The 62,806-nt window shown below is 40.4% G+C and overlaps 3 protein-coding genes across 3 annotated transcripts in view; 1 reads left to right on the top strand and 2 right to left on the bottom strand.

Annotated features, from left to right (window-relative positions):
• Positions 1–8,026: 8,026 nt before the first annotated feature.
• Positions 8,027–19,206, top strand: LOC137284642 (uncharacterized). Its single transcript, XM_067816536.1, has 5 exons — positions 8,027–8,346; positions 15,202–15,360; positions 15,867–15,951; positions 18,091–18,283; positions 18,740–19,206. Exons 1-5 carry the CDS (start codon positions 8,040–8,042, stop codon positions 18,854–18,856), a joined length of 861 nt encoding a protein of 286 aa, XP_067672637.1. The 5' UTR covers positions 8,027–8,039; the 3' UTR covers positions 18,857–19,206.
• Positions 19,207–46,093: 26,887 nt separating this feature from the next.
• LOC137284631 (chondroitin proteoglycan 2-like) lies at positions 46,094–49,246 on the bottom strand. The gene is made up of 3 exons (XM_067816526.1): positions 49,207–49,246; positions 47,740–47,955; positions 46,094–46,287 (listed from the first exon to the last, which is right to left on the bottom strand). Exons 1-3 carry the CDS (start codon positions 49,244–49,246, stop codon positions 46,094–46,096), a joined length of 450 nt encoding a protein of 149 aa, XP_067672627.1.
• Positions 49,247–56,207: 6,961 nt separating this feature from the next.
• Positions 56,208–62,806, bottom strand: part of LOC137284621 (uncharacterized) — an 11,393-nt gene continuing 4,794 nt past the window's right edge. The window contains exons 5-13 of the mRNA XM_067816514.1: positions 62,578–62,620; positions 61,142–61,300; positions 60,310–60,365; positions 60,018–60,149; positions 58,733–58,904; positions 58,185–58,289; positions 57,652–57,867; positions 57,048–57,261; positions 56,208–56,343 (exon numbers count right to left, since the gene is read on the bottom strand). Of these exons, the coding sequence (XP_067672615.1) occupies positions 56,306–56,343; positions 57,048–57,261; positions 57,652–57,867; positions 58,185–58,289; positions 58,733–58,904; positions 60,018–60,149; positions 60,310–60,365; positions 61,142–61,300; positions 62,578–62,620 (1,135 nt within the window). The 3' untranslated portion in view covers positions 56,208–56,305. The remainder of the gene's footprint in view (positions 56,344–57,047; positions 57,262–57,651; positions 57,868–58,184; positions 58,290–58,732; positions 58,905–60,017; positions 60,150–60,309; positions 60,366–61,141; positions 61,301–62,577; positions 62,621–62,806) is intronic.

Below are 62,806 nucleotides of genomic sequence, written 5' to 3'. Positions count from 1 at the left end.
ATGGTTTGATCAGTGCGTGAATATGATCTTCCATGAATGCAATGTGATCTTCGATGAATGCAATGTGATCTTCGATGAATGCAATGTGATCTTCGATGAATGCAATGTGATCTTCGATGAATGCAATATGATCTTCGATGAATGCAATATGATCTTGGATGAATGCAGTGTGATCTTGGATGAATGCAATATGATCTTCCATGAATGCAATGTGATCTTGGATGAATGCAGTGTGATCTTGGATGAATGCAATATGATCTTGGATGAATGCAATATGATCTTCGATGAATGCAATGTGATCTTCGATGAATGCAATGTGATCTTCGATGAAGGCATGATTGGGATCAGATCACAGGCAGTTGAAGGATAATGTCCAGCTGCAGACTCTGTTGACGCCATGCATCAGCCCGGCAATCAAGTTTCTGGCATCCATTGTGCTTGTTCTTGAGAAGTGCCGTTGCTGTTTCCTCTCACATTCTTTTAATCTGCGGGGAATACCCAATCTTTAATCTGCAGTAAATTCTTGGTCTGTAATCTGAGACAAATACAGGATAAACCCAGCAAATCTTCCAAACATTTCTTACGCCTTTTTCAAATGAAGACAACTCCCGATGTTGACCTTCCATCACAAATCAATGGCGGCTTCCACACACACGCCGCCGGTGGCGGGGCTGTCGTTCCTTCACAGTCTGGCGGTGGGATCTACCTTTCATTGTTTGATGAGAACTGTTTTTTGGCTAAGACCACTGTGTTAAGTAAACTTTCATGAATTGAATGAAGACAACGCAGGACTGTTCACTTCCGCAATATTCCAGCAATACCAGAAATGGGCTTTACACATTGTACACATGTGGGAAATCGAAACCAGTCTTTCGACGTGACGAGCGAACACTTTAACCACTAGACTGCCCCGCCTCATCTGGTGTAATGAGAGTGAGTGAGTGAGTGAGGTTAGTTTTACGCGTTTAGCAGTATTCCAGCAATATCACGAACACTTTAACCACTAGGCTGCTCCGCCACTCCTGGTGTAATGAGAGTGAGTTAGTTTAGTTTTACGCGTTTAGCAGTATTCCAGCAATATCACGGAATCACTTATTTATCCATGTGGGGAATCGAACACAGTCGGACGAGCGAACGTTGTAACCACAAGTCTCTTGTTTGCCAACATACACTCAGGTGTCAAGGTGTAGTGTTTTATGCCTGACGTGTTGACACATTAATATAGGCAAATATGAAAATGGGCAAATCATCTGACTAAACCAATTAAAAATAAATATTAGGTAAGTTGATATATATGTATGGCCATACTACCCATCCTTACTTACGATTTTCCTGGTCGTATATGTGATCCGGGATTGGGGGATCAAATTAGCTGACATGCAATGCATGTCATGGTATCCCAACTGTCTAGACCGATGAATCATATCTTTTTCTGATCTGAATATTTACAGACCACCTTCACATAGCTGGCATTTGCTGAATGGGGCGTTAAACGACAAACAAACAAATATTATTTGGATACATCTAACACTTGACTTCATACGCATCTGGAACACAACGTGTCAGTCAACAGTATCCCTGTCGTATAAGGTGACCATTAAATAGCCTCCATATTGACCAACGGTTAACAAAAACAACGACCGATGCACAATGACACAAGTAGGCCACAACATTTAATCACAGACCATTACATGCTACATTCAATGGCATCTAAGAAACTACTCTGTGGGTTGTGCATGTGAAATTAGTCTATTTATATTTTAATGTGAAATGCAGGATTGGAGTGAAACCTTCACTATATGTCAACAACAAAACGATTTTTGTGTTCATTAGGTTTGCACTTTCACTTGTAATATTAACAAAGAACTATGCCATAAGTGTCATCTTTTGGAAACCACAGACTTTGTACCCTAATGAATTTAATATTCATGAGAATTATATTATTACAGTACATATTTCATGTCACGCCTACTTTGCCATATACATATCAAACAACAATGATAGATCAGTTTCCAATCTGAGCTGTTAAGATTTCAAAGGAGACAATTGAAGTCATAACAGTTGTCTAAGATGTCTGCCAAGGCGGCCATGTGCAAACTCATAACAGTATTCGAATGTTTTGAATATAGATGCGGTTCTTACCAAGCTGAATCACCATTTGGATCTTGAGATCCGTCGTTCAACAATTTTTTCCGTCATGGAGCTGCTTTTTCTGAGAAAATTTATCAGCATGGTATAAGTGCAATGGTAATATAAAACCCCAAAATATAAATATAAATATGAATAATTAATTTGGCTAAAGCCACCCTTGAAGAGCCACATACCTTATGCTGGGTAATGATGAGCATTCTTCAATCCCCGTTGTGGACACGTGGGTATATTTGGTCTACCAACATGTCTGCCGTGGGCAGCGCCGCTGTGACTGAATTCCAATCATAAGGCATAACACATATGAAAGGCTTCACTGCAAAAAGGAACAATGAGACCATCAATGCGCGTGGAACCTGAAAGTCGATACATTTATTACAAGTCCCTTGGGGTGCTATACCTGCCAAATGTGTGATCACTGTCACTGTGCGTTGCCATAGCCAGGCTGCCCGCTACAGTGTGCTGAAAAAATGTAAAGACAGTTGTCTTTCTAATAACTCTAATACCTGTGCCAACTGTTTTGGCAATCACCCATCTTCTTCCAAGTATTGTCCTACTTGGAACCTTTATTGAAAAATTCTCAATCAAGCATTACTGTAGTAGCATACCATTTCCTTCACAAGACCAATCGGGTCCAACATATTCTTTCTGCATTCAGACCCCCAAGCCAAAACACATTTCTTGTCATTCTGTAGGTTGCCAGACAGACTATACGTGGGCAAGGACTTATGCATCTACCGTGTTATCTGCTGATGTCCAGTCAAGGCCTTCACAAGTGACCTGCAGTTCACAAAACCACATCCTCATTGAAAAGTATCCCTCAGTCAAGACATCACCTGAGACATTTACATCTCAGAAATGTCAACTCTCCCAGAACCATCTACCAAACCAACTGCAACCCCCCCCCCCCCCCCAGCCCCCCCCCCCCAAAAAAAAAAAATGAAACGTCCAAAAGAATCAAAGTGGAAGGACTCCAAAAAAAGAGCAAATAACCATGCCCAAATGTTTAATAAGTTTGGATCACTTGATGACATGGATGTGTCCGACCAAAGCTATGGCCCGACTCAAAGCTTGTCGCCTTCAAGAATGGTGAGGGGTAGATTTCTTTACCATCCGAGAGCATAATGTCCTCCCCAATACTACAATGGAATTGAGGAGAACTTAGGAATAATTTAAATGGTTTACAGTAATTAATACAAGATTTTCAAGCGTCAGCTCTCATAATACGAGAAACCTTTCTGAAACAGAGAGATATGACCTACGCCAACTCAATGCTTTCCACTCTTTTTGTGTCCACAACTAGTGGATCATCTATCCTGGTGAGGCAAAATGTTATTCATAGCCCATTTCCACTGACAACAGATCTCCAAGCCGTTGCTGTGTGACATGTTGCACGTTGAGTATACTTTGTGTCATCAGCTGTTCAACTAAGCCAGGAGAAAGCCGGACAATATTTCCGTCGCCATCCTATGGTCCATAATTTACTACAAATCTACAGTTCTAACGACAAAGCACGACCTACCTTCTAGCAAAATAAACGCTAATCCTGTCGAAATTATTTATCGAAAATTAATAGGCGCACGCCGATATCAAAGGTGTGGAATATGGTCCAGAAAGTCAAGGGTAACGGGAACCATTTATGGACTAATACATCAGATATTGCGAATATGCTTGGTGAGATACCCTCATCTAGTTATTTACCCCAGTTCCAAAAATATTAAAAACAGGAAGAAAGCAAAGCCACTGATTCAAATCAGATAATGGTAATGATTACAACGAAACCTTTTCGATGCATGAGCTTTTTACTGTTGACCAGGCTCACGGTACTATATCTGATCACATACCTTATCAACTCTTGACGCAAGTACCCGTATCATGTTTGGAGAAACTCTCATTATCTCTGATGATAAACAACACGATGTGTACTTGCTTTTGGATCTTGGAAAGGCATATGACACAACGTGGGAATACAGTATTTTATGAGATTTAGATGGCCTGCCTGATCATTATTATCAGGATGAGGGTGTCCCACATGGCAGTATTTTTCTGTCATGCTATTTGGTATTAAGGTCAGCAGTTTGTCAAAGGTTTTGCATCATTCAATCGATGGATCACTATTTGTGGATGATTTTAATATTTCTTGTCGAGGTAAAATATGTATAGTACTGAATGATAACTGCAGTTAGATAAATGGTGTGTCGAAAACTTTCTAAATCCAAATCTGATTGTATACATTTCTGCCGTAAATACAAATCTCTTTCTGAATGGCATACCCATCAAAGGTGTAATGCAGGGCAAGTTGTTTTGGTATAATTTTTTACTCCCACATATCAAACACTTAAATAGATACTCCGTTGTTTCTAACTCTTAAATGGGTCGGGCTACTCACCTACACCTATATAGATCATTGGTCAGCTCCAAATTAGATTACGGCTCCATTATACGTGGTGGGACCTGCAACAGCAACCTCACAGCGTTAGATTCTGTCCACCATCACGGTCTAAGACCTGGGCCTTTTAGAAATTCTCCTGTTGATAGTCTCTACGTCGAATCATCCATCACCCCAACGACGAAATGAGAGAGAGTAAAGTACTGTAATATCACTGTCCTCCTGAGAGGGAAAGTCCACGAATGCAAACATCCAAAGAACATTAAAACGTTCCACTGTGTATAATCGTAGCATATGTGTATTTTAATGTACAGCTAGATGTTTCTAATTTGGTTACAGCTGACGGGACGCTATATGTCCAGCTAGGGCCCATGGATAACAATGCTCTGTAGGTCCCCTTGGTCCCAAGTATCCACCTTCAGTTGTTGGCCATCTGCAGTCCATTTTTATACTGTCTTGTTCGAATTTGAAATCCATTTGTAGAGATAGATGCTCGGTTTACTTCTAAAATATTGTGATATTCTAGTTGGTTTTACTAATCTCGTTGCCAGGTTGTTATAATGTACTTGTATTTATGGCGAGTTTAAATAATGGTTTAGTCACGATATGGCTGAAATATTGCCGATGTGACTTTGAATTGTAACTCACTCACTCACTCACTCACTCACTACTCTGACTAAATAATATATCTGTGTAACCTCACCACCTAATACACATGGAACAACTATCCTAAAGCCTTCCTTAAAAGGGGCGATTGGGTGATTGGTTTAAGCGTTCGTTCGTCACGCTGAAGATCCGTGTTCGAATCCGCACATGGGTACAAAGTGCGAAGCACATTTTTTCACTCATAGGAAAAAGACAGAAATGGCCAAAAATAACTTCCAAAAATGTAGGTTTCCAAGAAGGTGAGCTATGCTTGTGTTAACATTTTGTCTGAGGTACCTTTCTTGCATGTGAGCAATGTGAAAGCATTACAGAAGTGGAGCAACGAACAAAGCGACACACAATTCTAAGGTAATGGCTGTATGCATAACTAACACCATCCAGGTGTTAATACTTGGGATGACAGACACGGTACACACATTAAAGACTGACGTTGGACAATGAAATGATCAGGTGACGGACTGTGGTTTCCTGTCGTCGTTTCAGTGACAAATATCACAGTTCCGTCTCGGGGGACACGTGTTCTGTGGGGGCGATCTTAATGGATGATAATTCGTAACAATGGTCACCTTCATTCGGTCTAATGTCGTTGTGAAAAAAGCGAAGTGATATCCACCTGATGAAAGAGCAAAGATGAGCCTGAAAGGGCGTTCGTCAGTGACAGGCAGTAATCTGCCCTGAGTGTAGCATTTAAGATACACACGAGTGTATACAGATAGGTGACATCGAATGACGTCACGTTCAAGATAATATCTATGGTGACACCAGTGCACACAGAAATACAACATAATGAGTGAATATGCTTTCAGCACAACATTCACTGAGCCGGACATGACTAGAAATGGGCTTCGCACACTAAATGAGTGAGTTTAGTTTTACGGCGCATTTAGCAATGTTCCAGCAATATCACGGCGGAGGACATCAGAAATGGGCTATACACATTTTACCCATATGAGAATCCAACCCAGGTGTTTATCAGGACAAGCGAACGCCTGGCCTTTCACACACCGAGATACAAGTGATCATACAGCAACACTGCAGAGCGTGCTCTAAAACATTCACTGAAGCAAAACATAGGACTTGACATAGTCGTGAAAAACATCGTTCAGAGTTTCTTCAATTCATCCCTCGACATGCTCGACCTCGACTACGACATGCTTGAGTGTCAACATTAGCTACCATAGTCAGGACACTTGATACTTGAAGAGATGTGTTTCCCTGCGTCGCTTATCAATATTTCAGTTCTACAGTTCAAGTAACCGATCTCTTGTAAACATTTATTAACTAGAATGTGTTCACTTTTTCCATACAAGATTGACGGAAATCAGTCGTCTTTTATACAGACTTGTACTTGGTTCATGTTACTATCTGTTGGCTGTACCGTTTATCGATCTTGACACACTGACATCTAGTTTGACATCATCAAGGCCATTACTCATTACGTGTTTGCTGTTTGATCAGTAAAGTACAACGGCCTGTAAGCGGAATCTCTCCTAGCTGCGTTGGCAGCGAAACGGCCTGTAAGCAGGTCCTGGCCGGCTACGTTGCCAGCACAATGGCCTGTAAGCGGGCCCTGCCCTGCCCTGCCCTGCCCTGCCCTGCCCTGCCCTGCCCTGCCCTGCCCTGCCCTGCCCTGCCCTGCCCTGCCCTTCTTTGAAAGAGATGTCCTTTTTAGTAAATGAGCTTACTTTTATTTTTTAGTGACTTTGATAAGATTTTATCTTTACTGTTCTATTCTCAAGTTCTTTTTAATACAACCATAACCTTCCTTATTAGTTTAGAGACATGCTCTTTTATGTTCGTAACTTGGCACCGTAAACATTTATTTTATATCAGTTATTCTTTTTGTTTTGTATTCATTATTTAAGAAATGCAGTTCGCTCTACCACCGTGTATAGCCTAATAAAGCACACTGTTGCCGTGAACTATTATAGATGAAGCACGACGACGCTGACGAAAGTGTGCTTTATTACACTATACATGGTGATAGAGCGAAAGGCATTTCTTTTCTAAGATGTCAGATTTAATACTTTCTAAGGACAATTTCGATTTACCTAAGGCAGAAAACAAACGACAGTGTCGTTACCCAAACTAAGAATCCTTGCACAGGGCTAACTGATGCACTGTTCTTTTGAATGCGAAAATGTTGGATTACGAGGGGGGAGACTAGAATGGCACAGTGACGACAATACATTGACGTAATGCTAAAGTAGATGGAAGTTTGACTTGCCTCTGCATGTGTTGAAATGCGGCTATTCAAAACGTTGATGCATCGATGACAAAAATTTAATGATGTCCGATGCAAATCAAATAATGACCTGGGCCCCTGGTCATTATAGCACTAAGGTGATCGTAAGTCACTAAGGTGATCGTAAGTCATTAAGGTAACTTTATTTCAATGTTTAAGAATGGGAGTTAAGGTTAACCTTAGTAAAGATTGCTGCATGAAAGGATCCCCTGTGCAATATGTTCACGAGTTCTTGTTGGTGCACGATGGGATGGCATGTGCCTGTGTTTATGACAGATGGTCTCTTTACGGCATCGTCTCAATATCGTTTCCTAAACGCATGCTATGGGAAAGTTGGAATTGCACAATGGACACTTTTCGTGGCGTCTAAGGAAATTAGAAACAGTTTGGCCACTTCTTCATGGATGTTGATGCCGTTGCTCGTTATTTTCCTCACAATGAGGACGAAGTTGACATCCATGCTATTCTCTTCCCTAACCATGCTTCCTGTATGTATTCAGCTCTTACCATGTGAATATTCAGATCAATACATGGTTAAAAATATCTTGAAGCCAACGAGTGCTGTAGAGGGAAGTTAGTTGTCAACCGTGTATGACAATGCTGCTTATTTGGCTGAAGACAAACTTTGTTTTTCTTCTTTGTGTTTGGAAAGTTCTTAGTGGATGTGACAAAAACATCACCCTGTTCTACTATGGGGAACTAGACAACTACATATTCCATGGAAATGAGTTGTTCAACGGTTCTTTGAATCGCCTTGACTGCATCAATGCATGTGGAAGGAACTCCGACTGCCGACAGTCTTCTTTCAGACCCCCAACAAACCAGTGCCGACTTTACTCTATCCCTTCGTGGTCAGTGGTCAGTGCCACAAAAGAAGCAGGATGGATGACCTATCTTGGTATGTCTAAAATTTTAAAACAGATGGCAAGATTTAGAATGTTTTATCCTGTAAATGTATGAGGTACGTATAAACGACTAATATTTCTGGAAAACATATGAACCGGACGAAACTATTCCTGGGTGAAAATATTCCGCAACTGGGAATACTGCCCTTTGAAATAATCCACTGATTGATCAATCCAACCGATTATCCCTTCAAAACAATACCCAAGCGGAAAAATATGTGTTATTTCAAATGCTTCAATGTTTAGGGATGTTCAAAGGACAGAGACATTTTTGTGCATGTGAATTATTTATATTTACTGATTCTGCCAGTGAATATATATATATTTACTGACTTCCTGAGAAAATCCACATATTTACTGAAATCTACACTGATTCCATTTTCTTCCCACAGAGATTACTTGTCATATCTTCCTACGAACCTCTGTTCTAATACGGTCACATTTCGCGGTTCTCATAAAATACCCTAACGGCAAAAAATGGCAGCAGATTTATCTCCCTTTTTTTCTTTTCAATCAGAACACGTATTACATCGACCTAGATTCAACTTGACAAATCCAAGCAATGCGGAGAAACAAATATGAGATGACTGAGTTCTGTCTAGAAGAAACATCTGAGTATCGCGATCTGGAAGAGGTTCTAGTTTTCACGATGCATCCGGAAATTACTGAAATCTTGCGAACGATCACTTTTGAAACAAGGTCGCTGACTGCACTACTAAATCTGATTGCCTCCAATCACTCGCACCATGATAGGGTCGTATTAGGACAGAGGTTACGTAGGAAGATATAACAAGGAACCACTGTGGGAAGAGAATGCACTGATTCATGATACATATTTACTGAAATCTACACTCATTCATGATACATATTTACTGAAATCTACTCTGATTCATGATACATATTTACTGAATCCACACTGATTCAAAAAAGGTATTTACTGAAATCTACTCTGATTCATGATACATATTTTACTGAAATCTACAGTGATTAATGATATATATTTACTGAAATCTACTCTGATTCATCATACATATTTACTGAATCCACACTGATTCATAAAAGGTATTTACAGAAATCTACACTGATTCATGACACATATTTACTGAAATCCACACTGATTCATGATACATATTTACTGAAATCTACACTGATTCATAACTGAAATCAAGATCTGTTACAAGTGCAGTTAGCACATGATCAAACGTAATCAACAGCTTTTGGTCTTTTTTTTGCACGTACGCTTCATTAATTCATCAAGGTCTAGAATGCCGATAAAACAATGTCTTTTGTAAGTAGTTTTCTATATGACGACCTGACGGAAGATTAATGAAACCTTATTGTTAGACCTATTTCCTCTGTACTAGCTTCCACGTCTCGAAGTATTATCTTTGTCTGATAGTATCCGTTTTAATATTTGACCACTTTCTAAACTGGCTAATTTTCTTCACGTGTTATCATCGTCTGATGTACTATTTTTATCTGCGGATCTTAGCCTTTGTATATTTTCTTCCTTCTGATGTCTTCTTCCTCTTCTTCCAAGGTAAGAACCGGGTTCTTTATAGAACGTAATTGGTTCTGCGATGGGTGTACGCTTGTGATGACGCAAAACAAGTTGAAATAGTCAGTCAAAATGCAGTGTTAAAATAATCTACAGGTGTTTTTGAGATCATGGCTTGGCCAGCTCCTTGCTGGTACTTGTGAGGCCAGACTGGAGCTTAGTGCTGGTCTCTGCTTCTATCAGCTGTACTGGAAAGAAGTTCCATTGTCTGGTAGTTCGTAAACTGACACAGGGCTTGTCTGACATTGGTGGAGTAGGTTGCCGCTTTAACCCTGTTGTTGCAGTCTCGGAAGTACTCGTGGAAGAACCCGATAGTATGGTTTCTTTTACTGATGGTCTTCAGGATGTGCTGTTTCAAATTTAGGTCGTTTGTATCTCTGACGCCCAGATACTTGCTTGGTGTTTCTGTGGCATGTGTTTCGCCATTTATTTGGTAGTCCAAAGTATAATTTTGGTAGTCAGCAGTTTGGTCGAATGTGTAATATGGAGCTGTTTGAAGCGTTGAATCTTATCTGCCAGATGTTCTCCCATTCTCCCAGGACTCACAGATCTTGTAGTTTCTTGCTGTTCACGGTACTGTTAATTTGACTGAGTATGACGTGCACCCATATCGTGCATGCGATTGGTGTTAATGAGACTGGCTTGCTATTTTCTGCTTTGTGTGTTTCGCCTTTGTTGAATATGGAACTATCCAGGCATCACACCGGTATTGTGGAACTTTGCCTGTGTCAAGAGACCGCTAGTATATAGATTATAAGAAAAGAATAAAACACAACTCCGTGGTCTTGGCTGGAGTCGGGAAAATCCCACGGGCCAAACCCGCGGAGGTTGGAAAATCCCAACGGCCGAAGCTCCGAGGCATTATCTCGACTCCAAGGGTTTACATTTTCTACCCAAACCAAGGAGAAGTGTTTTACCCAGCTTATGAACGTAATTGAATGTAGAACACAAATATGTACTATTTTTTTCAATTTGTGCACTGAGCAGAACAATATTGATGGAACATCTCGTGAATGATGGAACAACTGCCCGTAGTACCCGTCTTGTCGGGAACGCATGGTTCATACTGACAACAATCTCATTTTTTCGCAGCGAACCTTCGTAGCCTAATGGATAAAACCGCCAAGCATTTTCGACATTATATAATGGAAGTTTTCAATACTGTGATAGTTTACGATCAGTAATAGCAAGACAAAATTGTATCAGTCATAAATATTGGTCATATTGGGTTACATAAAGACCATTTCAAAACTGAAGTTATGAAATGGTCGAAATTTAACCTGATATGAGGGTTCGTGTACTTCAAACTCTAGGTTTCGAAATGACCTGTGCCAAATCACAGCAGAGGTCTACCTCATTCTGGAAGGAACCTGCTTTTACTACAGACAAAACCAGGGATGGGTTTACAAGATTAGCTGCTGCCTTCCGGATGAATGAGGAGATTGATTTGGTGCCTGTCATTTTGAGTTTGTTCAAACCAAGTAGCAGTGTTATCACTCCTTCTTCGTTCACAACAGGTATCCGTGAAGAGCCACCGTCTCGTCCCCTTGTCTGGATCGGGGGTATATCTGGTCCACAACACCCCATTGCTGGTTCTAGGACTGAACTGTTCAACCTGTGGGTTGCGCCCCTGTGTCGGTGGAGGACGGGAGTCTGGTGATTGAGTGCACTGACTCCTGGAACAGTGTTTCGTTCCCGGATACACAACTTTAGCCCACTGTTTCACCTAGACGGGTGGTAGAACCAGCCCGGTTCTATCAATCGGCTGTTCACCCCAAGCCATGTGCTTAGTTGATGTTTCTGCACATTTGTACTCATTATTGGGTCTCCGTATTATTGGGTCTTCGTTATTTCACTGTCAGATTGATATCATATCAACCGGGCTAGATTCCTAAGCCAGAGGGCGTCAGCTCATGGGCCAATCTGATGATGCCGACCTCAGACTGTGTTCTACGTATCTCCAGTTTCTTGCTATGAGCCGATTCAGACTGTCACGTAGCTGCTTATGTTGTGTTTACTGGAGTATTCCATCCCTGTATCCGTGGTGGGCAGGCTGGATATCCTCCGCAGTAAACTAATATCCTTGTTGACACTCGGTGGTTGGTGGGGAGCGCAGGTGCTGAACCTATTATCAACTGCACTCAGACTCAAATTTGCTTTCTGGTTCCACTAAAAACGACTTTTAGAAGCTGATGATCTTGCTTGTAATGAACATGTTTCAGAGTACAAATCATCAAGACACCTCGGCCAAGTTCATAGGTATTGAATCTACCAATTCCTAATATCAAAGAAAATGCAACCTATTTGTGGAGAAGTTAAGAACGTTTTTCGTCTCTCAGTCAATCAATTTGCAAATGCCAATGTTGCACATCGAACACTCAACTCAAGGAGAGGCATTGCTAAGGACATAGACCACTGTTAGGCGGACTTGTACGAGAGTGAAAGGATGGCTGAACTCAAGGATCAACATGTATCCTCCATGAAACGCTTTACTGTACTTACATGTTTACATATTCATTGTACGCTTTGCTGAAATGAATCGCAGCTGGTCATTTCACTATCGAGTGGAGGTTTGTGTCCCCACTCCACTCCAGTCTTAAGCCTGTCAGAAGTATGGTCACGGCTCCAAATTCAGATTGGACACAATCTTTGTTGCCATGGTTGTAGTGCTGCGCTCTGAGTGCAGCAGAGATATCAAATGTGCAGAATGCCGAAGCAGTCACCTTTCATCTTCCAAATCTTGTCTTGAATGGCAGATGCAATCGAAAATACTCAAACTTATGTATGACACAAACATTTCTTTCATGGAAGCTACAAATGAAGTACTCAGCCAAAATCAAGTTAAGCCCTTTCCCTTTCTTTATGCATAATAACTTCTGTTGTATATGGTACGACGTTTCGGACTATTAGTCACTCACAACCCATGTTGATCAAACAGCTATAGATTTTGAACACGCTGAAATGTCCTTAAAAGGCATTTAGAAATGTCAGACGCTGAAATGTTAAAATCTCAAAGAAATCGTCTAAATCGCAGAACATCAAAGACAGGCAGATGTGGTACTTGTGGTACTTGTGGTACTTGCATGTTATTATGTCTTAAGTATTACAAACTACATTTTTTTTCACGGATGACTGGATCAGACAGAAACCGATGTAAACTCAGATTGTCAGTTTCAAGTTCTGCTTTGTACTTGGACGAACGACAGTTTCCACCCACGCACCATCTCAGTATTTGTTGATTGGATCGAACGCAAATGAAGACGTCATGTATTTACAAAACTCAACGTCTGTAGATACATTCTTTATGCATAATAACTTCTAGTGTGTATGGAACGACGTTACGGTATCGATTCATATATATAAATCCACACTGAAACATCGCATCATATACAATAACAGAAGTTGTTATCCATAACGAATCTCACTTTTTCAGTATTCAACATACTTCTAACAAACCAGTCAAACAGATAATCTGTATATACACACACTGAATCTTCAATGTATCGGCAAATGAACCAGCCAATGTTTTCTGGGCTCATTCTCCCTGGTGCTTCGTTTCGCGGGATGTACACCCAAGTACAAAATATTGCTTTTTGGATTCTCGATTGTATAATTTTATTCGACTCTTCAGCTATTAGAGCCTCTGGATTTGTATTGCCAATTGCCTGGGCCCTGTGCTAAACGGACATAATCCTCGGTGGCAAGGCAACGACACTAACAGTAAATGTAAATTTATTGACGATAGTGTTTCTAATAATGTGCATATTTAACGATGGCTCGAATACATATTTACATCCAGCAACAGAGCTGGTACATATTCCGTGCTAGATCTCTCAATCACAGATCCAGACATCCTGATTGAATTTAAATGGTTAGTTCATGATGACGTGTGGAACTGACCATTTTCCGACTGTAGTCATTGCTAGAAAAACCAACAGTTTTGGAAGGGAATGTTTCTAAGGCTAATTGGCCATTTTCAGAGCAGGCGTGCTGCTAAATTAATATCCGAAGTTTTCATCGACGTTTATAAAGCAATCCTGTTATTTTCGGCGAAACTGAAATTGCTGATGACACAATGTATAAGCCCTCTGTAAACCCACACATTCGCAAGGCATGATTTAGTAATCAATATAAACAAGTCAGAAAAAGTATGAAGTAAGCAGAGAAAAATATTTCCGCTTTCAGTGTGGAAGTTTGATGAAGCTAAATTGCTAAATGCCAAGGCTCGTCAGTGTTGTAGAAAGTATGTTTCCAATATAAATTCTCGTACAATTACTTGAAAGGTGTGGAATATGATGGACTATAGGATAGAATAAAGGGTAAAGCTTCTAACTCTACAGTTCACCAGCTGAAGGATGATTGGCAATTTATTAACGGAAAGAAGGCTGATATTGCCAATAAGCTTGGTGAAACTCTTGCCAAACATTCTTCACCGTCAATTTTCGTCCATGCATTTCAGCTACACCAGAAACAACAGGAGAAGAAAGGAATACATTTCCACCCAGACAATGGCGAAGTCAACAATGAATGTTTGGCATTCCATGAGCTATATACCGCCCTTGAGCAAGCTCATGATACAGCAACATGGGATGATGATATTCATTATCAGCTCCTGGAGCATTTCCCTGACTCATGTCAGGAAACGCTGCTAAATATTTTTGATCAAATAAGGACTTCACGGAATTTCCCAACTTTCATGGCGTAATGTCTTTGTAGTCCCCACTCCAAAAACCTGGCCGGGATCTTACTGATCCGTCTTATTACAAACAGTCAAACAATGGATAAAGTTGGTATGTTGAAACCAATAATCTTATTGCCAATATTCGATGCAGTTTCATGAAAAATCATAGTGCCAGTGATCATTTGGAATGATCAGAATCCTTTGTAAAAATGCTGTAGTATGTAAACAGCGTGCAGTAACGATGTTGTTTGATCTATTCGTGTTGTTTCTATTCTTTTCATTGCAGATCTTCTTCCCTGTGTGTTATCAGCTACTTCCCGATGCTTTTTCCTGCTCTTGTGTTTTTCTTCTTGATTTATTGTCTTCGTCACGCAGTATTGTAATGTCATTGCAAAGCTTACAGCTTCCTACACTATCTACAGGCATTCGTTTTACGTCCTGATCTGCAAAAAGACTTTTGAGTTAGAATCCTGACCTTATCCCCACCAGGCCCACGATAGTCTTAGATATGCGAGGTGTAAGGTTTCCACACGGATGTATGTAATCCAGCTAAGGAACGCCCATGTGTATCTTACAGCATTTCTTAATTTCAAAATTGTTTGGGTACAGGTGAGTGTTCTCTGAACGTATCCATGGTGATGGAGCCCTTGTGCTGGGATTGGGCGTCGTTCATGTACCCTGGCGTCCAACAGGAGTGCTTGGACAATGGACGATGGAAACATCTGGGAGTTCGAAATTGTGTCCATTCATTCGAGCATGACGCAGTAGGTATTCCGATGATTCGCTTATGTATTTATGTTCATGATGTTGATCACTGGCTTGTTTGGTCTAGGAGTGATTATCTACAGTGCGTATTCATGTTTGATGCATGCTATTGTATCACAGATTTGTAAATAGATTATCATTATGTCCTTGTGTCATTTCTTAGACTCCAAATAAGTTGAAAGTTTAACCGCTGAAACGGTGAGGTACTAAACTATAACCAGAACAACGAAAGAAAGAACCATATATTGCCATCATGTGTTGGGGTTATGTTTAGGTCTGGTGGTTGGGTTTCCTCGTCTAAGATGTCCTCGATGTTAAATTATTGGAGGGCTGCAGAGAATAAAATTTCAGGTGTCCCCCGCCGTGTTATTGCTGGAATGTTGCCAAAATCGGTGTAAAACTAAATTTATTGGAGCATGGCAAAATTATGTGCGGAACAATAACCACTGGTTTAACCCAGTGTTGTTTACAGGATTCACTTTGTCGGACAAACATTCTCTTTCAGGTAGCGAAAACACACACCGTCTTCTTCGGTTCCGAGCTACACACTGGAATGACTCTCACGGTTCTTGGACAAATGGACGGCATTTCCAAGTATGTCCCTAAATAACTCTTCTTTTTCTGTTCGAGTTTATCACTGCGTGCCATAATACGAGTTTAAATGCTGTAAATGTTTGGTTGTTGTCGCACTCGGAAATATTCCTGCATTATGACAGGGTTATGTTAATAATCGACTATTGACCAGACAATCCAGTAATCAACATCGATGTCCCCAACTTGGACACGATGACGTGTCAGCCAAGTCAACCAGCCTATTCTTCCCATCCCTTCAGTCGTCTCTTACGGCAAGCATGTGTTTCTAAAACGAAACTGCGAGGGTACGTAAGTTCCCAAACATTTGATGTAAATGTAAGGTTTTTAACCGTAGTACTTTTGTCATTTTAATGTATGGCTAATTGTCTGCATTAAAGCCAATGGCTGACGGGATGATGTAAATCCAGCTAGGGTCCATGCAGGTAGCAAAAGTAATGTCCTCATGATCCCTAGTATGTGATCTGCCTTTTATATTGTATTGTTCTCTATAGTTAAACTGTTTAGATTCAATTACTAGTTTTAAAAGGATATCTGTGATATACCAGTGGTTTACTGTTCCTCGTCAACAGGGTTTTAGTTTCTAATTTTCTTGATATACAGTGTTCTCGTCACGATATGGCTGCAATATTGCCGATGTGACGATAAATATTAACTCACTCTGAAAACGAAAACACGGATCTTCACAGGTCTCCTGTAGACGACTGAACAACCGACGTGTATACCACTAGAGAGCAGGGTACGCTCACACTATCATCATCACTATTTCACACCAACACCATCCTGTGAAAAGTTGATCTTCAGTAGTGAGTGAGTGAGTGAGGTAATATTTAACGTCACATCGGCAATATGTCAGCCATATCGTGACGAGAACAAATTTGAAATTGAAATGGGATATGTGCATATTATAAAAACCTGTCGTCAAATGACAGTAAAACAACTAGAATATCAGAGTTGCGGATAGAACTAGTGGACAGAGCTTTTTGAACATGACAAGATAAAACACGGGCTATATACATCACTAGCAGCTGAAGTCAGATCACCGTGCGAGAGTCCATGGGGACTTACAGTACCTTTCCTGCCTGCATGGACCATGGCTGGATTTATACCATCGCTTCTGACACTGAAGATGATGGGAAGGTTTAGCCAGAATTTATATGAACAAACATGCTACGATTGAAAAGTATGATTCAGCAAAACTGACTTTGAAATGATCTTCAGTAACACATACAGGAGACGACAAACGCAATACAATGGTCAGAGTCAGAGATACGGTCGACACAAGTCATGTCATCGTATCCCAAATGCTCAGATGGAATGCTGGGTTGTCTTCCCAAACTAGATTTTTTACACCCAATTCAAAAACTGCATTAGTCGTTTTTATTGTTATGTCTGTGATGCGAGTACATAAATATATGGAAGTATTGAAATACACTGACGTCTATATGGTGTACTACTATGCCAGTTTTCTGAGGCGCGGTAATTCCGCTTTCTCAAGCAAGTCACACAGGATCGTGGGTTTGAATCCCTCCCCACCGCAGTGTTTCCTTGGTTTCACCTACAAATGGCGAACTTTTGATAACTGCATCACTTCGTGCATGAGTGAGTGAGTGCAGTTTTACGCTGCTAATAGCAATTTTGAATCACTACCACGGCGAGGGAGACCAGAAATGGGCTTTCCCACTTTTTGCCAATTTGAAGAATCCAAACGGGTTTTCGGCGTGAAGAGCGAACACCTTAACCAACAGGCTACGCCACCGCCGTGCATATAATCAAGTCAAAATACAACTGGAATAGGTTGAAAGCTGTTAGAACTGTCTTCAGAAATCTCTGTAATATCGACTGTTGGTCAACCTGGCTGACTCGATTTTGTGTGTCATCGTACTCCAGTCGAGTAGGTCGATGCTTATAATAACTATCATGGATTTCTCTGGTTCGGAATCGAATATTTACAGGCTTATAGCTTGGATGTTCTATACAGTGCGTCTTTAAACATGAAGCTAATCAAAGACGCGTTACCACAAATTCACTCATTCATAGAAACTACAATGAACACCAATGTGCAAAATATAGAACGTAGCATGGAGCTTCAGCATAACATTGAGCTAGGATGGGCGTAACAGAATGTTTCGTCTGTTTCAGTGCTGTTTTCCATCTGTGCTACGACGGGAATATCAGATCTCTGGTAATTGGGCCAAGGTTTTTTTGCCAGTGCACAGTTTTCAACACTTTCGGCACATCTTGGGAAAGAGAAGAATATGTACATGGTGTATTTCCGTTTGTGGCCAATCAACAGTTTAATCTTACCATCCAAATAACAGCTAGCACGTTTGAGGTAAGCGGGCAATTATGAAGGCGATAAAGCGAGAGGGTGAGTGACAAAAGTGGACGTCGTACAATGTAGCTACGCCGTACATGGATATCATGGAGTGAAGAGTGCGTGAGGGAGTTTACTTTCAGTCCGCTTTTAGTAATATTCCAACAATATCACGTCGGGGGACACCACAAATGGGCTTCACACAATATACCTATGTGGGGAATCGAACTCAAGTCTCCGGCGTGACCGGCGAACGCTTTGACCACAAGGCTACCCCGCCGCCCCATTTGGGGATCCTAAACTTATAAAGCTTAATGTTCAAATTGCGTAGATCAATGCTAACACTGTTGATCACCTGGCTTTCTGGTCCAGACTCGAATATTTCCACACCCTCTCTATATATTGCTGTGTGGTTTTAAACAGCAAACAAAAAATCAAGTCAATTAACCCACTTCCTGTTTCTTGTTATTTCAGATCTATGTGGACGAGACTCACTTGAAGTCCTTCACTCAAAGGCGTTCTCTGCAACCAACAACAAAATGGCTGATGGACTATGTTCATGCAGTTCATGAAATCATCATTAGCACATAGAAGGGCATTGGAGGTCGTAATTATTGAACCTTTGAACCTCGGTGTATACTATTTAGAGAACAACCAACGAGGAACAAGTAATTACGAGAAATATGCCCGAGTTTAAATGATGTTCACAGTGCCGAGCCTTGGCGAGTTAGTGGTTCTATTTATAACCCATGGTGTAATTTAAACAGAAAAATCACGAAGTAAAAAGCACCAGAAACAGGACTTGTGATCTCAAACAGCTGATTCGTAGTCATGCGCGTATGAAACCTAATGTCTCCAGCAGTAATAACATAGCGACGCAAAGGCAAATAGTACCTCGTAAAATCGCTTAAAATACAACAAAAATATCTTTTATGTAAAAATTTATTAGTATTTGATTTTAACTGTTTTAATTGTTTCCATGATAATGAGTACAAAAATATGAGAAAGCATCACGATGAATATGTGTACATATCAACTAGTGTGCTCAATACAGATAGAGAGCAATGAGTGCATCAGTTATCAATGTCAATAACATGTTTTGCTTAAATAGTCATTCCGGGTTTAATTCGGGTATGAGAGGAAACCATTTGGCTAAAAAGCTTTCACCAGTATTATTTCTTCTGGAGACGAATGCTTCAGTGGTCAACTTTTGGAATTGTTGTTTTCTAAGAGCAAGTGTAAATATACATCTTATGAAATAAAATTATGTGATTCAATAATGTGTTCGTACGTAAAAAGCCAGATCAAATTAAGTTTTTACATGTTACATGTTTGGATACGTGTCGTAACTCGCTCAACAGAATCCTTACAAAAAGAACATATGGTATTGGCAACCAGATTCATTATAAAGAAGTTCTTTTGGTGGTATAAACAATTACGTGGAGAAATTTATATTGAAAATCTAACAGTTTAACGTCTATTAAATTGTTTCTGCAAGTATCAAAAATCAAACGCCAATCAAAATAATGTTTCCCATTTTTGGCACATGTGACGTTTAAAATTTTCAGACAGCATTTTATCATAGAAGACTCTTGAACCTTTTCTTGAGGACATGAATCCGTTTGGAAAGAATGTATAGTGAGATCATTTATATTTATGTATCCATGTTACTGTTCTCTACATCTACAATACTTTGGGTCCTTTACAGTTTCCATGCCCTTAAAACATCTTTCCCCAAAAGATTATCAACTTCAATTATATTCTGAAAATATTCTCAATATTTTAGTATATCGTTAAAAGGAAAGTTGCATGGGTTACCAGGATTTGTCTTTTTTAGGTATAGTTTGATGTCAATTATGCGTAGTCACTAGTATATCCCTGCTACCAGCTGTCGAGCCAAAATATCACTGAACTTAATAACAGCTAAAACGTTATTTGATCAAGTCAGGCGCCGGAACATCGTTCGTTCACGACTGAAATGTGTCTAGTGACGGGTGAGTGAGTGAGTAATATTTAACGTCACATTGTTGATATTCCAGCCATATCGTGACGAGAACGATTGAAATTGAAATGAAATATTTATACACTATGAAAAGCTGTTAACACCTTGTATTTGTGATTGCGACCCGTGAAAGTCCCGGGGTAGGATAGACCTTCAGCAATCCATGCTTGTCGTAAGAGGCGACTAACGGGATCGGGTGTCAGGTTCGCTGACTTGGTTGGCATATGTCATCGGTTCCCAGTTGCGCAGACCGATGCTAATGTTGTTGATCACTGGATTGTCTGGTCCAGACTCGATTACTTACAGACCGCCGCTATATAGCTGGAATATTGGTGAGTGCGGCGTAAACGTAAACTCACTCACTCACTCACCTGGAGTGACCAGCCGATTGATAGAACCGGGTTCATATTACCACCCGTCTAGATGAATTTAGGGCGAAAGTGGTGTGTTGAGCAACAGGAACACTGGTCCTGCTTTTATGCCCTCAAACACCCGGATCCCCTCCTCCATCGACACAGGGCCGCAACTCACGACAAACGGGTTGGTGGAACAAATATGCCCCTGGATCCACAACGGGGTGTTGGCCTACATTTACCGTTACCCAGCACCCACCACGAGGAGGTGGCTCGCCACGGGTGCCCTAGTGACGGGTGACGGTTTAATGTTGAAACACACATTTGCACAAACCTGTTCATTTTTCGGAACTTCAACGGTTAACGGTTGGGAAATTTAAAAGACAACCGCCCCATAAATACATCTAGTACATCAAAAGTCTTCTGTCAAGAAGCCCAGCAAGTTAAAAGATTAAACACCATTTTGTTCTGTGGAAGGCGTATCACAGTCACCTCGTTCTAGTTGGAATTCGAGTCAATGGAAAGAATACGCCTCTTTGTATGGTCCAGTGACAGAGGGGTGAAGTGAGATGCACCACCATAAATTGGACCTGACAGTAGGGTATGTACAGAATGATCACTTGCGACATGAGAAAAAGACATGACGTCATGGTGTCAGTCTGAAGCAGAGGGAGGATGGGCAGGGTGGTGGTGTTACAAGGGTTTGACAACAGTTTAGTGATGGACTGATGTTGTGTCTCATTCATGAGTAAGTGGTTATTGATCGAACATTTTTGTGCCCGGAAATTTGCATGATTTGTTCCGCTGATGCGCCATTGCCAGAGAGGGACGTGATCAGGCGTTTTCGGGATCGAGGTTAGCCTACTGGCGGCCATGTTTGTTTGCAAAAAATTAAAATGATTCTTTTTGGTAGTTTTGTTGTGGTTATTTATTTTTAAGAAACACCTCGAAATATGTGAGTACAGCAGTTCTAATTATCAGTGAAACGGTAAAAGTTGTCAGTGGACTTGGATCCTGAAAAATAGTTCCGTCAACCAATAATATTGCGCCTCTGCTTAGCTGACCAATCAACACCGAGAATCACTAATTTGCACAATGTGCAAATATCAAAAAGATATCATACGGGATGTCCTCGCCCGCACGGTAATAAATAGTGTTTATACTACACGTGGTTCGGGGGAGAACTTCTTGCTGTCTTCGCCGGCCGCGTCATATAACAGGTTGAAAGATAGTACGTTTTTAATCATGATCATGACGTTAAAAACCATTTCACCTCACCGAAAATCCGAAGTTGTTCTCGATGGCATTTGCTTCTGTAGCAGGCCTCGCGTCCTGAGAAAATGTTTCAAACATCTGCGACCGTCCAGGAACACGCCAGGAACCTTTGTGAATGAGCAGAATAACAAAGACTGCCCAACCAACCTATACACAGAGGGGCCAATAGATACAGACATGTTTATGTGACTCTTGAGGGTCAGTAAGCGTGCTCATTGACCACTCGGTCAACACCGTGTTTGTGTCACAGCTGCAGAAAGATAGAAATAACATCCTCGTTGTGGGGACGTGTCTGAAGAACCTCTCTCCGAGGGGTCCCTATTGACCCTAGGGGTTAGCGAGCACACGCGAAATAACTTGAGATTTGACGAGAACAGAAAGAACAATGAGACGTGATCTCAAAAACACAGGGCATGCATGGCTGGAACTGCAACAATGTGTATGTCGGGTATTGCTTGCTCATGTCCGTGCTCTTCATCTTTGAACATTTTACCTTCATGTCATTACTCAAATATCACCCGTTAATATCTAGAAAATCGTCCTTTTTTTGTAATAAGGTTAATATTTATGACAACGTTTGTTTTTTCCTGTATGGTATTGAGACTTCTTAATGTAAATCTGTATGCAAATATTCTTTGTGTGGAAACTAGTCCTGGACTTCATTTAGTTTAACTTCAATACATATTCATGAAACTTGTGAAATAAAGATGTGCTACTTCTACATCAAACGTAAACTGCGCAAGTTATCATTCCTGTTTGCAGCCAAGCTTCAGAATTCCCACAATGGCTTGTGCACTGGTTATGCAAGACCTAAGTAACACATCCATCTGTTTTTTTTCATCTAGGAAAGGTCGTGGTAAAAAGGTTCCCATCCCATAATAGGTCTGAGAGGTGTTGAGCAGAAAGTCTGCAGCATGGATTACTGGCTCGATTATTTACAGACCAGCGCCATAATGCCGGATAATGCCGAGTGCGACGTTAAACAATAACCCAACGACCACAAATATCCAGGTTATCGTGACGGATACATATTTCAAATCCCCAACTGTCGAGGATCTTTTTAATAATATCAGTTCTCATTTAATCATTGCATTTTCAAAAGAATTAGGTTTGTTAAATGACTTGTAAATAGATATATATGTTATTATTGGACGTTTAAATTCGTAACTGTGCTCGTTCATGGCTGTACCCTCAAAGGGGGTTACAGTACTGTAAAATTATTGTCCTCCTGTCAGGGTACGAAAGTCCACAAACATTCAAAGTAAATCGAAACTGATCTATAGCCCGTATTTTATATTCTTGTGCAAACAGTGATATTAGTTTTTAACTTTCCACACTAGTTTAAAATTGTAACTGTGATATTCTAGCTGTTTTGTTGTTCCATGACGACAGGCTTTTTATGAAATACATATATTCAATTTCAGCATTAAATGTTCTCGTCACGACATGGCTGAAATATTGCCGATGTGACGTTAAATTTTAACTCACTCACTCACTCGTCGTGACGGACTACCTTTGACCATGTCTTGCAAACAGCATAAGATACTTGGGCTTCCTTTTACCCTGAATTTCCCCGAGGATTTCGTGCACTAGTATATAACAGCAGATTGTGGCCTAATGTAACTGACTCAAATTTGAACACACAACTCACAGAACAAATTATCGGCTCTTGGAGAGACACCAAACCCGTTGGTCACAATTTCGCCATTATTTCGTCAAGTTACAATAACATTTAAAATATCTGTTAAGCTAAAGTATCTCCCGGAAGAGAGCACGACGTGACTCCGGCGGGACATAAGAATATTATTTACACTTTGAACAAAACGAATAAATCATGGTTGCCCGTTCATTGTTCTTGAAATATTTTTGACATATAGGTATGTTGTGTTTAAACAATGATGTCGGTGATCCTAGTAAAATTGCAGAGGAGGTGCAATAAGCATTTCTCGTCCCTCGTCTCCAAACAAACAACTTCCGCTATAAATGACGGAATTGTCAGTGACTCGCCGTGAAAATGTGCTAAGTCAACAGATAATTTTTGCTTTTTTTTAGAAATATGAAAATCAATATTATTGTTGTGTTATCCTTAAGTTAGATTGTTAAAGCTTTAACAGTGGCGATGTTTGTAACTCAATACACAAATGAACAGAACCGCGCAAATAAAGGAAAAAACATGAATTCGTCACTCCCCTTTTGTAATTGGTAAATAAATCAATTTAACTCAAACACATGTAAATAACATTATAATTGTCAGATGTTTGATCATCAATAATTAAAGACGAATTTCAGACACATGTCAAAATGACGACAGATGGAGGGACAAAGTGATCCGAAAGTCAATGAAGTGTATGGCCTCCTTGAGCGTTAACAAAAGCGTTGCATCGTCTCTACATGGAGAGACGGTTGATCGAGGCCATAAGAACGTGTGCACAGACTTGGTGATACGCCTGAGAGAGTTCCGCTGCAGTTGTCGGCCTTGGTTGGACATCATTGCGCCTCCTCTGGATCTCGTCCCACAAGTGTCCTAAGGGGTTTAAGTCTGAACTGATTGCAGACCATTGAAGAGTTTGTATGCCGTGTTGAAAGTCTCAAGCTGCTCTGGCAGTATGGACTCGCGCGTTGCCCTGCTGGAAGACGTGGTTTCCATGACGACCGAAATGTGGCACGACGAAAGGCCTTAGTGCTTGATCGATATAGTGGACAGATGTTACACCATTTCCTCTACCAGGACAAATTTTCCGGAACACCATAGGGCCTAGTTTGTGATTAAGAGCAATTATAGCATCCCACAACATTATGCTCGGACCTCCCTACGGGTGTCTTCCAAGGACACAATCATCTGCAAAACGCTCCCCGAGTAGTCGCCACATTCTCACTCTGCCATCAGTCGTCGAGACGTAATACCGGCTTTCATCGGAGGAGACTACAGCTCGTCACTCCCGGATACGAGCACGACGATGTCGAACAGTGAGGATTTGACCTCGGTAAGGCCTGCGACATCTGACCGTTCTGTGCCTCAAACGCCTCCACACTATGTCGTCGCTGATTGGTCTCTTATGACTGCCAATGGTTATCCGCCCTAGCTAAACGATTTTGCAGGTGATAACGGAAAATCTGCCGATATTGCCTCAAAGTTGTCACAGTCGGTCTTCCACTGCGAGGTCTCGTTGCATGCGGCATATTGTTCGAACATGAAGAGAAAAATGATTTGCAAAATGTCATACAGTGTGTTCCCTTGATAATCGTGGCATGTCGCTACTGTCGAACAGTGAACGATTCGGTGCAAGTTCGGTGGCTCTTCTGATTGAGATGACACAGCGAGATGCAGTTGCATTCATTTTTTTGTCATTTTAAAAAGATACGCACAAAAATGTCGTCCCATCATTACTCTAGTAACTGCGTTTTGACGACATTTTTTTTTATCAAATACAGAATCTGACACCAAATTTTCTTATACATTGGCTACGAACAAGGGCTAGCTAAAATATAAGAAGTGAAAAAATATTAAGATGAAACATATTTGGCAAAATGTTTGGTAGGGTGACGTTTTCTTTTGCGGTACAGTATGCAAAGGGTATAGCTCTTACTTTTTAGCATATATAGTTTCAGACGCGCCCAGTAAGACTGTTTTGCGTGTAAGCCCGATAATTTGCAAAGCTACGATCCTGGTCTCTAGTAACGTAGGTTACAGTGATTTTCTTTCGCGGTTAGTTATTTAAAGTCATTGGGTCATTATCTTGCCAACAGAGGGTTAATTTGGCATCCATGAGCCTCTTTTTCTTTTGTTTTCTTTTCTTTTCAGCGACAGCTATATTCCACATATATGGCGACAGTCTGTAAACCACTGAGCCCGGACCAGACGATCCAGTGATAAACAGCATGACCATCGGTCTACGCAACTAGAATACCAAGTCAGTCTGACCACCCGATCCCGTCAGCAGCCTCTTACGACAAGCATGGGTTGCTGAAGAGCAGTTCTATGTCAGATCTTCAATCGTATACGATTTGTTTATCATCAAGAGTTTTGGAAGGAAATACAGGATATTACAACCAAGTGAGCTTTACCATTCTATTTCGACCCAAGACTTTCTTAGAGTCTTTTAGAAGTATGCTTTTGAACTTGTAATACCAATGGTATACCTTTGTACTGATTTGTATTAATTTGTAAACGTAGTTAAATTTGGAACATTTGCCAAGTTGGCGTTCATGACCACCCGATCTACCCTCTTAAGATGATCATGGGTTTACTAGCGCCCGCGTGCGTGTTTGTTAGACCACACTACAGGTAGAGGTCAATGTTGAACCCATTGAATTCCTTGCCGCACTAAAACGTGTTTACTCATAAACGGTATTGGGTAATCTGTATAGGTGTGAATGAATTCGGTGTAACGGCGCACTGAACAGCGAATATTGTATCACATGACGTGTGATTCATGTGAACGATGCTGGTGCCGTAATTTAGTGTTCGCAAGCTATACCGAAGTGGTTACAGCGTTCGCTCGTCACACCAACGACTCGGGTTCGATTCCTCACATGGGTACAATGTGTGATACCCATTTCTGGTGTTCCACGTCGTGATATTGCTGGAATATTGCTAAAACCATACTCAATCAGTCAGTCAGTCAGTCAGTCAGTCTCAGTCAGTCAGTCAGTCAGTCAGTCAGTCAGTCAGTCAGTCAGTCAGTCAGTCAGTCAGTCAGTCAGTCAAGCAAGTAAGCAAGCAAGCAAGCAAGCAAGCAAGCAAGCAAGCAAGAACTAACTAACTAACGAACTAACTAACTAACTAAATCAATCAATCAGTCAATCAATCAGTTCAAAAACCTGTTACTACGGCGGTGAACCCGAAAAAAGCTTTTGTCACTGCTACACTGTGATCATCAGTGTATCTAGGACTCGACCCCACAGTCACACAATCGTATCACTTTTCATATGCAGTTTACTGAGAATCTTGTACGCGCCGCTCACTGCTATGTTTTTATGTCTGCTGAACTCGGTACGAAACCGTTATTCCAAACTATTTAGCTCGACACTATGTCTAACAAACAACAGTGTTATGACGTTGTGACAACAGATCAATGCCATACCACAACTAGCTATCCGGGGATGAAGAAACCTGTTATCGTATATTCTCTAGAGAAAGTCTCCTTTACTGGGGAAATCGTCTTTCTATGTCTATGCCTAGAATGACTTTGTAAGCAGAATAATAACATTTATATCTTATGGATAGTCATTTAACTGTTGCAGTTCGTTGTTGTGTTGACGTCATGGAATATATCGATCCCGTCGTCGCCAGTACAGAGATGCGGAGATGTATTGATGGTGTATTGGAAGAAGTAAGCTCATCAACTCTTTCTTCAAAATTAAACTCATTTTCCGGACTATTCTCAGATGAGAAGCGACAAAGCTTCTTTGTTTATCAAAACATCAAATCTACAATACCATGTTGACGGTTTGTTCATTAAACCCACCAGATCCTCATTCATTATAATTCTCTGTTAGCAAACCTCATTTCAGCGATAAGAACACATTACAACAGAATCCAATTTCAAGGCATTCGTAGCTAATGCAGGTGGTTGTTTACAAAGAAATTTGCCTTAGGTTTTACCTTTTCAATTTGCGAGGTTCATTGAGCCCACAGCTTTGACTCTCCTCACAAATAGATTCAAAATACAATACAGTTCAAAATACTAGTAGCTGTGACCACGTGATTGGACTGATGATATGAATTAGTTAATGTGTGACTCTGACGATTTGTTCATTACAGTCGGTCAGATATCGAATATAATTGGATTGCATTACATTTACGGGGTTTATTTCTGGACTACATATATGCCATGTGATATAATAAAGTAATTTTACTTATCTGAATATTAGAGGGTCATACATTCAATGATCAAAGCCTATGCTAAATGGAAGCTACAACCTGCATTACTTTAAAATAATTTTTATGGATATTATATTAAATTTATTAAATTTCATATTTTTTGTCAATATTGTTTTATCGTGTTTGTAACCTGTTTATCAAGCTCTTGAAAGAAGTGTCCCTCGCACTTGAAAAGAATTCGCAGGTACATTTTCTCCAAGACTCCAAAATGCTTTCAAGTGCCAAAATCGGAATATTCTTAATTGACTTTTCATACTGATGAACAGTAATAGGGAGCATGACTTGAATGACTATGAGGACCATGTTACCGGGTGCTTTCGTAAGTCTAAAAAAGTGACCTGCAGAGGCGTATTCACTTCGACTTACATACACATGTATGACATGATTCATATCTAATAATGTTTGCTCAGTTTTGTTGTTGTTTTTCTCTGTTTGCTGTTAGGAACACAATCCAAATGTTCCCAGGTGGAACAAAATGTTTCCCACTGCATTGTCACGCAGACTGCAATTTCATTGCCGGTAAGTATCAAAACAGGAACTAACATGTGGAACGAATCTTCGCTTAACACTAAATATGTATCTTCAGCTGTAGTTCGACATAGTTTGCCACATCACATTGTAATCTTTGATACATCTTGTAATTCTTTGGAAACTAATTTCGGCCGACAAAAATTTACCGGAAAATCCGACATGCAGGATTTGATACCTACCCTATCGTGCAGCTGAGTGACGATGTTTACACCATCCGACGATGAGTTGCTCTAAGAACTTTAACAGCTAGTGAAGCTGTTAGTGTTTATGAAATGTGAATTTATCAACAGACTAAACCAGTCTTGTAAACATATATTTCATTCCATTCATACAATTTGTCTAAAAAAAGTAAGTTGATTGGTTGTTACAGAACACCACACTCAGCAGTATTGAAGCTATTTGGTGACATGAGTAAATTAATACAACAAGCCTGACCACCAGGTCCTGATAGTCACCTCTTACAACAAGCATGGGTTACTGAAGATTACTTCTATCCTGGATCTTCACTGATCCAAAGTGTCAGTATTTGCGCACATGTCACACAGCACTATCCCTAACGGGTGACGTCGGCCTGCTAACAAACCAGACAATCAAGTGATCAGTGGCCTAGTAGAATACCCTGATGATAATTCTCAAATATGGCTACTATGTAGAAGTTAAGAAATGCAACTGCTTACAAATAAAAAACATTTTGGAAATATATTGGTTTAGCAACACAATGGGGCTAGTTTTAATGTTTTCGGGCCAAATGTTTCTTTCGTAGTTGACCCAACACACACCAACGCTGCTCAGTACAAAAAGCAGCGCTGATAGTCTGCAGAACAGACAATACAATTATGACAGTCGTGGTTAATTTTGTCAGTCTTTCCATGTGCAAAGAATGAGCAATTTTTTAAAAATGTTGGTTTGAATACACTCCTTTCGCCATTTCGCCATTTAGCTTGAATACTGCTGCGTCAAGCAAACAAACCATTATAGGTGAATCCGTCTTCAGATGAAAAAGATACTGAATGACTACCTGGAATATTTCAAAAATTTAATGACGAAGTTTGTCGTTTGCTGGTGCAATACCGACATTATAAGAAGAAAGGTGAGAAATAATATTTCTCCGCTCAGGGTTCAAGAATAGGATTCATGTCAGGAATTCATCCTGATTCAGCGAAACACAGAAGGTGATTATGGTATTTGTGTTTTCGTAAATGCAGATTATGCTTGAGAGATGGTGTTCCCATGCATGTTTCAGAAATTTGATGACATCTGAAAGGCGAGATACAACGTCCGTTCTGTCATGTCCAATTCTTGTCCTGGTTCGTCATCCTGCGCATCAAAGAAGCGACCTCTCTGTGAGTGAGTCTATCTTGGGACGCTGAGATCGGGTGATGGAGACGACAATCAACCTCATCTTTTCGACACCTATGTGTCATGCTGGAGATTGTCACAGACATTTCAGCCAGTCTTGATAACTCCGCCCCCTCGAACACCGAATGCCCTGCCCCTCCCAAGGTGTTCCAGAAGTATGCTGAGAAAGCCTATGCCCAGACGCTACAGAAGGCGCTTTGTTTGATGCCCGGTGTATCATTGCACAGCAGTTATCTCCCATATACGGATTTATTTCACGTGAAGGTAAACATTATCCGACGCATTCACATCACAACAAATGAAAGAAACAGTACGTACTGAGTAAGTAAGTATTTACGCATCTTTCATCAATATTCCTGTAATATCAGAACACCAGAAATGGGCTTCATACATTGTACCCATATGGAGAATCGAACCCGTGTCCCCGGCGTGATGAGCGAATGATTTAATCACTAGCATACCCTACATCCCTTACCGCTCCTTTAGTAATCACTAACATGAGTTTGGTGCTGAATAACACCGAAACACAATCTAGACGAACCGAGATTTGAACCATCAAACGCCAGTGTGTCCCTTGGATACAGAGGGTGGTGGGATAGCCTTGATGGTTAAAGCGGTGACGGTGAGTTCAACTCCCAACATGGGTACAAAGTGTGAAACTCCCCGCTGGAATATTGCTAAAAACAGCGTAAAACCACACTCACTCACTCACGCACTCTGTACAGCGAATTTCGTCGCCTTGAAAACCGGGTATGTTACAAAGTCAGACATAATGCCGTCACGTGAGCTGAAGAACGCCAATACTCTCAGCTTTTGGTAATTGTTGAAGGAAATATCCAAATGAGATCCTTCGATGGTGTATTTAGATAATAGTGGGTCCGCCTAGTTAAGGATGGATGGATGGTTTTGTTGTTTAACACCACACATCGCAGTATTCCAGATGTGTAGAAGCAGTTAGTATATAATCCAATTTGGACCACTCAACCAGGTAGTCAATGTCATGAGCATCGATCTACACAACCGGGATGCTGTGAAATGTTACAACCATGTTAGTAAGTCTGATCACGCGATCCCTTACCTCTTACTATTCACACCTTGTTATGGATCAAACCATCTATTCAACAGAAAACTATCATGTCTGGTCCTGGATCAAACCATCTATTCAACAGAAAACTACCATGTCTGGTCCTGGATCAAACCATCTGGAAAAATATGCACAGGATATCTACTATCTATTCCACTTCATTGAGGGAGGTATCCAGGACCATGTGTTACAGTGCAAGGTGCTCAGCAAGGCGAGCATCAGGAACCAATCTCTATCTACCACACACACAGAGGAGGATCCTGCACAAGTACAGAATACAACACTACCGCAAGGTGAGTTAGACAATACAGCATATGTGATGAGTCACCTAGTACAGCTGAAGCAGTGCGTAGTGAATGGGAATGAATCTTTACGAAATCAAATTAGCGCCATCGAAACTAAATTGAACACTGACATTACATTGAAAAACTCGATGATTGACTCCAAGACAAAGGAAATCCAACATCTGACTGTAAAACTAGAGGAATCTGACGCACGACGTGCAGAACTCAGTGCACAGTTGAAACTAGAACGACAGGAAATTAAGTCACTAAAGGATCGGATAACAGAACTGGAACATGAATTATTACGTGCTAACTACCAAATTGATGCGAAACTGAAAAGTCTGGATAACAAAATTTCTAGCCTTCCTTCCAAGGTAACCCTATCAAACACTCATGATGTATCAAAAGCTAGCACTCAGACACGTGATACAAATCCTGAAGCCAAATCGACAGATGACTCTGACATCATTGACGACAGAACTTCGACCACCAATGTCCTCATAAATGTTCCTGCGAGTCATAATGACGGACAGTCGAACCTCAATATGGAGACCACATATGCTGACTCTGCCATTGAAGTGCCTGTGTCTGACACAGGACCTTCGAAAACTCTTAGGAACGCTAGTCACCAAGGACCGAGTAATATTGTAGATCTCTCTGACAAAGAATATATATGGAAACTACACACAGAGAATTCCCATGGCCTTGAGTTTAATGGAGATATTAATGAGACCACAAAGTACGACACACGTGGATTAATGAAGGAATCTACCCAACGAAATAAAGTGAGTAACCCACAGAATAAAGGCTATCCCATACGATCCCTCAGTAAATCCTATAACACCCTGGAGGGTGTATCGCATGTTCGAACGAAGCGAATTGTTCTGTCTAACATCAAGGCAGACAAGTCCTTCGAGGAACTAAAGAACGTCATATCCCAATATGCCCAAGAACGTCACGTCCGTGTAACTTACGTCCGTCTCATGAAGAAACGGATCCACTTCGATAAATCGGAAACATATACTGTACAAGTCAACTTGCCACTAAATGATTATGACGTCATGATCAATGACGAATACTTCTGGCCTGAGGACATTGTGTGTCGGGACTATGTGCCAAGGTATCGTCAAAATGAACAGAAACAGCAACAATACAGAGAAAACAGCTATTAACAAAATGGATCTGTACGCACTAACTCTTTTATCTGTGATGGTTGCGCTAAGTGTGTTGACCTGGAATGTGCGCGGTGTTTTGCACCAGACACACAAAATCAACTCTGTTTTACCGGATTATGTCGACATCATTGCTATACAAGAACACTGGTTGAAGACAAGCAATATTCAATGTCTGAATGATTTGAAATGCTATAAACTTCTGTCCTACATATGTGATGATGCAACTACCAGCACACGAGGGTCTGGTGGTATTGCTCTATTGCAGAACACTCATTCCAGTTGGAAAGCACAGTGTGTAAGTTCGTCTGGGAACAGTTGTGTTGCTGTTAAGTTAACTCACCCATGTTCCGCTGACATATACGTAATTGCATGTCGCCTTCCATCCACCAATGCCCTTCATTCTACGTACAGCACGGCCCTTGACGAACTTTGTGACCTATATGATGAGCTGTGTGTCAAGGGCGAGACAATTATCCTTGGTGATCTCAACTCGGATATATGTAAGCGATCTATGTCATCACGCGACAAACTTCTGTCTCACTTTGTTAGTACTCGTTACTTAGTCAATGTTATTAATTATACTAGTTCACATACCTTCAGAAGCAAGGACAACGTGAACAAATCTCTCATTGATTACATTCTGATTCCCTCTTATTTACATAATAATGTCACATCAAGTGAAGTGTTTTTCACTCATTATGATATATCTGATCACTTTCCATGTATAGCTACCATTCAAATAAGTGATAATACAAAGGCAAAGGTTAAAGAAGCTCATTTTATTAAATGGGACAAAGCCTCCAGTATTGAGATCTCTTCATACAGGAACTGTCTCGATAATCTGCTTAACAATGCAGAGATTTGTTCACCAATTTGTTCACCAATTCATACACGGGATGCTATTGAATCATTTAGTACAGTGATAAGCGAATGTATGATCCATGCCAGTAGTGAGTGTCTACCAGTTGGTAGCTTTAAAGCGCATTTAAAACCTTACTGGAAGCAGGATGGGCTGCACAAAGATCATTTTAACATGCGCGTTGCTAGGAGGCGATGGTTGTACGAGGATAAGCCAAGGGGAGATAATTTCGATTCGTATAAAACGTATAAGCAGGCCAAGCGAGAATTCCGACGACGCCATAGACAGTCAAAGCGGGCCTATACTAAGAATCTGTACTCAGACCTAGAAAATACCTGTGAGACCGATGTGAATACATTCTATAAGTCTGTGCGGAAGCTACGTAAGCACAAAATCGGGGTTGATAAACTAACATATGATAACTCCAGCGCAACATCTCCCACTGACATCTGTCAGCTATGGGGTAAATACTATGCAGATTTAGCCAAACCGTACCATTCCGATACATTTGACCAAGATTTCAAACATCGAATTGACTGCGAAATTGACAAGATAGCCTCTAGCAATGAAACCAATTCATGTGTTGATAGTGCACTATGTGCAGACATATCCGTCCATGACATCACAAGATATGTACAGAAACTGGGTAGAAACAAATCGCCTGGCCCTGACAAAATTAATAATGAACATGTGATGTTTGGTGGTGAGCTTTTGGTAAAGAAATTAGCACTACTATTCAGTGCTATTCTTAGACTGCAGTACACACCCACTGCGTATAGACACGGTATGATTATACCCATCTACAAGGGTAAAAAGGATAAATCAAACCCTGCCAATTATAGAGGTATTACGCTGACATCTTGTTTAAGTAAACTTTTTGAGAAAATTCTTTTAGAAAGACTAGAAAAGTGGACCTCCCAAAATACTTGTAATTTTCCCGATGTGCTACAATTCGGATTTAGGAAAGAACATGGCGCAGTCATGGCGCTATTTACCCTTATTGAATGTGTGCAAACCTATCTTAATAGGGGGTCGTGTATCTACACCGCATTCCTAGATAATGAGAAGGCCTTTGACCGAATATGGCAATCAGGTCTCTTTGTTAAACTCTATCACCTAGGTATAAGAGGTAAAATGTGGTCTCTGTTACGTCACTGCTATACTTCCATGTATGCGTGCGTTCAGTATAAGGGTGAACAGTCAAACACTTTTGCTGTTAGACAAGGCATCGGTCAGGGTAGAGTCATTTCAGCTTGGTTATTTCTTGTGTATATAAATGACCTCATAACTGAACTCCGGCAGCTAGACACTGGAATATGCTTATATAATATCAGGTTGCCATGTGTATTACTTGCTGATGATACTACACTTATTAGTTACAGTCCTAAAAGTCTACAATTAGCTCTAAACACAGTTGCTAATTATGCATCCAAATGGCGACTAACCTATAATGCATCAAAAAGTAACATTGTGGTGTTTCATAAAAAGAAGCAACTAATCCGTACGCATGCTTATCACCTTGGAGATCATGACATACCTATGTCTGATCGTGTAAAATACGCGGGTGTCCTTCTCCAAAGTAATCTTTCTTTTAAGCTTTATATTGAGGACAGCTGTACTAAAGCAAGGCGCACTGTTAGTTCCCTCATCTCTGTTGGTCTAAACAGCAGGGATCTACATCAGTATGCAAGTGTTAAGATATGGAAAAGAATGATATTAACAACGAGTTTCTATGGCTGTGAATTATTACCCACTCTTTATGGTAAAGATCTTGAACTAACTGAAAGTATACAGCGCTACTTTGCCAGAATTGTACAAGGTTTTGATAAACGCTCTCCCACTGATGCCACTATTGCTGATCTAGGACTCTGGACAATGGTTGGCTACATCGATAAATGCAGACTACAGCTGCTTGGGCGTCTTTGTAATATATCATGTGTCCCAATCTGTAAAACAATATTTTGTGCATCTACCTCACTCTATTACTCTCATTCTAAGAACTTAGACAGTTTATGTGGCGTGTTGCTATCAACAGCTAAGAAATATAACCTAATGCACCATGTATTTCACTATATCTGCACCGGACAATTCCCGACGAAAAATAACTGGAGAAAGATTGTAGTAAATGAAATAAGTATCCACGAGGAAAAAGCATGGAAATACAAACTATCATGCAGAGCTGACCTGTCTCGATATTTTAAAATACACACAGCACTTTCACCTCATATGTTATACAGCATGACATTGTTATATCCAGAACTGAGAGAAGAACTGCAGTATGTAATAAGAATTGGATCCGGAACCAAAATATCAAAAGAATGTAAAAACTGTAACACTTTTGCTAATGATTACTATCTCCATGTTATCCTAAACTGTGGATGCTTGCTTTCAGAGAGGGATGTATTCTTCTCAACTCTAATAGATAATCTTGATGTTGAAATGTATGTCAAAATAGAGATGATGGAAGAGAATGACATGCTAGCATTCTTTCTAGGGGCCAATAACAGTGATATTGATGAAACAACACGGCATTTTACTATTATAGAGTTCTCAAAATATTTGTATAAACTAAAAGATATCCTCAATCACTTGTGGTAATAATCTAGCCAAGACCTGACGGTTGGTGACCTGTATATATTTGGAGAAATATTCCCATATCCTATGCTTGTACATATATGTATATATATATGCGTGTGTGTGTGTATGTACGCTTGTTGAATACTCTGTTACCTAGTTATATAATTGCATGACCATGTTTTCTGGATCTTCGGACCTATCTGGAGGAAATAAAGACATTCATTCATTCATTCATTCATTCATCACCTTAGTGCTTCGTGAAAGGAGGCTCTGGGCCTATTGTAAGTATGGATCCACGTTTTCACTATGTCACTGCATCTTGCTGATCCCTTATCTGATATTCACATGTGTTGTGTGCTTGTCAATGACCCGTGCCATGATTTGCAAAATGCTTGATTGATGCCATAAAAACCATGTTTATGATTGCACATGTACCAAGTGCTTAGCTTAAAGTGGATCTTTTCATAAATATGCGTTACCATATCATAATATATCCAATTTTAAATGGATACAACTTCAAACAATAAATGTACGTTAGAGCAAAGTGTGAGTACACGGCTTGCTGTTCACGACCAATTCTAACTTGCATCTTAACGAGTGACCTGTGGGACATTTAAATGTAAAGATAATTAGTATTGTAAAACACGACCAACACAGACAAAAATATCTATATACAATAAAAGTTCATTGGTGTTATATTTTTAGGTAATTTTCAACTGAATTAACGGTACATTGGACCAAAACATGTGCGCACAGCTGATCGCTATCCGACTTGTAAGAGGAACAACAATTCATTTATCTAGTCTAGTGATGTTTGATTGCAAGTTTACTGTATATATCTTTGTTTTTATTCATAAAGTGTTTTTTTTGTTTTACTTCCAACGATGCAATATAGACTATATAGTTTTGACTGGACCAAATACATGAAATAGCAGTTCTGCTTATGTCCATACAAAATGCAGTTTTCCTTGGTGTTTGTTGAGTGTCGTGTATAAGTTACTATAACCAGGGTGGCTTATAACGCATGGGTCATCAATGAACCACAAGACCTGCATTTTAGCGAGGGATAACTCCATGTCTATATCAACACTGACAATGTTTCTTGGAAAGAATATTTTACAGTGCTTCTCACTTCAGTTCGCTTCGCTATGTCAAAGATATTTTATAGGCTCTTCATACAGCATGAATTTCTCTCTACGCAAATTACTTGAGTTGCCGGTGATATTTCTTCCTCATATAAATTTGACTCTGAAAGTGACATTTTTGTATTTCGTCGTGACACTGGTGTGACTGTGGTGCCGAATACATTTTGAACAATAAATAGGTTACTAAATGATTAATATAAATTTAGAATTCATTTTAGTGCTTTTCCTTGCCTTATGTCAGCTATTTATAGATCTGGGTTATTTTTTATTTCAGTAGCCCATGCTTTCTGCAAGAGGCATTCAGATGGTCAGGTTCACTGACTTGATCAGCGTAGTTGCGTAGAACGATGCTCATGCTGTCGATCTCTGGACTGGACCCGATTAATTACAAACCGTTGGCATAGAGCAACAATACTGCTAAGTCCATGGTAAAACTAAACAAACTCACCCACTCAGCTCGGTGTTTGTACGTTCAGCATACTGACAAGCAAAAAGATCATCGTCACCCCCAATGTTTGGGTTTTCTTTAGAACATTACAATAATATATACAACCAACTCCGTGCTACTTCGTGATCAACTCATGTCCATCTTTTATTCTCACGTTCACGGTCACATCATTTATTTCCCCAAAAAAGTAACATGAGTATTTTTTTTCTAAGGGAAAGAAAATCTGGAAGTTATGACTTTATTACCTATAAAATAGAAGAAAGAAAGAGATTCCCCAACGATCGCCGGTAAATGAAGCCGAAGACAACACGCAAGGCCAAAGGATATGATTCTTAACCCATAGGTTCGGGTGAAATTAGGGTGTGCAACGGGTGTGTTTTATGTTAGTTTGTTCTTAACACTCAGCAATTTTCCAGTAGTATGTCGGCCATCTCTAAATAATGGAGTCTCGACCAGACAGCCTAGTCACTCACATGAGCGTCGATCTACTGTGATATATATACAGGAGCATGTCAGCCATGTCGCATAGAAACTGGTCCGACTTAAGTTTTTATTGTATAACACGTGCCATAACAGGTTTATCTCCCCTGCTAATGCACGCTGTGACAAGCAGGCTACCTCAGTGTCCATGAAACAGGAATTGCCTGGTCTTGTGGACCTGGTAACTGAGTGTAACTTCTTTGAGAAGCATTTAGGAGTTGGTGTGATCAACAGTTTTATGGATATACAGCGTGTTTATAACAATATGTGCGATGTTTTGGTGTTGAATCCGAAGCAAGTGATGAATTTGTTTCTTTGTTGGTTAACGACGCACTCAGCAATTTTACAGCTATGTGGCGATGGTTTGTAAATAATCGAGTCTGGACCAGACAATCCGATGATCAGCAGCATGAACATCTATCTAAAATTCGATGCTTAGTCAGCGCGTCAAGCAGGTAAGTGTGACCACCCGATCCTGTTAATCGTCTGGTGTGACAAGCATGGGTTGATGAAGATTAATTCTAACCCGGATCTTTACGGGCGGGATTAGAGTCCGAAAAGAGTCATGGTGTCTGAATGGACAATCCTAGATTTGCTTCATAACAGTGTTTGCAATACTTTATTTTACCAGTTGACCATCAGGGCCTGCAGGCTTTAAAATTCACGGGCCCTGAATGAAATCTGCAGGCCCATTTTGTTAAAGTCAAACTAATGTAAACAATATAGACTACACTGCACACAGTTTTACACAGTTTTACAGTTGATCTTGACATGATGGATTATGGGTGATTCCCGAACGCTAAAAAAATGGGGGAAAATCTAGTTGAAAAGAGACGGATAATATAATGAAGGCCACAAGGGCCTGCAGGTATTTAAGACTAACGGTACGATACAATAACAACAGGCACTGGACTTCCGGGTCGGCGATTATTTCCAACGCCGCTTACTTAACATGGGTTTTATCTTCAACACCGACACGTCGAACACATTGTTATGAAGAGGTTATCTATAATATAACTATCCGCTAGGCTAACAGTTGTTGAACTGGCATCCATCTTCCACAGCTTTACTGCGATTTTCAGTAGTTTCGGGCTTGTCTCTCACTGAGCGAGTGAGTATGGTTTTACGCCGCTTTTAACAATATTCAGCAGTATCACCAGAAATGGGCTTCACACATTGTACTCGTGTGGTGAAACGAACATGGTCCTCAGCGTAACGAGCTACCCAACACTGCAGCAGATACAGCACATACAGTATGGTTCACAATTATTGAGAATAGCTAAAGCATTTCATATTATCAAACGAGAACAAATCAGATAAAATTGAATGTATTGTTAAAGTGAACTGACCTTTTCATGTTGTGTAGGTAACAATTTAATATTTTATCAAGTCTCCTTGAGCTTCACGGCACAGTCTAAGACAGGTAGGCATACTTCCTATCAGAGAGGTTAGTGTCTCGTGAGTTATGCTGTCCCAGTATCGGACCACTTCTCTCGTCATGTCTTCAATTTTTGTCAACCCCTTTTGATTCACACATTCCTTCATCACCCCCAAAATGTTCTCAATGGGATTTAAGTCAGGACTATATGCAGGAAATGGTAATGCAGTCACATTTTTCTCCTGAAACCACTGCTTGGCATGTTTTGCGGTGTGTTTAGGATCATTATCTTGCTGCAAAATCCAGTCATTTCCATAAAACACATGTGCACTTGGAAGGAGAAAATTATCTAATATGTTAGTGTAGCGTTGACTTGTCAGATTTCCCTGAAACACACACAGCGGGGTCGTTCCTAATAAGGATATCCCTCCCCATACATGAAACTTTGGGCTGTATTTAGGTCGTCGATACAATGGTGCTGACGCAGACTTTGTCCATATTTTCACATTATTGGGATATACCCATATTGAGCTTTCATCAGTAAAAATCACATTTTCTCAGTCAAAGTTTTCATGTGCCAAACACCACTCAACACGCCTGTCTTTATGTTCTTGTTTCATGAGAGGAGAAGGAATTCCAGTCTTGTTCTCACATCCAAGATCAATCAAATTTCTTCTAACTGTAGATTGTGATACAACTGTTGATCCCCTTTCTATCATTTCATACCTGATGTTGGAGATGCTTGCCCTTTGCTTTTTAGACGCTAAAATTCCCAGCCGGACGCGATCTGAGAAGTCCAATTTTCTGGGTCTCCCTGATCCTTTCTGGTGCCCAAAATCCTTTCCCTCTTTAAAATTCTTCCTAATCCTATACACAGTAGAAAGAGGAGTTCCTGTTCTCTCTGCCAATGTATTTACATCATCAATTCCTTGATTACACAACTCAAAAATCAACCTTCTTTTATCTTCAGCAGACATTGTTGATAGTGCTGAGGAAAATGACGTCTGCTACAAATTCAGGGGAGGTAACTCTAATTGTACTATACTCAGTAGGCCAAGATGAGTTACCTCCCTTATACCATTACTTAGTTTTAAGTATCAGTGAATCAGTTGAGGTGTTAGGATAGCTCAAAGTAAAAAGAAAAATTCTCAATAATTACGAACCAGACTATATGGTGTCCCGATGGACAATCCTTTGCCCGAAATCTGCCGCTGTTCTACAGCGGTCAATGAACACCCTGCAGGATAGAAGAACGCAAGGAGACGGTTAACCATCTGTTGGCTAGCAGATGTGTTGCATACGTTGGGAGTCCAGAATGGAAATCGAACTCGCAATATTTATATGTTTAAGATACCGTTATGAATTGGTGTATGCTTTCTTTTGTCTAGCAGCTTATAAATGAAATCTGTCTGGTAAGTTGTGATGGAGACCTCCATCTGTGTCATGTTGCACATGACAGTGTTCTGTTTAGTTCATCTTACTTGTGTTTAAACTTGTTTAACGTAACCTAACAAGAACTAGCAAACTCTGTGTATACACTCAAGGTTCTAGATCTCTTGGCGCTGTACCAAGTCGGTGAGTCCTATCCCCAGCAGTGCGTTGTGTCTCATGAAAATAACATAAAAAAACATTTGAAGAACGGGGTTAAATGGCGAATACATGCAAATAGAGGGTGAGTATGGTTTTATACCGCTTTTAGCAGTTTTCTTCCAGAAATGCGTTTCACTCGTGGTACACGTGGAGGGAATCGAACTCGGGTTTTGGTATGACCAGCGAATGCATTAACCATATGGCTACCTAATATCCCCTTGCCAAAGTGAACAATGTTAGGGCTAATATTCGTCTATTTTTTAGTTCCCAGTCCCTCAAACTAACAAACACTCTATTTTTCACTAGAAAAACATATAATACAGACTATTCGTGACGAGCATAACAACTATACCACCCCAACGCACTATATGCATAGTGATATTGTCAGGAAACTAACTGAAGTGTCTTCCTAATTTGGGGAATTTACACATAGCAAAGCAAAAAATTAAGTACGACTTGGGTTTGGCTGATAAATCCCATAACAGAATTTCGTTATTCTCAAAAGGATAACCACCGTTTGACAACGGAAACCCCGACCACCGTCATCAGAGACGTGTGTAGTGCCATTTTACGTCCGTTTCAGTTTTACTATGCGCAATTTGTAAACTGTCTGAAGGCGACTCCAGACGCCTTATGAGGTTAGAGCCCCATACTGACGAGTTTTACTTCATGGTTGCCTAAACCTCACAGTTTGCTTTAGTGGTTCACGATGTTCTAGTTTGATTTCTTCTGCAGGTTAAACAGGAAAAAAAACAACACAAACATTATGTTTTGTTAGCTTTGCTGGAGATCAGCCTTGATGAAATATCAAAGGCGTTGTCATGCCCTGGTTGAAAACTGTGTCAAAAAGAAATGAAATGTGTGTTAAGATGCAGCTGTAAATTGGACGGTGACACAGACTGCAAAAGAATGCCACTACAGAACGTTTAACAAATATAATATCTCTATTTCTAATTAACTTTTATGTTTATGAAATTTGTCAATACTCTAGATCTATTTCAACATGAACGCTGAATTCATACACTTGACAGCTATGTTATGATCAAGTTCACGATATTACAGTGGTATCGATCCTATTGATGATGATAGCACTGATGACGGAGTTATTATCTTTGATGATATTACTGACGATGGTGTTTTTGTTGATGATGATATTGCTGACGATTGTGACTTTGTTATATTACTGACGATGGTGTTATTTTGCTGATGATATTGCTGTCGTTGGTAACGAATTTGTTTTATGTTGGTTTATGGTGTTACTTACAAACTTTGATTTTGTTGTTGATATTACTGACGGTGTTATGTTGCTGATGGTGATGCTGACGTTGATGTTGGTCTCTGTTGGTATAGCAGGTACCTTTTTCAATAGTTCGAGTGCGTGAGGGAGTGAGCAATATTCCAACAATATCATGGCGGAGAACACCCGAAACTGGTTTCACACATTGTACACGTGGGGAATTAATCGCCGGTCATCGTCATGACGAGCGAACGCTTTAACCACTAGACCATGTCACCATCTCTTTGTATGGTTCGACTTTGAAATGAAGTGATCACATATCCCAAAACATTGTTTTGATTCGTTAACAAGCATATTTGACCATGAAGGCATGTCTGTCTTATGACCCCACTTTCTAAAGGGCATTCGTAGTTCTAGGTTGTGAGATCAGTGACGCTCGTCGGAGGGAACACACACTGAATTAAAAGGCTGACGTTGTGTGCTGGCGTATAGGAACCTGAGAGCGTGAGTTCGAATCACCCATGTGTGAATGGGTACCTCGTAAGGATGAGAAAACCGCAATAACACGTTGCCCCTGGCTGCAAGAGTTGTATGGTCCTCAGGGAGTTGAGATAGATATTAGGATGTGCCGTAATGGACCCAAAAAAATAGCAGCTCCCTCATCATTTATAGCGCCGATTCAGACGCTTTAAATAGACCCTGTGCCATACTACTGACTGCGCCGATGTAGACGTTTTTATCACATAGACTGACAGCGCCGATTTAGACGCTTTAATAATACTGACTGTGCTAATGTAGACTCTTTTATAATATAGACTGCACCGGTTTAGATACGCTAATAAAACAGACTGCACTGATTTAGGCATTTATATAATATGGATTGCGCCAGTTTACACGCTTTTATAACATAGACTGGGTCGACTTAGACGCGTTTATAATATAAACTGCGACAATGTAGACACTTTACTAATATTGACTGCGCAGATTTAGAATGGTTTTATAAGATAGATTGCATCAATTTAGACACCTTCATAATATAGACTGCGCAGATGTAGACACTTTTATTATACAGACAGCGCCGATTTAGTAACAATAAAGTATACGAGTAGTGCAGGCGATTTCGCTTTTAATTGTTGTTTGTCGATAAAATACATACTGGAAAGTAACACGTATAATTCTCCGTGGTAGTTATCCCAGTTCTGGTCGCTACTCCCAAGTCTCCCATCCCAAGCTGCGTGTAGGTGTGAATGTTCCGTGCCAAGCGGACAAACAGTTAGAGATTGTCAGAGATTAGCTTCACACTGGTCAGTGTTCTATTCACAGTACCAGGAAATCCCCAGGTCTCATTCAGCCGTGTTGACCACTTGATGAAGCCTCGCCATAGTACGCTTGGTTCTACAACTTTCAAACATCAGCCAGCGGTTCCCACAACGCTGCTCAAGATATATTCACTCAACAAGGAAGTTACTGTCCCAAAATATGTGGCCGAGTCACTGGTCTTCCAACAATAGGTCGGCTCAGGAAAGATTGGGGTGATCACAACATTTACTTAGTATTCAGCGGATTGTGAAGTATGCTGTCTTTATCGTACAAACGTTCACGGCTGTAGTAGTGAGTTTGGTTTGCGAGAAAAGGTACTGGGTTATTTACGTACCAGCTATATGCGTGAGGAAAGTTCGAAATGACCCCTCTGGAAAGGGTTTAGAACCTACGGTGATCGAATCCTTACGAGACTAAGGGTCGTAACTCTGCATAGCGTAATACAGCGTTTTAGAGGACAGGGCTCTTACTTGTTCTAGAGCGGAAAAACATGTCTCATTATCTGTATGATCTAACAGTGAGTGTGTTTAGTTCTATTCGTCACTCAGCAATATCAGAGTTATATGTAACTAACAGAATCTGGAAAGACAATCCAGTGATCAACAGCATGAGCATCGATCTAAGCAATTTCAAAGATTATACATTTATGCTTAAAATTACCGAGTGAACCCTATGAAAACCCTACAAACAATAGAGTCTTTCCCATATGAAATCTTGATTACGATCACACGCACGCACGGACATATATCATGTCAAAGTGGGGAATACAACCCGACCTTCAGGCGTAACAAAAGGACACTCTAACCGGCATGCTACACCACCGCTTCCCACAGTCATATCACAAACTCCGTGTATGCTGAATGTTTGAGCAGGATATTTTTTAAAATGTCTGTGCGGGATACTTTAAAGTAAATAAACCACAGAGTATTTAGTCGGAAGAGGCAGTGACGCCACAGTCCCGGGTTTGACGCCGATGATACAAGATGTGAAGATCACTGGGTTTACGCAGCGTAGAAACCCTTAGCTCTCTCCTATGCATCTCCATAAACATAATTTTCTCGAAGATGATGATGATGATGATGATGATGATGATGATGATAGGTTTCTAGGTATTCCACATACCAGTATCAAACACTGGAAATATCTCATATTTTGAAGATAACGAAATAATTCCAACTCTTCACAATTTATTCGCGAACACCAGGTGTTAGGTTTCATATAAGGCCGATACTTTTCATGATTCTGGAATATGTTTTCTGTCGCTTTTATTTACTGACACCCAAAACAATGGAAACCGAAAGCGTTTACGCCTGTTTGTGTTATTTTCAAAACAAGGGTTGTAAAAATATATGCTAAATTCATTTAGCGCACGGTAAAGAGAAATATCTCACATACAACGGTTCTCACTCAAAGCTGTAATATATTTTTAACACTCTGAATTTCTGTGCAAATTTAACTCGTCAAAAGTGAAAGGGTTGCAGGGTCCTCAAAGGTGTTTGTGGTTAGGTTGTGTTAAGTCACAGGAATACCTGTCTGTTAATCACGGGCACATTGTTGGTCTTTCTTACAAACATTTTTGTGGCGAAACTGTAAAAGTAAACACAAAACGGGCCGACAGTCGAAACCAATACTTTCAGTTAATGAAAAGAACGCCCACGTAATAGCTCTGTTTACACTGACGATGCGGTAGCCTAGTGGTTAAAGCGTTCGCTCGTCGCGCTGACGAATCACCCGGCTTCGATTCCCCACATGGGTACAATGTGTGAAGCCCATTTCTGGTGTCCCCCGCCATGATATGGCTGGAATATTGCTATAGCAGCATAAATCTAAAATCCTTCACTCACCCTCTTCAGAACATGTTATAGTGATTCTTGTTTACACAACAAAACTAAACCCCGACTATAATACCTGCAACAAATAAAATCTCAAAATATTAACAGTTGAGCTGCCATCAAACCCATGTTCAGAGTTTCGGGCAGATTAGTACAGTTGCATTATCTGTACATAAAAAGAATTCGGGTTAGAGTGAGTGAGTGAGTTTAGTTTTACGCTGCACTCAGCAATATTACAGCTGTATGGCGGCGGTCTGTAAATAATCGAGTCTGGACCAGACAATCCAGTGATCAACAAGCCTCACCACCCGATCCCGTTAGTCGCCTCTTACGACAAGCATAGTCAATTCGGGTTAGAAGTGCTCTTCAGCAATCCATGCTTGTCGTAAGAGGTGAGGTCAGGTGGTCAGGCTCGCTCACTTGGTTTACGTGTGTCATCGTACTCCAGCCGCGCAGATCGGTTAAACAATAAACAAACAAACAAACACACGAAAACGTAAAGTGGTTTGTCCTTGACTTTCAGCATCACTGATTCAAGTAAAGGGCACCGAGTAAATTCACTTCGAACACGTATTTAGCGTTTTCTTTCTTATGTTAAATAACAGTAAGACATGTGTATTTTTCTACTGTTGTATTTGCATTTTGAACAATGTAACAAATTACATAGATTGCATCACAAGTAAATCTCAGGGGGATACCCTGTTGAGAAATCAATATTTACAAACTCAGACAAAGGACTTTTTCTCACTAAGTTTCAGGAACGTGCATGAACAAGTATAAGATACAACAGATATTTCTTTCGGACTCTGTTGCACTAACTTTAACAACGAAAACAAATCATTTGGTCGCTGAGGAAAGAAAGTAAACATTTTAACATGACCACCATTTGTCTTCGAACTTCAAAACCCATTTGGATTCTATTTTCCGTTCACATTAATTCAGTAAACGAGAAGCTCCCAAGGAGGATGTCCCCGTTATACAACCGATCCTGTAACTTCTGATATAACGCAAGTACCTAATTGCTGGCCTGAAAGCAGGTTGCCTCGTCTTCATATGTGCATGTCCAGTTTATAAAGTCATAGAAGAGACCAGCAGGACAGGACCTCTTCGCCAACTGGCCTTCTGTGCACACATAAAAACTAGAACAGTTTGACCAATCAGGGAACTCAAAGTACATCACGTGGTCTGGACAGACCATGAGATCCGGACCTGAAAAGGAAGTGGTGTGTTACACAGAGATAAGTGTCCGCTATGTTGAGTGAGTGGGTGTTTATTTATGATGTACACATGGATATTTCAGTAATGGTGTCAGTCTAAGGCAGACACTCCTGTTTATGTTAATCTATTGAAGAAAGAAACAAATTGTTAGGTATTTCGAGTGAGTGAACAGAAATTTCTTTTAATTCCCATGGCGTGTTGGCCTAGCGGGAAGAATGTCAGCTTACACGACAGAGTTTCTCACTATTTTGCGTGGTATTCTTGAGGTTGTTGGTAAAGAGATGACACAACTTTTAGGATGATCAGCTTCTATATTTTAACAACTGCAACGGTTCGGGATATAGGTTCTGACACCATTTTCAAGCATACGGGGAATGATGGGGTACATCAGTACATATACAAGAAAAGATAACAATAAACATTGGGAAAATAAGGCATCAAAGAAAGTTACATGATCAGCTACGACATTAAACAAAATATGATGATGATCATCATCAAATGAAATATTTATTTGATTGTATCATATGTTACATTTAACCACTTTCTAACTGGCACTGTGGGATACTTTGCATAACGTATGGTCACTTGTTTGATCGGACTTGATTCAGACCCCGGATTAATGGTTAGCACGTGCACGCTACGATAGCCTTGAAATTTCACATTTTAAAATTATAGTAACAGTTGATATAAAAGATAACAGAAATTGAACAACAATCAAAATTAATTTATCTGGGACAAGACTATTCGGCCTGTACTGTACTCGTTTCCACAAAAATAAGTGTCCGTCGATCGCTTATGAGACTGACGGTAACCTGAGTATGCAGACCCGACGAAAATGTCTTCGGAGACAAGTGTACTGACCTGAAGTGACCACCTGATAACCGGTCCTACCCATGGTGACAATTCCAACAATAAGACCGATGAAGATGTTCAAATATGAAAATCAATAGGGCCTTTATGACATCTATGTTGAAATACCCATTTATTGAAAGTACTCAGCTATTTGGACTCTCTGTTTAGTATTCGGGTAATTATTTATGAAGCATAGCGCATTTTTTCCTTTTCTTCACTCAAGAATTGATCATTTCAAAGTGGCTAGCACGATAACCATAATAAAAAAATCATGCATGGTCATTACGCCGCACTCAACATTATTCCAGCTTTTGGGCGGCGGTCTATAAATAATCGAGTCTGGACCAGACAATCCAGTGATCAACAACATGAGCATCGATCTGCGCAACTGGGAACCGATTACATGTGTCAACCAAGTCAGCGAGCCCGACCACCCTACCGTCCTCTTGTATTTAGATAAGGCTCGACTTTCTATGATATTATTATAAAGAATGGGTGAGTGAATGTTGTTTTAAGGTGCACTTAGCAAGTTTCCAGCTATGTTATAATCTGCACACACAACTCACAAAGATGAATATATTCAGGGCTTACATTTAGATGGTCTGCTGATTCTGCAGCGGGCATTCCTGGGGTAGTCGCAGTAACCCCGGGCAGCGTTGAAGTGGAGGGTGACGGGGCAGTTCATGACGTAGATCCTAGTGTTGGCACACACGATGTACTGGTTGCAGTAGTCGGGGTGAGGGAACGATCCTCTCCTGCCGTCGCAGAGTTGCACCCATGACGTGGATTGACCGAGTGACGTCAGAACTGTGCTCAGAAATAATTTCGGTTATCATTTCAGGTTAAAGTGAGTGAGCGAGTTCATGTCACATCGGCAATATTTCAGTCACGTCGTGACTACATTAAGGTTAAAGACGACGGTGGTGTAGCCTAGTGGTTAAAGCGTTCGCTCACCACTCCAAAGGTCTGTGTTCGATCCCCCACATAGGTACAATGTGTGAAGCCCATATTCCGGGTGTGATATTGCCGAAATATTTATAATAGCAGCGAAAAACCCAACCTACTCACTCACAATTAGTAATATTCATCAAATACATTCAAGGTTTGTAACCAGTGGAGCAGAATTCCGATTGTAGTCTGAGGTTTTAATGACGATGAAAGATACCAACAGTTCATATTACACGAATACGAGAGCATATGGTTTTATGCCGTTTTTAGCAACACGTTGTGTGGGAACATCAGAAATACGTTTCGAAGATACACACACACACACACACACACACACACACACATACATACATACATACATACATACATACATACACACACATACATACATACATACATACGTGTGTGTGTGTCTTATTATCAGTATATGACGTTACCTTTAAACACTTACGAAACATGAAATGTAACAGTGAGCGTAAATAGGGATATTTCTATAGAATTAGGAAAACACTTTCTTTGCCACTGCTCTAACTAATTCAGGTTCGACTGTTCAAAGTATATGGGTCTCTAATTATCTCACTTCTAAGACTTGCTGGGATGAGAGAAGCCGATAATTATGTAACCTTTGTCCTTTTCCTAAGGGATGTTTCACTAATTATATAAACTATAGAAGTTAGCTAACTCTATGTAACATTCCTGTTACGCTTTAAACTTCTCTATCATGCGGCAAGTAATGCTTTATCAAAAAGAAGCCATGTATTCCACTACCCCACATTCAAGATTGAAATACAGCTGTATATCGAAAATGCGCTTGACTTTCTTAAACGTAAAATGGCGAGAAATTGTACAGTCGTGTCAGATCAATCATAAGTGAGTGAGTGCGTTGGTTAAAGCATGATGGTTCTTGACAAGAACACGACTCCCTTGTTAAACATCAAAGCTACTTTCAAAGAATTCAAAGAAACCCAAATAAGTTCCAGGTTAGATTTAAAAAAAAAACAACATCCCACGTTTTAAACAAGGTGAATAACATTTTCAAAATCGAAATGAAAATAAATAATTGTGTACTTTCTTACATATATCTTTAACGTTGGTTTAGATTGTGCTTACCTGTAGCGCAGGCTACCACCATCCAGAGCAAGGTATCCATCATTCAGAGGTTCAACAAAACATCAGCTTCCTATATGAACATCTCCGGGCATAGGACATCACCCTGTCAAACCCCACCCTTTAATTATCTAGTAGTAACGGATGTCGTTCGCCGTAATTGGCTTCATCCTGGCTTGAATGAAATCTGATTTATTCAAAATCACATCTGAAAGAAGAAAAAGTATATTATCTATCAGAATTAAGGTGGCAATTACCATGTTTTACTTACTGAAGAGATATTATTTCAAAAGTGAAATATTCTTTAATACATACGTCTACAACATGAGCCACAACTGTTTTTTCTTCTTTCCCAATTAAAGGTTGAATATATATAAAGGCTGAGTCCGCTGTATTATGAAAAGATGTATTTTAGTGAGTGTGAATAAACTGCATTAGTGGAAGAAATAAGCTGTGGACGTGAGCAGCACAAAAGATAGAAAGCTGCCACTCTGTGCAATGTTTATGCAGTCAAGCCGGTAAGATCTTCGTAGCCCGGAGAATGTAACATATGTAAGCTCTTTGTTCGCGTTAAGACGTTGTTTGGCCATAACAACATAGCAATATTTTCATTGCTTTGCTCAAATAAACGCTGTGTGCTCTATCCATGGATTGAATTCTAATTACCGCCTTGTGAAGAGCTGAGTGCTGAACACGATAGGACCTGGATGTTTTCAGAGATTGTCATCCAAGGATTTGTGACGAAGTGTATTTCATGCATCGTAAATACTTCGAATTTTCATCAGTAACATGTTACTTTCATTAAGAAGTTAATTATTAAAGTTTTCGAAGGATTTCAGATAGGTTCTGTCATTTAATTTTATACGTTTTGTGTACGATGTAGAGTTAACGGTTTAGCGTTTTAGATTATTTTTACATAAATGTGGGGGGTAAACTTAGTACAGGTTCACCGAATCAATAGTTGAGAAATAGCCAAAGATGGGGTTGGGGGACGTAGAAAAGGATCGGGTTGGGATGGGGGAGTGGGGGGTTGTGGCCGTGAGGCTCGGCCTATAGTGCTGTTGCTGATCTGGAGAGTTATCGTGCGCTTTCCGACATAATGCGTACTTCGAACACGGATCTACCAGGCCATTTAGAGTTTGGTTGATAGAAGGTGATTTCACTAAAAGATTTGGCAGCCTGAGGTGGGCCGTCAGGCCCGCATAATAAAATTTGTACATGTATAAAATTTGAATTTGGAAAATTGTTGCAGTCAGGGTTGTAGGGTATGATGGACTATGGGACGGTTTGGTTAGTAAATGTTTTACTTGGTTTTATGTTTTGTTTCGCATTATTTTTTCATGTTAACACTGGTGGGCAATGTGGAATCATAAGCGACCCAAAAGGCTAGTTTTGATAAGAAATATTTTAAGCTTTCACCGCTAGGGTGCTATTTAGTGGGCTTAGGATTGTTTGTAGTGTCAGGTGTGTGTGTCCAGTGAACTCTGAAGCACCAGCCCCTTGTGCGAGTTTAATCATTTATGTACCAGTGTGTAATTGTGTATATTAGTACATCAGAAAGTACATTTTATTTTGTATTTTAATCATCACGTCTAGTCCTAGGTTAACCACTCATTCCAGCCTGTTTCACGTTCACTGCAGCACCGTCACACACTCTATAGTCTCTACGGTCTCTGTTGCCTTTTCCCAGCCCTAGGTCCATTATATTTAGAAGGGTGTTTTGTGGGCCAGCGTACATTTTCACCTGAGTCTGCCTGGTCACTGGTCATCATTGGACAGTTTATAAAAGGTGTGGCAAACCTATTTCCAGACGTTTGCGACATGAAACATCAAATGGCACAGTGCCATACACTCGGACCTTCTTCTTTTACAGAACCTGTATAGCCATTAAACTAACATCTAACGATCTGTTTCCCTTTGTTATATACACGGAACCACGTACGTGACTGTACAATAACAGTACTGAACACGACATTTGAAGGATACTTTGTATAGTTATGAAATGCAAATATTAAATGCCATTATACCGTATTGTTCCAGCTGAGTGATATTAGGTTAACAATATAAGGATGAATAACTTTATTACAGGGAAGCAGCTGATGAACAGTTATTGTTAACTGGTTTCCCTATGCTGTTGCAGTCCTAATCCCTATTCTCATCACACTTATATTTAAGTCTGTCTATCCTCAGTCTGTTCATCACGTGCATGATAACGGTGTTAGAACCTACACCAAAACGTCTGTCTCGCTGTCATAAAGAAGTTGTTCATCCATATATTGTTATCCTTCCCATCCATATATTGTTATCATTCCTTACTGCTCCAACTTCTATATTCCACACAAGCACGTTATTACCTGCAGTGTCTGTATATAATTAATACATGATGCAGCAACAAGGCCTCACCTAACTACATTTGGAGATTAATACAGCAGAGCACAACCAACTCTGCAAAAAATTAAAACATTAAACTTTAAGAATGACAACTTCTTATTTATTGCATAGAGCGACGTTTCGATGTAGAGTCTTACATCGTTATCATGCAAGTGATGAACAATGAGGATGGAGAGACTTATAGCTTCAAAACGAAGTACGAATATACACATACATCGAAAAGTCGCTCTATGCAATAAATAAGAAGCTGTCATCCATAAAGCTGTATGTTTCATGTTTGTGTCACCAACTTCTAGAATGCCGGTCAAACAATCTCTACATCCTGGTATTCCCATTGCGTCGAGTTGAGAAGAGGGAGGCCTTGAAAAATCTATTTTATATACACGTTTGCGTTTACAGAAAATCGTATCCAAGTTCGTAGTTATTAACATAACACAGGGATGAGGCGTGACGATAACATGATGCCGTAATCGTTACTTATGAAGGCGGATTAAAACCGACATTAATAAATTCACTTAGTATAGTAAACTGAATTAAGCTTATTGTTGTTATCCCGCTGTGATGTTGCTGAAATGTTGAAAGCGGTGTAAAACCATCACTCATTCATGCAGGTATACCTGTTATTTTGTAAACGACGAATATTGTAAATAATCACAGCTGACAGACAAGTGCGTTTACATATGTGTATCTTGTTCCTTACCGTGAGATTTCCATTACAGCAATAAAAATTTCCAACCTGAGTTTCTAAATCCAGATATTTTCAAAAGAAATAAGGGCGCTGACATAAGTTAAGTGAAATGTTGAAAAGAAAATTGTTCCTACCTTTGCGATGTCTTCCCAGTAAATCCAAAATCAAGTACTCGCTCGAATGCCCTTCCGCTATATGAGCTCCGTGTGTCCCCCGTTTCCATCGAGCGTTGCTTTATCCGCGACCAAGTGTAGTATTTGTTGAGAGTTCGATCCCCGTGGGCGTAGGTTAATTTGTTTATAGCTATAATCTGTACCGCGGAGCGCCAGGCTGATCGTGCAAGGTTCAGCTGAACAAACTTACTTTAGGATCGGTTCGGACTTTTGCCCCACCGTGTACATACCATACACTGTAAACCTAAGTTGTTTACGTTGTGAGGAAGAAATATGGTCCATCTGATGCTGCCAAAACACCGAGGTGTGAGGATTTCGAGAAGGACACGGCCTCTTTGGAATCAATATATTACCAGCTGACTTCATCGAAGATTTGTCAGTTGTTGTTCAGGAGAATAGATGTCGCATGTTGTCAAACAGTGGACCTTCACCGCTGTGCTGTTTACTGTAAATGACGTGCAATTGTAAACAGGGATTCTATTTGTTTATTTACAAGTAGATGTGCACTGGACACCTTGTCCGAGAGCCTTCTTTGGCAACCAGAATGTAGATCACGCGTGGATGTGAAACTTGGATTTATTTGTATGTTTTTTTAACGCAACAACGGGCAATGCTCCAGCTTTATGACGGGGCCGCATATAACAGACTTTGGACCACGCAGCCCAGTGATTAACATGGTGAGAATCAATCTTTGCCACTGTTGGCGTTAATACAGAAAAATGCGTTTTCAAGCAAAAACATAATAAATCCAGGCAAAACATATCGGCGTGCGTGTTTTTGGACTCTTAGATTACGATCTACTTAATTTTCATAAGTACCTCAAGACCACAACATGTTAAAATATGTAAAAAATGAAACGAATCGGGACTGTAATGAAACTTTCACGAACAAAAGATTTGGATTACATATTTAGAGGTTTATTTATGCAGGCACTAGTACAAAACCTACCGCAAATTCTGTTTGCAATTATGGACATGGTATCATGAGTCAACCAAGTGAGCGAGCCTGATCCCTGATCCAGTTAGTCGTCTCTTACATGATTACTGAAGGTCAGTTGTAATCCGGATCGTTACAGGTCTTTCGGTATACTTAATGAAGACACGTGGGGGTGAGTATGGGTGGGTCAAAGGAAACGTATTTCAAATTCGTTATCATGTCAGCTTCAAGTATGATTGATATCATTGTTCTACGCAAATGTGATAGCCATGTCATCGAACCTGACCTTCAATCCCGTTACAATCAGCTTAGAACTAGCACGGGTTGCTGAAGACCAATGCTAACTCAGGTCTTGCAGGGTGTTGGGTTACTGAAGGTCAGTTCTCACTGGAATCTACCAGGAATACATGGGATGATTTCTGAAACCATTTCTATCTGGTATCTTCGAAGCGACGAACAAACACTAATATCAATTGAAACCGGGATCTTCACCGAGACAAGCCCGGTTGCTGCCAAATTGCTGGGAACCAGTTTCTTCAGGGTTCTCTACAGACGCAGAGAGAAGTATAGATTGTTGAATACCAGGTCACACCATGAAAACTCACGGGTATGCCTAAAATTTGGCTATATATTGGCACGCTATTTGCCCAAGCAGTACTGACTAAATCTTTCGGATTAACAAATATTCGGACTAGGAATCGAGACGTTCCCCAGTTATAAACTTTTATTGTTTTCTTGAGCTAGGCATTGTTGCATGATAATTATTACCGTCATGAATTCAGTTTGTCCGGCTCCACACGTGTCCACTTTAGTGAGACACACTGTTTATTTACTGTTTTATTCAATTTCTGTCCATGTGAGGAATCGAACACGAGCCTTCACCGTGACGAGAGGACGCTTTACGCACTAGGCTTTCGCACCACCCCTAGGACTAGTGAGGAGATGTTTTCTATATTAAATGTCCCTAATCATATTAGATACAGAAGAAACAAATTGAATACTTTTATCGCTAGTTTTAGGAGTCTGTGACAAACGTGCTCCAGGTAAGGAAAACTTTGCACCTGTGATTCCCAAACGTTATGAAAGCAGGAGGAGATTAATCACAGGGTGCTACATCATTTTTGAAATTTATTTCATTACAGCTTTTGAAGGAAAGAGAGTTTTTTTTTTCTTTTCGTGAATAATGTTCCATAGAATATCATTTTAACGAATACAGATGTCTCGCACTGACAAAGTAGTTCAGTGCTGATGAGAAGCCAAAGGCAAATACAAGATATTACACCTTCGGCGAGTTGAAGATTTGATTTCGTTTTTTGTTGGTTGGTTCGCTTGCAGTACTCATCAATGTTCCGCTATATGGTAGCGATCTGGAAATAATCGAGTCTAGACCAGACAATCCAGTGATCCACATCACGAGCATCGTTCTGTGCAACTGGGATACGATGATATGGGTCAACAAAGCTACCAAGCCTGACAACCCGATCCCGTTAGTCGCCTCTTACGACAGGTTATGGGTTGCTGAAGACCATACCTAACTGTCAGCTTTATCGGACTCTCAGGACAAACGTGGGTTGCTGAAGACTATATCTGATCTTCGAAGGTGCAGTGTCATTCGGCCATCAAAACGACTGTGAAATGTCTCGTTTGAAAGTGCAAAAACCAAGGAACGCGTGAAGAAACACAAGCACAAACATACAAATAAACATGCAACTCGCACACACACTCATATCAAATCGGAGATTTTCAGTTATTTAATAGCAAGCAGTAGTCCCCTTTGTTAACTATTAGCAAAATGCCGATGACGTTATGTTGTGATACGGTTGTACTAATTAGCCTGGTATTAAGGGTTGTACCTAGTATCCTGGTATCACGTGACGAAGTGTACCGCGAGTACTCTCCTTAGAGCACCTGGTGAGGATAGACTGACACGTCTTGCTCGGAGTGTTTTGTGTTTGTGAAAGGTTGTGTGTACCGTTGTCATCTGGTTGAACGGAGATTACATTGTTTTCATTCGCATTGTGTGTATGTCAGTTGGCACAATTCTTCAGTCAAACACTGGAACGAGTCAGCATTTAAACACACGCATTCCTGCATTAGGTTTGATGTAAATCCATGTCTGATGTTGAAAAACTGTAATCAAGTATCAAAGTGTAGAGCTGTTTTGTTCATTTGTTGATGTTGAGATAGAGCAGCACCTGCGCACTGTGTTAGAAACTATCTGCAGCATTACATGATGGTCGGAGGATGAGGATAACGGGATCGGAATTACCATATTTGCTGACTCGCTTCATCACATGTGACCGTGTCCCAATTACACAGATCGATGCTCATGATGTCAGTCACTGGACTGCAGGTCACCGTCACACAGTCTTTTCCAGATTTTAACAGTGTAATATAAATGATCAAATCTGGGCCAGACAAACCAGTGATTGATATCATGAACATCGTTCCACGCTGTCGGAGTCTGATGACACGCCATCAAAACAGCCTTTTTCACCATCCGATCGCTTTGGTCGCCCCCCCGAGAACAGCAAATGCTCAAACTCAGAAACCGAAAGGTCTGGACATCACGCGAGCGGCCAGTGGGTGAGTTGAATTTGGTGCAGCATAAAGGGTAGTAACAGTCAGAGCCGTAGGTATAGACACAGGCATCTTTTAACACTAGGAGCGAAACTGAGTTTCGAACCCACGACAAATATGGTGCCAATTCAGCTCTCCGACTTTGAATGGGTGATATGACGTACGAAAAGAGAGTGCCAATAAACACCCAAACATGGCGCACGAATACCATCAAGAAATAACACTGACAACAGCAGTCTATTTTATATATTTTTTGTAGTTTAATCCAACCGAGACTGTTGAAAGTCTGCGGTATATGGGGTGACATACGAAACATATGCTACCTTTCTCTGCCTCAGCCGACCAGAATTTGATTCACATGTGGACGAGTACCTGACAAGGAAAAGTGGACTTCAGTGTCCGTCAAATGGTCAAGAGTCAGGACATCAGTGTCCAGATTTGTTATAATATTATTATAACATATAAAATTATATTCACGTTAAACACTGTGAAAAGGACACTCACCTGGTTGGACAGTTGTTAGATTCCGAATTGTTGGCAAAATCCTTGATTAATATCAGTCTTCTAATGATTATTCTTGTTACGTTTGCCGAAGCATCATAGCCTGGTCTTTTTACATTTGGTCCGAATCATACAACCATGTGATTGACACCATGAACATCAATCTGCACGGCGCCGAGATGCATCAGCCACGTCAGCGAGTCTGTTCACCTCATGGTGGATTGTAGAAGACCATTTCTATAAAGGTTCTTCTAGAGGGTCCGGTTACGAACGATGAATTTCATTATAAAGACCACGTGTAATTCTGGCTGATCACATTGGCGGTCGGTTGAGTATTGTCACTCTTTAAGAGAAGACCCGGCTAGAATTAATATTCAGCAACCAATGCTTGCTGGAAGAGGCTACTAACGGGATTGACAAATAAAATCGTATCCAACTTGTGTAGATCGATGTTCATGATTTACAGACCGCTCGTATATTGCTGGGTGAGGCGGTAAACAACAACAACACCACATACAACAGAAAACACTCTTTAAGTAACTATTAAATATTGGACCAAGACGAGTTCTACTTACTAGATCCTGAGAGTGATACTTTCAGGTCTGTCCCTTTATAGCCCAGATAGAAGTTCTCCTCGTGGATCACGTGATCCGCGTGCTTCACGCGCAGCGTGTAGTGCCCTTTAAATCCCCGGATGTGGATGGTTTGACCTTTATGTAAGTCATGAGTTTCGTGTGTCCGCCATTCAGTTTGTAGGAGCTGGTGGACACGTTTGCCCGTGTCATTGGGCTGTAAAACAGGGACAGCATACTTCGCAGGTGAGTGAGTGAGATTAGGTTGTAGCAATATTTAAGCAAAATAACGGTGGGGAACACCTTAACCACTCGGCTACTCCACCAACACCTTCCGTACGTAAGTCAAGTCGTAAGCATGGTCTGGAATACTTCAACATCTATTCCACGCCGGAATGCAATGATGGTGTATTTGTAATAGTTTACGGGGCAGTGGGTGAGCCTAATGGTTAAGGCATCCACTCATTACGTCCAGATTATATATCCATGGTCTTAGATTTCAAACGGACTGCCTTACATTTCAAGCTGCAACACGTGAAAAATCTATCTCACTCACTCCAAAATGTCCTGAATAAACGACATCGTCTCAAAAATACATGAACTGTACCGTGCAATCAGATCCAGTACACAGAGCTGACTCGGGTCGGGACATGAGTTTGCTCCAGAATCCCCACAGCATGATGCCTTGGACGGCGTGGTGACTGAAGTAGAGACGCAGCAGGTCATCAAACATCTGTGGCTTGTCCTTCTCTGGCACGCCCTCTATGGTCATCTCGGTGATCCAGATGGGCAGACCAGCCCGGGCCACCTCGTCCAGTCGAGCCTGGGGAACCAGGGAATGTGTTCGTTATGTTTGCTTGCTTGCTTCAGTATTCCAGCTACATGACAGCCGTCTGTAAATAATTGAGTCTGGACCAGACAATCCAGTGGTCAACATCATGAGTATCTACGTATGTCGTTGGGATACGATGACATGTGCAAAACCTGTCAGCGAGCCTTGCCACTCGATGACGTTAGTCGCCACTCACGACAAGCATGGGTTACTGAAGACCATTCCTAAACCTCATCTCTAACCTTCAGTTATGACGCTGAGCATCCAAGAAGCGATATATAGTAAACTTGACATTACCTTGACATTACCTTGATCACCACCAGATCTATTGGGTGATGGACGTGACTCTGTATGCCTATTCCTGAAACAGGGACTCCAACTGCCTTGTAGTAGACAGCCAGGTCTTCTAAAGCCTGGAAGGAATGAGAAGTTTTCATCGCTAGCTATTCCTATACGCCATGTAGACAATTGTCTTCACCAATTTCAAACTAGATATGTACACATACAGTTGTGGGTTCTAACACATGAGAAGTCATATTTCAAAGGAAGAGCATTATGTTGCATTTGTTGTTAGATCGCGATGCAAACTGAATCGCATAAAATGTTATGCAGATTCGGATAGGGGATCAGTTAGGAACACACTTTGAGACATGTCCTACCTCTGTGAAACGACAGGTCAACATTTAAATACACTGTACTCCGCAAACGTCGTATTCCACAGATAAAGAAGTGAACATCCATGAAAAGTCTCGCCATTACCTGATTCACTTGTAAATGCCTTTAAAAGACTTTGTCAATATAAAAAAATGTAAAAGCACAGAGATAGGGTTATGGGAGCTGGGAGGGAGTAACATACCACAGTATGTTTGTTGTAGTTGACAATTTCGTGGTCGTTGAAGTACAGTTGAACGTTAGGGTCGATCTTGTGCGCTTCTCGGAACATCCACATAGTGAGGTTCACATCTCCGGAATGGCGTACGAGGGTGTCGTTACTCAGACACTCGTTGTCGACATCCCACTGCTGCAATCTGGAATAGTTTTACGCCGCTATTAACAACATTCTACCAAATCATGGCAGGGAAAACCATAAATAGGATTCACATATAGTATTCATGTGGGGAATCGAACTTAAGTCTCTGGCATGACAAACGAACGCTTTAAAAGCTAGGCTTCCCCACTAGCCTGTCTCTGAACAGTGTTTCAGTGTCCTAGGTTTTAATAGCGTGATTGATATTACCATTTGTTTATTTAGAGAACACTAAGCGATGGTAAGAGTGTATTGTCACGGTATGTTAAAGTATGGAATAGTGGTTAAAGAAACCAACTTGCTATTTTCAGAAGTAAATCTGGGGAGGTATATGTATATCGCACATGTTTTCACAGGCATTTCATTGGAGTAGAGGGATGGGGCAAATTATAGATAAACATTCGTTATTACACTTACTGCAGCCTCGTTTCAGCGACTTCATCTGTTTCGGTAATTATGATCACAGATGATGAATTCATCGTATGCTAGCGAAACTGGTGTATTTACAACATACAGATGAAATTAACAGGACTTACGTCCTGTTTGAGTACTTGTCCTTGCAATGTCAAATCATCCCTCTCAGGTGCTCAATATAAGTTAATGTAGTGACTTACTTGTCCTTGAAATGTCCAAGCACGTCATTTAAGTGCTCAAGATAACCTAATGCGGTGACGTACTTGTCCATGTATAAAACCTTTATGACGGTATTGATAATATATTTACAGAAGAAATGTAGTCGTGGGAGAGGAATATGAAAGTAGGTTAGGATAGTATGTACTTAGATAAAAGTCTAGTTGAGGTAGGGATACACGATATAAGTAGGTACTAATGAACTGTAGGTAGAATGTTCCTCTGTAGTGACAACAGAGTAGGTTGACCAGCAACACAGAATGACACTATTAAACGAGGATCTTCGTCCTGTGTTTGATGGAGGAACTACGGGGGTCAGGGGTCCCCGTGAACTGGCAGTGCCTCCCGCTAATCCCAACCGTCAGTACCGAAGTACGCAGGTACATATCATCTGTCTGTCAGATAAGAGGCGTAAGAACTTCTTGGACATTACTTTCGTTAAAATGTCCATGCTCGTCTTTCATCTGCTCACACAGTAACTTACTTTCCCTTGTAATGTCCAACCACGTCATGCAAACGTTTCTCCATAGCCTGACGCAAAGCTTGTCCAGACAGATGGTCAACCCAGGCAGGCGAGTTCGACTCCCAGAAGATGTTGTGACCTCTAATTTTAACGCTGAAGATAAAAGCAATTGCTTAGAAAACATGTGGATTATTTATGTACATATTTATCTTTATCTTAATATATGTATATATGTACACTTACAAGGAGACAATGGTGCGTATGTTCATACATAATAGTATATTAGTATAGGTGTAGTATAGTGAATACATACCCGTGACTCAACAGCGCATTAATGGCCTTCATTGCAGTGTCGTAGTCGATGTGACCCTATGAAAACAACTAATATGATGAGTATGATGATGATGGCGACGACGATGATGTAATCGTTATCAATATGATAGTTGAGTAAACATTCTGTTCTATTGTTCAAGCCCCTTAATTTAAATAAATAAATAAATAAATAAATAAATAAATAAATAAATAAATGGCGATGATGTAATCCATCGGTCCCACATTCTGTGACATTTTTCATACCCGCCCCACCTCAAAATAAATTAATAAAAAATGTTGGATTCTAGCTGACTACCACTACATCATTGACTAGCCAATGAATATAGCTCTCGACAGCGGAATCAAACAGAACATAACGATGGGATATAGATAGAGAAAGGATTGCAAATGCGAGACAAGGATGTGGTGTGAGACAAAGATGTGATAAGAATTGGTAATATGAGATAGAGGTGTAATAAGAATTGATAATATGAAATAAAGGTGTGATAAGAATTGGTGATACGAGATAAAGGTGTGATAAGAATAGGTAATATGAGATAAAGGTGTGATAAGAATTGGTAATATGAGATTAAGGTGTGATAAGGATTGAATAAAATGGAGGTAAGGAATGGATAAATTTTAGATAAAGATATGACAAGGATGGGAGAAAAACAGATGATGAGTAAAAAGGACGGGATAAGGAAGTGATAAGGAATTGATGAGCAAGGAACACGTCAGTAATACTGTATTTGTACCTCACACTGTTATAGTATTATAGATAGTATATAAGAATCTAATCTCATAGCAGTGCAGTAATATCGGTAGCTGCTCACCCTCTGTGGTTCCATCGTCTTCCACTTGAGGTAGCCGCCATGGACTGCCCACTTGAAGTTCTGGTAGAAGAAGTTCTGATAGCCCTTCATGCTTGGGTCCACCAGCGCTTTAGCGTTTATAGCTGACCCAAAGCCAAACATACCCGATGTTTCCTCTACCTGTATAACACTCCAAATATTTAATAACTTTCTGGTGATTAAATAGTTTAAACGGAATTTGAACACAGGGTGTGAATATCTTCACTAAAGTGTATTGAGTATGCAAGTGGACCAGAGATAACTGAGCACAGCTATGCAAAACGACCTTAGCGCTGATATAAGCTTATAATATTTACTCTCATACTTTAACTCACTGGTTACTGGACTTGTGTGGATTTAGTCTCGTCATCGTCAGGCTGAAATAATGCCGATGCTCACTCACTCACTCACTCACTCACTCACTCACTCACTCAATCACTCACTCACTCACTCACTCACTCACTCACTCACTCACTCACTCACTCACTCTATTATTAAAACTATAGTCCCAAGGAAACGGAATACGTGTTGAATAATAATATATAAAACCAGGAATATGCTATACAGCAACCTTAGTCAGCTTTGACTGCTCATACATGTCTACCTTAACAGTAGATGGACAGATATCTCTTAGACTGTGAATACAACCCAATACAATAATCACTCGCCACGTAAGGAATCAAAGCAAAAAGGGAAATGTGTGCAGTTAGTTTGTAAAGTAAACCTTCTCACGCCAGATCAACCTCAACAGAGCAATAATGCATCGCCAAAACATGCTTAAATGTTTGTTTAGATTTGTAACTAAGGACGATACACATTCGCACCTACAACCGGATAGATTCGTATTATATATCTGAAATCAGGTGTAATCTTAGTTGAAAGCAGAAGGATCTCTGCTGACGTGGAACGAGATTACGGTACTGGGAAGCCTTAACACACGATTTACACAGCGTTAGGGTTGTGTTAAGGGTTCCCGATCACCCACGTGTTGTACCGTTATGCCAAATTTTGAACACCGCAGAAACGCCGCAGGTTTGAAGTCTGTCACAAGCATTAATTCGAGTGCATTCGGGCATGGTAACAATGGAATACTGCAAATCACTCTTACGCGTGTTCGCATTCTCACGATCTCGATTTTGGAAGCTTAAACAACCTAGCATGCGAGAGAAAGGGAACAAATCGCATTCTCTAGCTTTTCACACATTCCGCTTGTTTGAAAAGTTCGAGAATATCACAAACAATGTTCTATACACCACATCAGTTTAACTGCATTTATCACTAAAATCGAGAAACCTGAAGAAAAATCACAAAATATCGCGAATCATATCTGACGTGGACACATCCATTTTATCAATTATGGTGATAGTTCGTGGTTCTGTTTCACGTGGTGATGACTAAAGTAACAAGTTCTATCTTACCTCAACACTTAGACCGCTTGGGGCTACTGAATGGTCATCAAGTCTGTGTACCATGCATATGGGGAAAAAGAAATTGTGCTGTTATAAACAAATATACAAAAAAAGAAAACCCGAACAAACAGGAAACGATAAACATATGAGCAGGATTAACTTAAATACAACGAAACCCTGTCAGATTGTTCTCTACTGTTTCCGGGGCGGCAGCGTAGCCTACCGGTTAAAGCGTTGG

This window comes from Haliotis asinina, chromosome 1 (genome assembly GCF_037392515.1).
Source record: "Haliotis asinina isolate JCU_RB_2024 chromosome 1, JCU_Hal_asi_v2, whole genome shotgun sequence".
NCBI classification, from domain to species: Eukaryota; Metazoa; Mollusca; class Gastropoda; order Lepetellida; family Haliotidae; genus Haliotis; species Haliotis asinina.
The sequence above is the reverse complement of the archived record's forward strand: the minus strand, read 5'-3'. Positions and strand labels throughout refer to the sequence as shown.

What these genes read in the sequence shown, in the direction of transcription:
- LOC137284631 (XM_067816526.1), bottom strand. Translation starts at nt 49,246, where the DNA reads ATGGATACCTTGCTCTGGATGGTGGTAGCCTGCGCTACAG. An exon ending in GGTGGTAGCCTGCGCTACAG is followed by an intron (nt 47,956 to 49,206) that starts GTAAGCACAATC and finishes TTCTGAGCACAG; the next exon opens with TTCTGACGTCACTCGGTCAA. An exon ending in AATCAGCAGACCATCTAAAT is followed by an intron (nt 46,288 to 47,739) that starts GTAAGCCCTGAA and finishes CTTCCTTTTCAG; the next exon opens with GTCCGGATCTCATGGTCTGT.
- LOC137284642 (XM_067816536.1), top strand. Translation starts at nt 8,040, where the DNA reads ATGACAATGCTGCTTATTTGGCTGAAGACAAACTTTGTTTTTCTTCTT. An exon ending in ATTCGAGCATGACGCAGTAG is followed by an intron (nt 15,361 to 15,866) that starts GTATTCCGATGA and finishes TCTTTCAGGTAG; the next exon opens with CGAAAACACACACCGTCTTC. An exon ending in TAACAGCTAGCACGTTTGAG is followed by an intron (nt 18,284 to 18,739) that starts GTAAGCGGGCAA and finishes TTGTTATTTCAG; the next exon opens with ATCTATGTGGACGAGACTCA.